The sequence below is a fragment of the Aotus nancymaae genome, unplaced genomic scaffold, assembly GCF_030222135.1.
Source record: "Aotus nancymaae isolate 86718 unplaced genomic scaffold, 86718_ANA_hifiasm-v0.15.2.pri h1tg000097l, whole genome shotgun sequence".
Taxonomy (NCBI): Eukaryota; Metazoa; Chordata; class Mammalia; order Primates; family Aotidae; genus Aotus; species Aotus nancymaae.
The window spans coordinates 3,301-75,389 of NW_026988512.1; the positions used below are offsets into that span (position 1 = coordinate 3,301).

Consider the following 72,089-nt stretch of genomic DNA (forward strand, 5'->3'; position numbering starts at 1 on the left):
TGATTTCTGCATATTGATTTTGTATCCTGAGACTTTGCTGAAGTTGCTTATCAGTTTCAGGAGATTTGGGGCTGAGGCGATGGGGGTCTTCTAGATATACAATCATGTCATCTACAAATAGACACAATTTAACTTCCTCTTTTCCTAACTGAATACCCTTTGTTTCTTTTTCTTGCCTGATTGCTCTGGCTAGAACTTCCAGTACTATATTGAATAGGAGTGGTGAGAGAGGGCATCCTTGTCTAGTGCCAGATTTCAAAGGGAATGCTTACAGTTTTTGCCCATTCCGTATAATATTGGCTATGGGTTTGTCATAAACAGCTTTTATTATTTTGAGATATGTTCCATCGATACCTAGTTTATTGAGAGTTTTTAGCATAAAGCGCTGCTGAATTTTGTTGTTGGCCTTCTCTGCATCTATTGAGATAATCATGTGGTTTTTGTCTTTGGTTCTGTTTATGTGGTGAATTACATTTATAGACTTGCATATGTTGAATTAGCCTTGCATCCCTGGGATGAAGCCTACCTGATTGTGATGGATAAGGTTTTTGATGTGCTGTTGCAATCAGTTTGCCAGTATTTTACTGAAGATTTTTGCATCTATGTTCATCATGGATATTGGTTTGAAGTTTTCTTTTCTTGTTGAGTCTCTGCCAGGTTTTGGTATCAGGATGATGTTGGTCTCATAGAATGATTTGGTTAAGTGTTCCCTCTTTTTGGGTTGTTTGGAAAAGTTTCAGAATGAATGGTACCAGCTTCTCTTTGTATGTCTGGTAGAATTCAGCTGTGAACCCACCTGCACCTGGGCTTTTTTTGGTTGCTAGGCTATTAATTGCTGCCTCAACTTCAGCCCTTGTTATTGGTCTGTTCAGGGTTTTGACTTCTTCCTGGTTTAGGCTTGGATGGGTGCAAGTGTTCAGGAATTTGTCCATTTCTTCTAGGTTTGTTTCTAGTAATTTCTGATGGTAGTTTGTATTTCTGTGGAATCGGTGGTGATATCCACTTTATCGTTTTTTATTGCCTCTATTTGATTCTTCTCTCTTTTCTTTTTTATTGATCTGGCTAGCAGACTGTCTATTTTGTTGATCTTTTCAAAAAACCAGCTCTTGGATTTATTGATTTTTTTTTTTGAAGGGTTTTCTTATGTCTCTATCTCCTTCAGTTCTGCTCTGATCTTAGTTATTTCTTGCTGTCTACTAGCTTTTGAGTTTTTGTTGATCTTGCTCCTCTAGCTCTTTCAATTTTGATGATAGGGTGTCAATTTTAGATTTTTCCTTGCTTCTCATATGGACATATTTAGTGCTATAAATTTCCCTCTAGACACTGCTTTAAATGTGTCCCAGAGATTCTGGTACATTGTGTCTTCGTTCTCATTGATTTCAAAGAACATCTTTACTTCTGCCTTCATTTCGTTGTTTATCCTGTCAACATTCAAGAACCAGCTGTTCAGTTTCCATGAATTTGTGCAGTTCTGAGTAATTTTCTTAATCCTGAGTTCTAATTTGATTGCACTGTGGTCTGAGAGACTGTTTGTTATGACTTCCATTCTTTTGCATTTGCTGAGGAGTGATTTACTTCCAATTATGTGGTCAATTTTATAGTAGGTGTGATGTGATGCTGAGAAGAATCTATATTCTATGGATTTGGAGTGGAGAGTTCTGTAAATGTCTATTAGGTTTGCTTGTTCCAGATCTGAGTTCAAGTCCTGGATATCCTTGTTAGTTTTCTGTCTCATTGATCCATCTAATATTGACAGTGGGGGGTGTTAAAGTCTCCCACTATTATTGTGTGGGAGTCTAAGTCTCTTTGTAGTTCATTAAGAACTTTCTTTATGTACCTGGGTGCCCCTGTATGGGGTGCATATATATTTAGGATCGTTAGCTCTTCTTGTTGCATTGATCCTTTTACCATTATGCAATTTCCTCCTTTGTTTCTTTTGATCTTTGTTGGTTTAAAGTCTATTTTATCAGAGACTAGGATTGCAACTACTGGTTTTTTTGTTTTTTTGTGTTTTTTTTTGGTCTCCATTTGCTTGGTAAATCTTCCTCCATCCCTTTATTTTGAGCCTTTGTGTGTCCTTGCACGTGAGATGGGTTTCCTGGATATAGCACACTGATGGTTCTTGTCTTTTTATCCAATTTGCCAGTCTGTGTCTTTTGACTGAGGCATTTAGCCAATTTACATTTAAGGTTAATATTGTTATGTGTGAATTTGATCCTGTCATTTTGATGCTAGCTGGTTGTTTTGCCCGTAGGTTGATGCAGTTTCTTCATTGTATCAATGCTCTTTGCCATTTGGTATGTTTTTGGAGTGGCTGGTACTGGTTGTTCCTTTCTATGTTTAGTGCTTCTTTCAGGAGCTCTTGTAAGGCAGTCCTGGTGGTGATGAGATCTCTGAGCAATTGCTTGTTCATAAAGGATTTTATTTCTCCTTTGCTTATGAAGCTTAGTTTGGCTGGATATTAAATTCTAGGTTGAAAATTCTTTTCTTTAAGGATGTTGAATATTGGCCCCCACTCTCTTCTGGCTTGTAGGGTTTCTGCCAAGAGATCTGCTGTGAGTCTGATGGGCTTCCCTTTGTGGGTAACCTGATCTCTTTGGCTGCCTTTAGCATTTTTTCCTTCATTTCAACCCTGGTGAACCTGACGATTACGTGCCTTGGGGTGCTCTTCTTGAGGAATATCTCTGTGGTGTTCTCCATATTTCCTGGACTTGAATATTGTCCTGCCTTGCTAAGTTGGGAAAGTTCTTCTGGATAATATCCTGAAGAGTTTTTCCAGCTTGGATTAATTCTCTTCGTCACATTCAGGTACACCTATCAAACATAGATTAGGTCTTTTCACATAGTCCTATATTTCTTGGAGGCTTTGTTCATTTCTTTTTATTCTTTTTTCTCTAATCTTGCCTTCTTATTTTATTTCATTGAGTTGATTTTCAATCTCTGATATCCTTTCTTCTGCTTGGTCAATTCAGGAATTGAAACTTGTGTGTGCTGCATGAAGTTCTCGTGTTGTGTTTTTCAGCTCCATTGATTCATTTATATTCTTATCTTAGCTGTTCATTCTCATTAGCATTTCATCGAACCTTTTTTAAATGTTCTTAGTTTCTTTGCATTGTGTTAGAACATGTTCTTTTAGCTCAGAGAAGTTTGTTATTACCCACTTTCTGAAGCCTGTTTCTGTCAATTCATCAGACTCATTCTCCATCCAGCTTTGTTCCCTTGCTGGTGATGAGTTGTGATCCCTTAGAGGAGGAGAGTTGTTCTGGTTTTGGGTGTTTTCATCCTTTTGCACTGGTTTCTTCCCATCTTTGTGGATTTATCTACCTGTGTTCTTTGTAGTTGGTGACTTTCAGATGGGGTCTCTGAGTGGACGTCCTTTTTGTTGATGATGAAGTTATTTCTTTCTGTTTTTCAGTTTTCCTTCTAACAGTCAGGCCCCTCTGCTGTAGGTCTGCTGGAGGTCCACTCCAGACCCTGCCTGCTTGGGGATCACCTGTGGTGACTGCAAAACAGTAAGGGTTGATGCCAGTTTCTTCTTCTGTTATCTTTGTCCCAGAAGGATACCCGCCAAATGTCAGCCTAAGCTCTCCTTTATGAGGTGTCTCTTTGGATATATGGGGGTCAGGGAGCTGCTTGAGGAAACAATCATTCCCTTATAGGAGTTCAAGTGCTGAGCTGTGATCTCCATTGTTCTGTTCAGAGCTGCTGGGCAGGTACATCTAAGTCTGCTGCAGAGGAACTCATAACTGTATTATTTTCTCAGGTGCTCTGTCCTAGGAAGGTGGGGCTTTGTTTATAAGTTCCTGATGTGCTGCTGCCTTTTTTCACAGATGCCTTGTCCAGCGAGGAGGTAGCCTAGTCACAGTCTGCCAGCAGAGGTGTTGCTGAGCTCCATGGGCTCTGCCCAGCCGCTGTGTGAACTACCTTGTGGTTTTGTTTACAGAGGTATAGTTAGAACTGCCTCAGTAATGGCAGACTGCCTCTGTAATGGCGGATTGCCTTGGTAGTGGTGGATTGCCTTGGTAATGGCGGACTGCCCCAGTAGTGGTGGACTGCCTTGGTCATGACGGACGCTGTTCCCCTCACAGAGCTGGACCATCCTGAGTCCAGCTGTGCTTGCTGTGAAACTCTCAATCCAGAGCATTTCAGATTGCTGGTCTTTGTGGGGGTGGGACCTGCGGAGCCAGATCACCCAGCTCCCTGTTTCAGCCCCCTTTTTTTTCTGTTGAATGGGCAGCTATGTCTCCCAGGCATTCCAGGCACCAGTTGAAATGGTCACTCTGATTTTTGTGAGTTTTTGTGCAGAGACCTGCTGCGCCAGCTGAAACAGCCATGCTGGAAACTCATGGTGCTTTTCTGCCTGGGAATCTCCTGGTCTGTGGTCTGTGGGCAGTCAAAACTTGTTTGGAAATGCGATGTTCACTCATCTTCTGCGTTCTAGCTGGGAACTGCACTCCAGAGCTGTTCCTATTCAGCTGTCTTGGATCCCACTCCAGCTGAATAATTTTTAAAAAGAGATTAACCACAACTACAGAAGAATAGAAACCTGGAATAGACCTTATGTGAAAATGACCAACTGCTAAGGAGAATGACTGTCATCTCAGTTATTAAGTATAGAAAAATGATGCTGGGCATGGTGGCTCATGGCTGCAATCCCAGCACTTTGGGAGGCCAAGGTGGGCAGATCACGAGGTCGAGAGATCAAGACCATCCTGGCCAACATGGTGAAACCCCATCTCTACTAAAAATACAAAAATTAGCCTGGTGTGGTGGCGGGTGCCTGTAGTCCCAGCTATTCAGGAAGCTGAGGCAGGAGGATCGCTTAAACCTTGTAGCCAGAGGTTGTAGTGAACCAAGATCATGCCACTGCACTCCAGCCTGGCAACAGAATGAGACTCTGTCTCAAAAAAAAAAAAAAAGGAAAAGAAAAAGAAAAAAGACTCAACATCAGAAAAATAGAAACAACCCAGCAGCTGTTTCATCTTTGTATGTTGCCTATCCCTCTCTGGGCTAAATATTAAATGTTTTTTATGTGAAAGAATTCTAAAACTATTTAAAATCTACTTCATGCCAGCCATCATTCTGGATTCTGGATTTATACATAAATAGAGTGAAGAAAGCTACAGGCAATATTGATTTCTTGACAATTTTTACTGAAAAAGAATAAAGAATTAAACTTAGATTTCAGATTTCTCCTCTGAGCTCTAGTTTCCAATTTCAGCTGGCTGCTTGGCTGTGCTGCAGACATTTCAGGTTTACTGTCTTGCGTGTCTGAACTCGATCTTTCTCCCATACCTTCTCCACCTTCACCTGCCCCCACCTCAGCCTTCTTGACCAACCTGTTCAAGACTCAACCTGGGAGCTCCATTGACCCTGACCCCACCCTCTATCCAAATCACCAGATCACATTGCGTTTACTTCCAAAATGCCTTTAAAGTAATCTGCTTGCCCTCTGAAACCACGATTGTTCTTTTTCTGTTGTTGCCTTTAATGGCCCAACAGCCAAAGTGCAAATGGTCATTATGGAAATTAAATACTATTGCATATGTTGTTATTTAACCCTACTATAAAGACATCTTTTTATTAAGTGCTACAGGGACTTTGAACATAGTGAGAAAGGTAGATCCAATCCTCGCTTTTGATAGAGATAGACTTTAAATGAGTAATCCTCAAAATAAATGTGTGTTTCCAAACTCAAATAAGTGCTACTGAGGAAGAGTCATGGGTACAATGGCAGGCATTAGGAAAGCCTCACTGAGCAAAGTGACTTCAGAAGAAAACAAAATCTAAAAACTTGAGCAGTTCTCCTTCCATGCTTCCACCTTTTAAAGACTGCCAATCGCACTTGGACAACATTTTACATCTCTAACTCGGTCTTCAGCGCCCTGCAGCATTCGGCTTCTGTCTGCCAACCTAGCCTCATCTTCCTCCTCTCCTCCTCGGTTTCCGCTCCCCGTGTAGGTTGTCTTGTCTTCTAACTCATTCTTACCGCAGGGTCTTTGCACAGGATTTTCCTTCTGTCTCCAAAACTCCTTGCCGTGCTCTTCCCCAGGCCTTCCATGATCCAACCAATTTAAACAAAGCCTTACCTTGTTTTCTCCTTTATGTCTTTGGATGATTTTTATTTTCTAGCATGTATAAAAATTTTCTTTGCATAATTACATGTTTACTTATTTGTTTAAAGTCTCTTTTCTTCTTTAGACCTCGTGTTCCACAAATACAAGGGCCATGTCCATTTCCTTCTCAATGTGTGTCTGACACAGAGTAGGCATTCAACAAATATTTGTGAATGAATCTATAAATCACTAAATAAATGCATGAAAAGACAAATGGAAGAAAGCTGCAGTCGAATCTTTAAGCTGTAAGAAATGAATAAATAATGAGTATAATCAAGAAATTATGCTATGGTAGAAAAAAACACATAATTTGAAATTAGAAAACAAAAGTTCCAGGGTTAGCTCTTCATTTAATTAGCTCTAAGATTCTGGAAAACTCATTTAACTTCTGTAATCTTTTGCCTTTTCATCTGTAAAATGAAGATAATACCAGTGACGTTGTGAAAGTCAAATGAGATAATATATGTGAAAGTGCTTTGCAAATTCGAACACAGCATGAATTTTTTTTGTGTGTTAAAACAAAAATGTCCAGGGATAATTCAGTTGACATTTAAAGTGTAAATTCCAGATCGTTGGCCTCTACACTCTAGCCACATTCAGGAAATTGCCACAGAGCTAAACTGCTGTACAAAGACAGCATCAAAGTAAATTCTGTCCACTTAATTTCTTTAACCTATTAATGTAATAATTAAATAACTGTTCATTGGCTGTACACTATGTACCAGCCACTAGGACATGCACTAAAACTATAAGAATGCGCCATCATTTTTAATTTAAAAAGATAAACCTAAGGGGCAGTGCATGGAAAAAAGAGAGCTACAAAGGCTCAGAAAACTCTTGCCAGAAGAGATTTTGGAGATTTTTTAAAAAATATGGAAACAAATTTAGGTTTTACACTTACCATGGGCAGATTGTTTAGTCTCACCAAGTCCAATTCCTTGCTTGTGTTGAAAATTAAGGTCACTAATACCCACCTCCAATATGGTTGTAAAGAGGAATTCAGTTATATGTAGAAAACCGGGTATACTAGTCACTTAATAAATTTTTGTTTTCCTCTTTACCTTTGCTTTCTCAGATCTATTCATTGGACACAAAACTAATCAAGCTCATTTATTACTGACAAATAGATACGAAATCTCTTTGTATAATGAACAAATACAGGAAAACTGATGCCCAGAAGAAAACACACTGGACCAGAAACTGCTTCTTTCAATCAGCCTTCATTATCTTCTGTCTTTACTGCAGAAAGCATGATTCTGTAAGGTGTCCATGTGCAGTTCGTGAATCTTGCAAATAACTTTTTATCCTGTTATCCACATCGTTCACTGAAAATATTTATACAAAGAAGGGAAAGAACAGGATGGCAAGAGTAAATACCTTTTCAAGCATACATAGAGTTACCTTTGGCAAAAAGCATCAGCAAATCATAACCTTAGGGCATGTGTCACATTTCTGGAAAACAGAAACGGACATTGTTTCCCTACAGATGGTCTTGTCCTCTAAACAATTTTGAAACTCCTTAATCTCTCAAATTCATCTGAATGCTTGCAGGCAGTACTCAAGGAGAGCTGTTCAATGTCATGTAAAAATATAATCCAGACTTTTTGAGGACAGAGCTTGCAGCTAATTTGAAAGCACTGCAGGATGGAGTTTGAGATCATGGACTTTAGAGTCAAGCAGCCCTAGCTTCAAGTTGCCTTATAGCTGAAGGGTTTGGGGAGTATAGTATTTTCCCATCGATGCTGTAAAAAAGTGACATGAATTTTGTGGGCTGAAACAACACAAATTTGTTATATTATCGTTTAGGATGTCAGATGGCTAAAATGAGTCGGCAGGAATCTGTTCTTTCTGGATTATCTAGGGGAGAATCTGTTTCCTTGCCTGTTCCAGTTTCTAACTGCTATCCACATTCCTTGGTGCACGGCTCCTTCTTCCATCTTCAAAACAACAACCCAGCATCTTCTCTCCTTTCTGACCCTCTGACTCCCTCTTATAAGAACTCTTGATTGCATGGGCTGACCCAGATAACCCAAGCTAAATCTCCACATCTCGAGATGTTTAATTTGTTCATACCTGCAAGATCTCTTTTGCTATTTAAAGTTCCTTTTTGTCTATATTCATAAATTTCAGGGATTAAAACATGAAAACCTTTGGAGCCATCATTCTGTTTATTACAGGGAATAGACTGTTTGTCATCTCAGTTCTCTTACCTTTGACTTAAGAACTGCAATAGTTTCTATTGCAATGGGTCCTTATGAGAATTAAATAAAATTGCATATGCTGGCATTTAACACTAATATAAAAAATCGTTTTGTTAAGTGATCTTGGAACTTTGAACATAGTGAGAAAGGTAGATCCAATCCTTGCTCTTGGTAGAGCTTTTAAATGAGTAATCCCTCAAACAAATGTATGTTTGCAAACTCTAATAAAAAGTTCTACTAAGAATGAGTAATGGGTAAGTTGGCAAGAATTAGGAAAGCCTCTCTGAGCAAGTAGCTTTTAGCTGAGATTAGATGAATAACCAGGAATTACCTAGCTGAGATAAAGCATAAAACAACATACCAGAAAAAGGAAAAAGATAAGCAAATCCTGACAGCAGGAATGAATGTGGTGTATCCAAGGAATTTGAAGGCATAAAGACACACAACAGGTCATGTTCAAAGAAGTCATGTAAAGTTTTGGGCTTATCCTAAGAGCAATGGTTTAATCAGAGTGCTTATTAGGAAATATGGCTCTGGGTGCTGTGTAGGGAATCTGGGGCCAGAGGGAAATCAGGAATGCCAGGAAAGTGAGTTATTTGGTCTTAGTCTAGCAAGAGATGATAGAGTATTTTAGGCTGGGATCCCAAGGAAGCAAACTCTGAGATGCAGATCAGCAGGCAGGTGACTGGTTGCGGAGTGCCATTTGGGATCAATGCCTGCAGATGGGAAAGACAAAGGGTTGGACAAAGGGAGATCTCAGCCTACCCTGAAAAGGCACTCTGAAGATTGGATGACCCCTTAGAGTTGACATGGACAAGGAGAGCAGGATTTCACACCACCATGTGGATCAGTCACTGGATATAGCTGTACCTGGAAGGGAAAAAGGGTACCCTCAGCTGACGTCAACTTCTTCAGTAGTGGCAGTCCCAAAGCAGGCTGACGGCTCAGCACCTGGGAAAATCTTAGAGAGTTCTGGGTCACGCATCACAGCATCCACCATATGAAGGGCTGCCATAAATGGCAATGAAAATAGAGAGAAAGTAGACAGATTTGGGAAATATTTTCTAGATAGAGCTGACAGACTTTGGCCATAGATTATGTATAGGGAGAGAAAAGAGGGCATTATTACGGATCATAGCCAGGTTTATTTTATAACAGAATGGATATGTGTACCACATTTTTATATATTTGTATTGATTAGTTAGATGAATAAATGAATCTGCACTTCAGAGAACAGGCCTAGGCTGTGATCAAAATTTAGGAGTAATCAATAAATAGGAGATCATAAAAAGCATAAGCCCACATAAGAGTCACCTCAAGAAAGAACATAGTATAAGAAGGTTCATAAATCCTTGAGTTATGACAATAATTAAGAGAGGTTTTGTGAATCTCTTGCCCTCTGCTTGGCACATAATAAAAGCTCAGTAAATCCTTGTTACCATAATAATAATATATTTTTTTTTATTTAGCAAGGGAAATGGGCTGCCACAAAGGTGTAGTCTATATGCCTGTAAATCCATAGCCACAGACAGCAGAACAAAGCGTTCTTCTGGAAGCCTTGGAAAAACTGGAGCACACATGAGCCGCACGGTTGGAGAGTTGAACACGGCACACCTAGACATGGCTTTCAAGTAGGATCCTTCAGAAAAGATCAGCCTTGGCTCCTGCTTGTCATTCATTCCTCACATCTACTTTTTCAGCAATCCTCTTGGCTTTACCTTCACAATGTGCCAGAACTGGATCAGTTCTCACTACCTCCACATTCTCCCTAGAAGCCTTCATCCTCTCTTTCCTGGATTATTTCAACATTTCCTGACGAGTCTTTTTGCCCCCACTCCCAACTTGTCTCCTTGAAACCTATTCTTTTCTAAGAAGTGACTGTGATCTTTTAAAATGATAAGGAAAACCATGTTATTTCTCTGCTCCAAATTCTCCAAAGCCTACCTGTCTCCTACAGAGTAAGAACTAAATCCACAACCAAAGCCTGTGAGGCTGCACACATCCTGCTCCTGCCCTCTTCCCACTGCCTACTCACCCTTACCTCATCTCCACCCACTCTGCCCTGCTCACTCTGCTCTGACCACATGGGTCCCTGGCTGTTCGCCATACACCCCTTGCACACGCTTCTCTTCAACCCTCTGCATTTGCTCCTCTGCCCACAGCCCCCTCCTATGGATAGCCACACAGCTGGCTGCCTCTCTCACCTCTTTTAAATCTTTGCACAATGTCTCATTACGAGAAGCTGTGCCTGAATATTTTCCAAGAAAATCTCAGCTCTCTCCTTCCACTCCTGTACAAATCTCCTTCATTTTTACTCATAGTATTCATTACTTTCTGACATCATATATGTTATAAATGTATATGTTTCTACTGTCTATTTCCCAGTAGAACATAAACTTCATTAAGGTTAAAAAAGGGGTTCTTGCATGGTTTGGTTTGGTTGTTTTTTTTTTGGCTTACTGTTTTATTTCCAATCCCTTGAAAAGTTCTGGCTAATAACACAGCTTTAATAAATACTAATTAAATAAATAAGTGGATAAATGAGTGAGTGAATGAATATATGAGAGTCTAAACTCAATTTTCTAGTGAGGTACCTTCCCTAATGTGTCTCCCTTTATGTACTTTCTGGACTTACTTGACTAGATAAAAAGAAGGAAAAAAAGACCTGTCTTGCTTTCTTAAAGGACTAGAAAGAGGACCAGATGTAAGATTCCCAAGTCTCCAGCACCTTTGAAGCTCACATTTAGCATATGACAACTCCATATGTCAGCGGGGACACTGGCTGGCTTGAATATTGTGGAAGGCAGGAAGAACACGTTTATATTCTTCCAAAGAAGTTATTACTCTATGTCTGGGAAATGCCAAAATAAATTTGCAAACAAAAGATCACTTCATTCCTCTTGGGCACTGCACAGGTAAAACACTTGATTAACTTTTCCTGCTGGCTTTCGGTAGCTACTGTTGAGGATGTGTACACAAGCCTAAGGAGACATCCTCTATTATTCATATTATCACTATCCTCAGGTGACAATTGTCTTCAATGACTGCAGATTAGCACTAGTGCACCATCTCTCAAAAGTCGTCTTTTCAGGCTCTGTCATGTCAGCGTTTTGTAGGTAAAATCCCATTCTAGAATTGAACCCACCCCAAATTATTATCCTGGATTGCTCGGCTTTCTCTCCGTAGCTCTGGAGTTGCCCCTGATAGGAATGTCCAAAGGGCACTGATGTGGACTGCCAAATGTTTGCAGTGCACTTTAATTACTTGTCTGGGAATAAAAGCTTTCCTGTGGTTGGCAGAACCCCTTGTTTTAATTGTGGTTTGTGAAGATTTGAGAGTCTAAGCAATCTTGTTTATGTCTTATCTTTGTATTTTCCTGTCTTCAGCTTTTTTCTTAAAGGAAGGCCCAGATCTATATTATCTTACTGCCACATGTGAAGTAAAATGAATACTCACAGCCCTGCCCCAATCACTGAACACAGCTTTTAGTAACGTTTGACACTAGAACAGGATGTTGGCAACTCAACTGTTAAGGCTTTCTGTGATTATTCTTCCTTGAGATCACTCTGATGTCACCAGTGTAATTTGAGCCTGGAGCTTTTGTTCACACTTTAAATAGCAGTCCCAGAATGATTTCACTACAGACTCTCTGGAAAGCCTGGGAGCTGAATTCCGGAAGATCCCCACATCGATGAAAGCAAAGCGAAGCCACCAAGCCATCATTATGTCCACGTCGCTGCGAGTCAGCCCGTCCATCCACGGCTACCACTTTGACACAGCCTCTCGTAAGAAAGCCGTGGGCAACATCTTTGAAAACATAGACCAAGAATCACTGCAAAGGCTCTTCAGAAACTCTGGAGACAAGAAAGCAGAGGAGAGAGCTAAGATCATATTTGCCATAGATCAAGATGTGGAGGAGAAAACACGCGCCCTGATGGCCTTGAAGAAGAGGACAAAAGACAAGCTTTTCCAGTTTCTGAAACTGCGGAAATATTCTATCAAAGTTCACTGAGGACAACAGAATGGATAAGGACGTTATCCAAGAATGGACGTTCAAAGACCAAGTGAGTTTGTGAGATTCTCACAGATGCAGCAGTTTTGCTGCTACCTTGCAAGCTTCTCTTCTGTTAGGACTCCAGAGGCTGGAAAGGGACCGGGACTGGAAAGGGACCAGGACTGAACAGACTGGTTACAAAGACTCCAAACAATTTCACGCCCGTGCTGTTACAGTGGAGGACAAAATGCTTTCAGCAAGGATTTGAAAACTCTCCTGTCCCTGCAGGAAAGGATCGATGCTGATATAAGGGCCTGGATAGATGTAATGAGAACTAAAGAAAACAGATGGCTGGAGATGACATATATCTAGGGTCACTGTGTCAGGCCCTAGAACTTAAATTTAAGCGGAACTTTTTTTTTAACCAAATAGGTAGGGGGAGGGAGGAGGGAGAGGGAGGACAGGGAGAGAGAATCCTATGCATAAATTGTTTACTGAATTTTTATATCTGAGTGTTGAAAATGTTGCCAAGCCTGAATGTAGTCTATTGGTATAGATTTTTAGAGATCAATAATTGATTATTTATTTGCACTTAATACAATGCCTGAAAAAGTGCATCATGTGGATGTTAAGTACCAGTCAAGAAAGTAAGATGCCTTCAGCAGCTCAGTAAAACCATTTGCCACCTTTTGGTTTGTAAAAGGTTTTTTATATATTACAAGCAGGTTGCACAAATGTTAAAATAATGGGGTCTTTTATAAATCCAAAAGACTGTGAAAACATTTTATAATTTTAAAAAATCTGACTAATGCTAAAACGTAATCTAATTAAATTTCATACGGTTACCGCAGTGAGCATTAGGAAGTGAATTTGATATACTAAATAGTTTATAAAGAGGCTGTGGTTTCTATAATTTATTTTACTGGCAAATGTCATGCAACAATAATAAATTATTATAAACTTTCGGCTTTTGATTTGTGATGCTTGGTCTCAAAGTAAAAAATAAGATGGTAAATGTTGATAATTACAAACTTCTCTAAACATGTGTCTCTAACACAAAAAGATAGCTTTAGAGTAGCTTTATATTAATTACCAAACTTTTTCAAAACAAATTCTTACATCAAATATCTGGGAAGTTTCTCTGTCCTAATATTAAAATATAAGATATAGATACAGAAATTCATAGATTGACTCATTGGCATTGCTATTTATGTATCCATTAAGGATGAATTTTAAAAGGCTTTCTCCTTATGCTTTTGAAAAATTTCTTCTTTGACTACAGTAGCTATGTACATGCTTACATCTATATCTCCCAAGCAATATGCTTTGCGTTTAGAGTCTGAATGATGACCAAGATTCTGTATATTACTACTGTTCGTTTAATATGAACAAATATAGAAACAATATTATCTGTTTGCTTATTTCCCATTAAAATTATAATACAATATTTCTAGGACAGCATACATAAATGCATGCTATGCATTCCTAACAAAAAGAAATAAAATTTTTCCAGAAGTTAAACATTTCAGAAACACCTACAGGGTTTTTCAACATGCTGATCACAGTAAAACAAAACAATTGAACTGCCTCAAATCTGCTGAGAGGGTCACAAGTCAGGTTACAAATACTATGTTTTTAAAAAGAAAATCAAAGGCAAAATCTATTTTCAAATATTAATGTACTCATTCACTGAAGATAATACAAATCACTTTATTAAAAAGGAGTTCTTTCCAAGAGAGCATTCAGGAAGATCACGAATTAATATGCAAAATTGTGTGTGTGTGTGTGTGTGCGCACACACGCGTGCGCATTTTTCTAGGAGGAATATTGATAATTTTCACGAGATTTGTAAAGACACCTATAACTCCAAAAAAAAGTTATAAACAAAAGAAGGGTTTGCAAAGTAGCAGGAGAATTGGAGGAAGCCGAACCCAGCCTGGGGACATCCTAGAAAATTCCACAGAAATTTTCCCTGTTTCATTTTCCCTGTGCTGGTATCACAAGAGTATGGACGAGAAGGCTATAAAGAGGCCCTCTGCTCCATGACCCTAGCTTCCCATCCTTCTGAACTGAGCTGCCTTAATGTTCACTGTGTGTGCTAGAAATAACTTTATCCCCCCGATAGGGCCTGTCAGTGAAAATTTTTATTTTCTATTAAAAAATTGAAGCATATCTTGGATGCTAAACACAGTTCAAGGGTTAAGTGTCTTATACATACCCAGTAAGTATTTACTCTGCCACGGTTGTTTTCAATAGAGTACAAAGTATATTTTCTCCTCTTTTCACATTAGCATGCATTAAATTGTTTTCCTGCAGTATATTATGTTATTTTCTGATTTCAAGGCTGTAACATGGGAAACAAATTAAAAAGCAATTTGGATGCAACCCACAATGGTGTGGCGAATAAATACACTTCCAGTAGATTATCACAAGCATGTTGTCTTTCCATTTGTGGAGAACAAAAGTTGGAATCAATGTAATTGCTTAAGGATAATTTTTAGCTTCATAATACATTTATTATTTAATGTGAGGTGAAAACAAACATCATTAGAACAGGGAGAATTAGTTCAGTTCAGAAATTTATCTATGGCACAAGGATAAGCAAATATATCTTGGGACATCTCACTGTAATTAAAGAAATAAAAGCATCAAAGAATAGCTCATTAATCATATTTGTATCATTAGATCACTGTAAACTTTCACTGAGTGTTTATTATTAGTCAGTTTTCTAAAGTGGGTTTTTTTGAGTATTATTAATAATCACTTAATTAGTGCCATGATGTAGGAGCTAACGATGTGTGTGTGTGTGTGTGTGTGTGTGTGCATGTGTGTGTGTGTAATACAGTAATAAAACCAAAGCATAGAGAGGTGCAGTAACTTGGTCAATGACACACAGCTAATAACTCCAGAAATCAAATCCAGGAACTCTGGCCTTCATTCCTAGCCACTAGGCTATACTGGTTCTCTAGAAGAAACCAAGTTTTTCTTTCTCTTTTAAGTGACAATTACTTCTATGTTAGTCAGTCTTGAAGACAGGAAGGCCTGGCCTCTGAAGCATCACTTTAATCTGATCTGGGTATGTTTGTCTATTTATCTATTACACTTACTGCATGGGGAAAGTGTCTTAGTTTAATAGTTTTAGTTGTATCAAGGATGTGCTTAGATATAGCCTTTCAAGTCTGCAGTTAAAATAACACTTGTATTAGCACCTTGGAACACAAGGCCACATGTAAGCTCTCTTCTAGTCAGTCAAGGGTCTTAGTTTGTTCATTGAAGGAGCTCAGAAACCATGGATTCAATATTTTATTCACTCAGTTCATCACCTGGCCCGCAGCAGAAGAGGATTTATCCGGCAGATAGGTTTTTTGTGAAATAGGTCCAGGATGTATGATTGACTATATTTTTCTCATCATCAGAGGCTAATCAGGGTATGCAATGACATTTCCATGGAAAGTCTCATCTGTTAATAAACTAATAATGAAGCCATGGTCTGGGGATTGTATGTTTTTTCAGAGTATTTCAGTGACCCTTCTATACTCCATATGAGGGTTTATCAGCACAGCCTGTATGGATTCCCAGCATAACAGATTATTTAGTGAACCCCTGCTCTCACACCTTGGGAATGTGTTGCGGGGAAGCATTAGTATCTTACCTATTCATGAAACAAAAATATAGTAAGCACTCATAGGTGGGAGCCACTACGGCCAGAATGGATTGTTGTTCTCCATATCAGAAGAACAGAAAAGGTTTTAAAAGGGATATCCTACCGTGAGAAGTGTGATGGGAATTTAGACAGAATGCTTTGGAAGCATAAGGCAGAAACTGTGTGTGTGTGTGTGTGTGTGTGCGCGCGCATTTGTGTGTCTGTATGTCTGAGTGTGTGTTTAGGGAGTAACAGGAGAATTGAAGGAGGCCTAACCCAGTTGGAGGAGACCATAGAAAATTCCACAGAGAATTTTCCATATTTGGAAGTCTGAGTTGGGGTAGTAGAGAGAAAAAAAATTGTTTTAGCCTATGCTATTGCATTTGCAAAGACAAGGAGTCAGGAAAGAGTGTTTGAGAATTTCCAGGCAGTTCAGTCTGACCAAGGGCCTAGGCATTCCCAGGTAATATTTAGAAAGGCAGATGGGGCTAGGTGCAGTGACTCATGACTGTAATTTCAGCATTTTGGGAGGCTGAGGTGGGCATTCTGGGAGGCCAAGGTGGGCCTATCATTTGAGGTCAGGTGGCCAACATGGTGTAACCCCGTCTCTACCAAAAATACAAAAATTAGCAGGGTATGGTGGTGTATGCCTGTAATTGCAGCTACTTGAGAGACTGTGGTACAAGAATCACTTGAACCTGGGAGACAGAGGTTGCAGTGAGCCAAGATGGTGCCACTGTCCTCAAGCCTGAACTATGGAGTGAGACTCTGTCACAAAAAAAAAAAAAAAAAGAGAGAGAGAGAGATAAAAGAAAAAAAGAAAGGCACCTGGATCTTAAATGACAAGTTTAAGTATTAATTTTATTTTGAAGGTAAAAGAGAAACATTAAGATCTTTAAATAGACAAGTAACATTTACTGTCTAGCTACTGTGTATTGGGTCCTAGGAAAAGATATGGTTAATAGCTTGAAAAGTAATTCACCATCAAGCAGTTGAACTTGGTCAGATTCTGCAGAAGTCTGTAGCCTCATAGTTGGTGTACTGAATGAAAAGCTATACAGGACCTTTGGAGTTCAATAACAATGGGCAGCAATGTGGCAGCTGAAGATTATACAAAAGTAAAAGATTATCAAGAAAAGCTTTGTGAGGCCAGATTGTGGAAACAGAAAACTAATATATTACCTAATTAAATATTTAAGAAATTGTGACTATGCCTGATACTTAGAATGACTCTTATTATTTAACAAGTATTATAAATAAATGGTATAAGCTCTTTTTTTACTTGAAAAACTGGCCTGCAAACAGTTTCCAGATATTTTAAGTGATTATCATGGGTAATGCAAATGTGTTCTATTTCAATGTCCATACACATTGACAGTGGATATGGTTCAGCTAAGTATTGGCAAAACTATGTTACAGAGCTTTTGGAAGTAAGCATTCTGTCCCGATAAGGTTTAGCAGTTTTTTTTAAATTAAAACTGGATGAGTAATCAGAAGATTTTTAGGGTAGCCGCTTTCTCCCCTCCCTTCTTCTTACACACACACACAAGCATGCACACACATATGCACTCAGACATATGCAGACAAGCGCACGCACATGCACACACACACGTGCACACACACATGCACACACGCAGATAAGTGCACACACACATGTGCAAACACATGCACACAGACACATGCAGACAAGTGCACACACATGCACACATGTGCACACACGTTCACACACACATGCACACACTCATGCACACACTACAGACATATAGTCCTATAGGAGCGTATCAGTTTTCTTCCCTGAGCTTTTGTTTCTTCATCTGTGGACAACAGCATCGTGTTAAGCAAACAATACCAGACTGAGCCTAGAATTCTGGGGTTTTTCCCGACTCTGCCTTAGACAAATTCCTTTATTATCTCTGAGTTTCATCTGTAAGAAAAAAAAGCAGCTAGACTAGATGGATGATGTCTGTGACCTTTATCAGCTTTTGCATTCTACATCAATGGGAAATAGCAACTGTGCCGCAGGATTTTTTTCTGGATCAATTGGTATTCCACATATGACAGGAATTTCTCTTAAGTCTGATAAAGGCCTAATTTAAAAGTTTTCATCTTTAGTCAGTGGTTGCTGAAGGCACAATGTGAGGAAAATTACTTTTTGTAGATGCATCTGTCCTTTTTAATAGCCTGTCCCCGTTCTGGTTGGCTGGTGACTGTGCCAGGGCTGGCTTTCATTATTTTGACTATCTCTTCCATAGCCAAGCAATGACAGAGTCACTGAGACAATCCCCACTGTTGGTGAGAATTGAATTCATCTGTAAAGTTTTAAAAATAGAGATTCTTGGTCCCAAACTCTCCAGGCATTGTCCTTAGTACTAGGTATTTTTACAAAGCTCCACAGTCAGCTGAAAAGAACACGAGATATGGAACCATTTCTTAGGCTACATTGGCTCTTCCGTTGGTAGCACTTTGTAATATAAAGACCAAGAAAGAGGATTTGATTTCATGGCATTAGTTAGAATTTGTCTTACCATATTAATTCTGTCATTAATTGGAAATGATACTGACACGCTCTGGCTCTGTGTCCCCACCCAAATCTCCTCTTGAATTGTAATCCCCACGTGTTGAGGGAGGGGCCTGGTGGGAGGAGACTGGATCATGGAGACGGTTTCCCCAGTGCTGTTCTTGTGAGAGTGAGAGAGTTTTCATGAGAGCTGGTGGTTGAAAAGTGGCAGTTTCCCCTGGGCTCTCTCTCTCCTGCCACTGTGTAAGACGTGCTTTGCTTCCCTTTCACCTTTGGCCATGATTGTAAGTTTTCTGAGGCCCCCCCAACCATATGGAACTATGAGTTGATTAAACCACTTTTGTTTATTAATTACCCAGTCTCAGGTATTTCTCTTTCTTGAATTTCAATCTGATATTTATCTACCCTGATACATGTATGTTTGACCAGAAAGAAAGCTTCTGTTTCTTATCACTACCTTTCCTTTTAGTGTTCTTGCAATTTGTCTATGTTTATTATTTACGCCCAGGTTTTATCATCTGAGAGAAACCCCGTGATCCTGAAGGGTACTGGCAGCCACAGTATCTGAAATGCTGTGTCTGAGGACTGTCTTCCCCTGACGTTGCAGAATTCCTAGGGCAGTGCAATTGTCTCCAAGCCTACTCTTATCACGGTGTCCTTGAGGACATTTAAAAATCCAGCCCTTTGGACTTAATGATTCAGAGTTTCTGGGGCTGGGCACCTGCTAGCTCCATGCTTCAATCACTCCCCAGGTGATTTTGCTGCTCAGTCATATTGAGAAGTGCTGACCTAGATTAAAGTCACCGACTGTGCACAGTGTGAGGACATGGCTCACTTCAATTCATCCATGTTTCCCCAAGTATATTGCAGGCCTCAATACCTTTTGGACTGAACAATTATAGCAAAATGTGCCTCGGACTTTATTGTGGAATACCTTATTCCTATTATCTCTAATTCAGATAATACCATTATTTTGACTTGGCTCTAAATTTTATTTGTTTTAAGAAATCTTACCAACTCACAATGATCAGATCATTTTCTAACTCCCATCAGGTTCCCATAAAGCTTACAGTTCCAGCAATTAAAATACATTTTTCAAAAGAATGTAAGCTGTCTCCCCCTAAATATATTTACCACTTGCCTGCTATTACAGAGATTCATTTCTTAGTCCAGACAAGTTTGTCTTTTAGACAGTAAGAATTAGGCTGGCCATGATGACTCATACCTGTAATCCCAGCACTTTGGGAGGCTGAGACAGGAGGATCACTTGAGCCCAGGAGTTCAAGACCAGCCAGAGCAACATGACAAAACTCTGTCTACAAAAAAATACAAGCATGGTGGCGTGTGCCTGTAGTCCCAGCTACTCGTGAGGCTGAGGCAAGACTTTGAGCCTGGGAGGTCGAAGCTGCAGTTAGCTGTGATTGCACCACTGCACTCCAGCCCGGGCAACAGAGCGAGATCCTGTCCAAAAAAAATGAGTAGCACATATCACTAGCAGGCACTTCTATAAACTAGAATACCAACATTTAACTTTCTTCCTGACAGCGAATATCTTCCACTGAGGTCATGTGGTTTTAATCATAAAGGGAGAGTAGCAGAAGAACAGAAAGACTGAAGCCGAGGATAGGAAGCATCTGAAATTGGTGAGGAGGAAAACAACTGAAGGTAGTTGACTGAAGAAGAACGTCTTGATTTTTCCCAGCCCTGGTCTTGGCTGTTAGTGGGATAGCTCCATGTGTGTTACAGTGTGGAAGGCGGTAGAAAGATAGGAGAGCAGTTTGTAGGGCTTATGAAGACCTGCATTCTAATCCTGTCTCAGCCGTTTATGAGGTATGTGTAAATTTTGAGTAAATTACTTAATGTCTCACAACCTCACTTTAGCATTAATAAAATAGGGATAACAATACCTTCTGTATTAGTTTATTAACGCTTCTGTAACAAGATGCCACCAATTGGATGGCTTAAACAACAGAAAATTACCTGTTCACAGTCTGCAGGGGAAAGTCTGAGATTGAGCTGTCAGCTGGGTTGGTTTCTTCTTGGCTTGTACATGGCCATCTTCTCCCTGCATCTTCACATGGTCCTCCCTCTGTGTGTGACTGTATCCTAATCTTCACTTCTTAGAGGAACGCTAGTTATATTGAAAGAGGTCCCACTTTAAAGACCTTAGTGTAACCTACCTCTTTCAAGGCCCCATCTCTAAATGCAGTTGCATTTTGAAGTGCTGGGGATCAAGATCGCAACATGGAAATTTTGGTTGGGGGGACAGAGTTCAGCTCATAACATCTTTTGTAATTATTTCTCTTGCTTATTGTAAGCGTAACATACAGCAACATGTGGAAACACCCACAAGTTAGAGTTAGGTCACTGGGGACCAGGACAGCACCGTGCTCATGGCCGAATGCTACAAAGCTTCTTGTACAGACTCTAGTGTGGGGTAGGCACCTCATAAGTGTTTTTGAATATGAAGCCACACATATCACTTAAAAATAGGTATTTGTTTATTAACCTCTGGAGTCAACATCTGCATCCGTTTTGTCTCTTCAGCATCTTGAAGGAGGGCTCAGTCGACAGCGTTCCATTACCAATTGCGTTGCTGAACCCAGGGGTGAACCACAGTTCATGCCGAAACAGCCACGTCAAAATGGCATTGTGCAACGGCGCATTTCTGCCACTAAAAACTTTGTTTGCTTTTCATTACACAGGAATGGCTTCAAATGTTAAGTGGAAGGGAACAAGTCCTCATATTGTTTTCTCTTACTCTCCTTCCAGCTTCAGAGTCATATGTCACAGCTTGGGCATTTCATTTGGTGAGCGAAGGAAGGTCAGGGAGCAATGCGGGGAAGGTTTAAAAACTCCAGTGATATACAAGGAAAAAGGCTCTGCTGGTCACAAAAGTAATTCTATCCATCTTACCTTATATAGTAAGAATTTCAGTATGAATAGAATGGGTTTAGAGGGCTTCATAATCTGTGCCTGAGAAGTGTGGGAATCTTGGCGGACTAGAGTCCTGCAAGATGTTGTTAGAGATCAAATGCTGTTGGTCACTATCAAATTTCAATTTGAAAAAAAATTACTAAGTGTGTATCATATCAACTCTGACACAGAAAATAATTAAATAAATTGACTAAAATAAACTAGTCAAGCGAGGGTGGGATACTATGCAGCCAAAATGACAATCTGAGCGTCTGGCTTTTAACTTGACATTGCTAATGATCACATGATCACACTGAGTAGGCATAAGCTAGTGTTGTCATTTCATTCTACATATATTTGGAAGATGAAGATACCTACATCTTCACCTTGTTTACAGGATCAAAGAGGCCAGAGGCCTGGGATTCTTCAATGATTATCTAGCCTGGTATGTGGACTCTGTATCCTTGAAGGACATCGACACTGGAATTCTATATATATAGAACAGATTTCACATGTATTTCAGTTACTATTTCTTTATACCTTTAAAAAATAATTAAACGGATATAAAAAACTGATTAAATTTTTCTCTTTCAATTTTAAGGACTCATTTTTGCTGTTAGATTTGTAAAAATTCTACACAAATAAGACAGAGCTGGTTGCTTAGGCAGGACAGGTGCATGCCAGAGGTATAACCACTCAAAACTCTGCTCTTCAGCTAAGAAACACCAGAAATTCAGTACTCTGGGCACCACGCTTGAGAGATGGGAAGATTTACTCATGCCAGCTAAACTCAAGGACCTGGCTTGGTGGCTCACACTTGTAACCTCAGCACTTTGGGAGGCCAAGGTGGGATGATTTCTTCAGTCCGAGAGTTTAAGACCAACCTGGGTAACATAGTAAGACTTTATCTCTACAAAAAATATGTAAAATTAGCCAGGTGTGGTGCCACCTGCTGTGGTCCCAGCTACTTGTGGGGCTGAGATGGGAGGATTGCTTGAGCCCAGGAATCGGAGGCTGCGGTGAGCCAGGACCATGTCACTGCACTCCAGCCTGGGTGACAGAGTGAGACCCTGTCTCAAAACATAATAAATAAATTAATTTATTTATTTATAAGAGAAATTCAAGTGCCAAGGAGGAGGAAAAATTATAAGTGAAAGCCAAGCAAAATCTAGAGTCTTAAGGACAATTTCTCCCTGACTTTGGCAAGGGTTGAAGGATTAACTTCACAGCAGAGAGCTCTTAGCCACTGACCACTACATCTACCTTTTGCTACATAACGAGCTGCCTCAATACTTAGTGACTTAAAGTGACAAGCATTCAATTTAACTCATGATTCTGTAGGTCAGCTCAGGTTCTTCTGGCCTGGGCCAACTCAGTGATTGTCTGCTGCGCTCTCTCAGGCATCTGTGGTCAGGTGGTGGCTGAGTGGCACAGGATGACTTCACTCACCTGTTCAATTGGCAGGACATTGGCCGGGGTATCTTGATTATCTTCCACCATTTTTTGCAATCTCCCATATTAGCACTTAGGGGCTTTCGTCATAACACTGCTGGACAGGCATTTGTCAAATTCTATCTTTCTCTCTGCTCTGTTAGTAGACACCATGCTCACCATCCTCTCTCTTTGTGACAATATCTTTTCCGGAACAGGGTGCACTATAAGTGACCACGTTTTACCTTATTCATGAGAGTCACACTCCAGGCCTTCTTTCCTGAGCTGAGATTCAGATTAGTTCATGAAACTCAGTCACTCATTTAGAAATATATTTTTACTGACTCCTGTGGCTAGCAAATTTGATTCATTGAACTCAGTCACTCATTTAGAAATACTGTTTTACTCAATCCCATCACTAGCTAATTTCTTCTATAAGGTGTGAATGTTATCAGTGTAATATTAAGAGAATACTCATTGTTGTTTTTCTATGATTTCTTGATGGTGCAAGGATAGCAAAGACGTCACTCTCATCCTCAGGTACCCGTGGCCAAAGCAGTTGAAGGGCATAAGCAGATTTCTGAAAAATTATAACTGCCCAAAACCCTTTTTTAGTGCCAGCTTCCTTATCAAATATATAGATGCATGTCACTGAATATCTGAGCTTGCTCCTCTTGTTAGCCTGACTTTGTGGAAAGGTTTTTAAATCAGCTGCTAAAAATGCCTGTTCTTTTTCCTGGGACAGTGGACATGGAGAGACATGAGCTGAGGGAGACAGACTGACTCAGGGAAAAGAATTAATGGAAGCACATGGCTCCCGCGGGCAGGAAACGCTTTGATAGACCTTTTCCTCTTTTTGTTACCAGGAGAACCTTGACAATAGACTCCACCTTGGAGCAGCTGCTCCGTCCCCCGTAGGATGATCACAGCACATTTTCCCTGTCAGACTTGGAGTCTGCACCAGGGAGTGCTCAGGAAGGGACCAGTACAATGTTGGGGATCTGCCCTTGAGCCTCCAAGCTGTGCGATGGGTGGAGACGTCTCCCCAAGACACTCACAAATCCTTTTGGCACACACTTCAGGAAGACCATCTGCTTCTGTTGTTCCTCTGACCTTTTGTTAGCACCCACCCTAAATCGGAAAGAAATTGCCAGAAGAAATCTGAAGCCTAAAGCAGTTTTAGACCCTGTGGTCAGAGTGCTGGTTTACCACCTAACATGTATCCCAAATTATGCTAGATGTTGGTGGTGGAAGGAAAATTAATATTTTTTCAATGTTGAAATAGCTTCAGGACTATAAAGGATCTTGAATAATTTCATTTAATCTTTTCAAAATGTCTACAAGGCAAGTATTATTATCTGCATCTGATAGATCAGGAAACTGAAACTCTCGAGGTTCACCAACTTTTCTGTGCCAGTCTAACTTTCTAAGGTAGGAGAGTGCAAAGTCAGACTGCCATCTCAATTTCACATATGGTTTTGTTTCAGCTCTGATGTATTCCTAAGTCTGATGCTTAGCTGCTTTTCTCCCCTACTCTGGTGTACAATGTCTAAGAGACTCCATGAAACGCTGGCAAGCCCCATTCTGATAAGTGACATAGGATAAGTCACTTAACATTCTGGGTTTCAGCTTCTTCTGGAAGATAAGAGACTAGGGCTAAATGAGATTACAGCCCTTCTAATTCCTAAATTTATAACTGTGTTACTAAATGTGGTGTGGGCTCCACATTCGTTAGGATGGCTACTAAACAAGTGGAGAACAAGTTCTGAAGAGAAGGTGGAGAAATTGGATCCATTGTGCACTGCTGGCAGGAATGTAAAACGGTACAGCCATTGTAGAAAACAGTTCAGCCATTCCTCAGAACATTAACCATAGAATTATCATAGACTCCTGCAATTCCACTTCGGGTTATATCCCCCTCCCCCAAAATGTAATTAGGAAATTGAATAGATGCACCTGTGTTCATAGCAGCATTATTCACAATAGTCTAAAGGTGAGAACAACACCCTTGTTTATTAACAGATGAACGGATAAACAAAAAATGGTGTACACATACAATGGAATATGATCCATACTTAAAGAGGAAGAAAGCCGGGCAGTGGCTCACTCCTATAATCCCGGCACTTTGGGAGGCCGAGGTGGGTGGATCACAAGGTCAAGAGATGGAGACCATCCTGGTCAACGGGGTGAAACCCCATCTCTACTAAAAATACAAAAATCAGCTGGGCATGGTGGCATATGCCTGTAGTCCCAGCTGGTAGGGAGGCTGAGGCAGGAGAATCGCTTGAACCCAGGAGGCGGAGGTTGCGGTGAGCTGAGATCGCACCATTGCACTCCAGCCTGGGTAACAAGAGCGAAACTCCGTCTCAAAAAAAAAAGAGGAAGAGAATTCTAACACAAGCTACAACATGGGTCAACCTGGAAGACATTATGCAAAATGAAATAAGTCGATCAGAAAAGAACAAATACTGTGGGATTCCACTAACATGTGATACCTGGAGTAGCCAATTCATAGAGGCTGGTCTCAGGAGAGGAGGAATGGTGAGGGGTTAGTGTTTACTGGGTACAAAGTTTCAGTTTGGGAAAAGAAATGAGCTCTGGAGTTAGGGAATAGTTTCTCAGCAGTTAAATGTACTTTATACCCCTAAACTATACACCTAAATATAATTGAACTGGTAAATAAAGCTACAATTTTAAAAAGGAAGTTAAAAAATGTGTTTTGAATTTCAGTAACAAAACATAATAATTCAGAAAAGAATTCCTTTATTTAGAAATGTTACCATCACACAATTTCTGAATTATTTAGTGACCTTTGAAATATTGCTTCTCTACAGGCTTACAGGGGGACTAACATTACATTCACGTGGAATATAAGCCACAGTGAAAAGCATGGGAAGTTATCCTGGCAAAAGATAGAGAAAGGAGCAATTTAAAGAGGGGAACTAGTTTAGAACAAGATTCTATTTTGGGAAAAGCGTAACATGTTCAATAAAATTAGAGCAATTTTCTGGAGCAATGTTGCTTGAACTGAGAGAGCAGGAGAAAGAATAGTATGAGCTGGAAATGGAGACGGGCAGGGCCGAAGCACTTGAGGCTGGCTTAGAGTTTACATCGTGTTATATATAATGCTAACAGAGCCATTGGAGACTTTCAAGCTAGAGAACAGCAATATTTTTATTTGTGTTTTTAAAAGATCAAACTGGCAGCATTTAGGGGAAGAACCAGAGGGTAGAGAGCATGTCATGCTTTATGCACCTACCGTAGCTGTGTAGCTGTGTAGCTAAGATGTGTAGCTATGAAGAAGAGATGGAAAGCAGTTGAGTGTTAATTAGGGAGGAAGTATCACCAGAATTTGGAGATGCGTTGGCTTCATCCTCTGCATTATGTTATTCAAATTAATCATTTCCTGCCAGGGTCATAGTCGCCTTCACTGGGCCGCTACCATCTCACTAGAGTGGTGCCATGGTTAAAGGAATTCACTGCCTTCTGTTCTTACCTTTCAGTGTGTCTTTTACATTACAACTAGATTGAGCTTTCTAAAGTGCCACTCTACGCACATCACTCCCCTGCTCAGCACTTTCATTGCCTACAGTGTTAAATCCAACTTCCTTAGCTGGGCATTCAAGGCCCATTGTGATCCGGTCTCTCTAAATCTACCTAGCACACTGTCTTAACATGAACTATCCAGGCACGGTGGCTCATGTCTGTAATTCCAGCGCTTTGGGAGGCAGAGGTGGGTGGATCACTTGAGCCCAAGAGTTCAAGAGCAGCCTGGGCCACATGGCAAAACCCCATCTCTACAAAAATGCAAAAATTAGCTGGGTGTGGTGGTGTGCACCTGTAGTCCCAGCTACTTGGGAGGCTAAGGTGGGAGGATCAAGATCACTTGAACCCAGGAGGTCGAGGCTGGAGTGAGTGTGATCACACCACCACTGCAACAGAGTAAGACCCTGTTGCAAAAGCATAAATTAAATCAATAAACATGGACTCAGTCAATCAAAAAAATTCTTCAGCACCTCTCGCAAGCCAGATTAACTAACTTGTAACAAAGCATTCCTGCTGCTTCATTTTCTTTTTCTGTCTTATTTATATTTGATTTTTAGAAATACATAGAATATACCATATGTATAAAGGAAAAATATAAAATATAGATGCAGCTTAAAGATTACTATAAAAAACACTATCTGGCTTAAGACTGGACCCTTTTAAATATATCTGAAGTTTTGTGTGCTCTGATTCCTCTTCCCATAGTCCCCTAAACATTATCTTGGATTTTATATTTATTCCCATTCTGTCCTCCTGGAATGTCCTTTCCCTTCTTGTTGCTTGAATGCTATTCTTCCTCTGTCCTGGGCCTGAACTTAGAAAGATTTTTCTGAAGCTTTTAGCTCTTACTAAGTACAGCTAGCATCGTCTCTGTTATCCATGGGTACAGTACATTCTGCTGTTAATGCTAGTAATCTTTTTACGTGTCAGTGGAAGCAGAAATCTCACTTTCTACTGAGAAGGTGCGTGGTATGCAGAGCTTGTTGCTGCTGATGGGATCAATACTCATGTGCTTTGTTCAGAGCAATCAGATGGCCTGAGGGACCAGGGTGCTGAGAGGTGGTGGCAGGGAGACATTCTCAGGAACCAGACAGGGAGGTAGAAAGTGCCTGACATGCCATGAATAGTTGTTGAACAAGTGAATTAGGGAATAATTGACAACTCTGTCTGGCCTACAATATTGAATTATTAGTAACTTGGGGATAGGCTAATGCGTGACTCAGTAATTTGTAGTCACAACTCACTTCAGTTCAGTCATTTGAGTACTAAGTTCAAGAGATGCAAAAACAAATAGGTCTGTTTTAAACTATGAATGGTGGAGTTAGGGGAAAGTGGGAGGAGGGAGGAAGGCAGACACATAAACCAATTGCCTTAACATGGACTGGCCAGGTCCATGTACAACAAAAGAAAAATACAGTCATCAATCAGAGGAGGAAGTGGTTAATGTTTCCAGGGGAAAGTAGTGACTGACTAGAGTTTACTCCCAGCCAGTTTGAAGAAACCTTCTTGGATTCCACTGCAGCATTTTCTCCCTCTGCTTCTCCAGCCTCCTCCTTGCACCCTGCCTGGGAGGCTGTGCTCCAACCACATTGGCCCAGGTTACCATCTTCCAACAGGGGCCAGCTTTTCATCCTCTGTGTTCTAGCCCAGTGCGTCTCAAATTTTAAAGCATCTATGTATCACCTGGGGGTCTTGCTAAAGTGCAAATTCTGATTTAGTCTGGGAAGTGAGCCCTGAGGCCTGAGCATCTGCATTTCCAACAAGCTCCTGGGTGATGCCAAAGCTGCTGCTCTGCAAACCAAAACTTAGAACAGCAAGGCTGCCGTCTCTGCCCTGAAATTCTGTTCCCTCCCCACACTCTACATTTCTGTGAGTTAAGTCAAATGTCTTCCCTGTGATGATATGACCTCAATTTCAGGATGCGGCATCAGCGCTGTTTTTCTCTTCACTCCCTGGCAAATCTTTCTCTTCAAGTCTTTTCCTCAATGAACTGAAGGCTCCTTGAGGCAGGACTTGGTCACATTCATACAAACCCCTAGATGGTATCTGTTGTGGAGTTGGACCTTAAATATTTTTTCTGTTGAATTTGAATCATACTTCAAACGTAATGGCAGGCCAGGCGAGGTGGCTCATGTTTGTAATCCCAGTGCTTCGGGAGGCCAAGACGGGCAGATCATGTGAGGTCAGAAGTTTGAGACCAGCCTGGCCAATATGGCAAAACCCCGTCTCTACTAAAAATACAAAAATTAGCCGGGCGTGGTGGCAGATGCCTGTAATTCCAGTTACTTGGGAAACTGAGGCAGGAGAATCACTTGAAACCAGGAGGCAGAGGTTGCAGTGAGCTGAGATCATGCCATTGCACTCTAGCCTGGGCAACAAGAGCAAAACTTCGTCTCAAAAAAAAATTATTGTGTATGGATTAAATGTGTACTTGTGTGTTTATATAAGTGTGTTTGTGTGTGCATATGTCTTATTCAATGTACTATACAATGTGCTATAGACACAATGTACTATACAATATACTATAGATGCAATGTATATATGCAACGTACCTATAGATACAATGTATATATTCAATATACTGTAGATACAATGTATAGATACAATGTACTACACAGTGACTATATCAGAATACATACACAAATCAGGTCATTTTAGCATTGTGCCACCATGAATTATAATAAAATATGAATTAATATAGATGATAATTATCAGAGTGGCGGAAATTACCTCCAATATAAATTGGATGAAGGCAAAACACTTTTTTTTCTGCTAGGTCACTGGGTCCCCTTAGTCTAGGCCCGTGTCATGTTGGTTGTAGTAATCAATAAATATTTGTGGAATTCTAAATAAATAAAGGGAGAAAGAACTGAACTTCAGTTCTATGAATAAACACAATTGTAACCCCTGGAAAAGAAAGTGGTTAAAGCTTTGTTAAAATCTAAAACAAAAACAGAAATAAACAATAATAAAGACAGGCCAAAAAATAAATCTGAAAATCTTCCCCTATAGTGAATGCACGTTACATTTTTTGTCACTAAGAATATCTTTATACATGGCAGCAAAACAAAATTGAAGACATTATTTTCATGTGAATTTTTTTCCCTAAAATACCAAATTGTTTTAGACCAACAAAGACTTTGTTTTTTTACTATTGAATATCAAGAGAGACCCAGTTAATTGCAAACATAAACACTTTTTCCTAGCCTCTCCTTCAATTTTGCTGATGAGGGAGATTTTGCAGCTTTACTTGGTACCAAAATAGCTCTGTTTTGCAGACCATTATCATCTTCAAAGGGCAGAGGAATAATGATGAACTAGAACACAGGAAGTTTACCATTTCTCAGTATTAAAATAGAATTTCTTATTATACAGATGCCTCTCCCACAAAGGAAAAGTAACTAGAATTTTTACTGCCTTCAATCTGTTGATATTACTATGCTGTATTAATATAGTAAGGCATTTATGCCATTAATACTTGGGAAATGCTGCTTCATTGTATATTTTTATTTGAATGATGTTTTAAAAATAATTCAAAAATGTTTATTGCCTAAGAAGCATTTTAGTCAGCACTGCTTAGCTGAAGCCAGTATTAAAAAAAAAAAAAAAAAAAAACCTTTTTAGAACTCCATGTTTTTATGTGAAGAATTAAATGGTAATTTAATACCAGGATTTGGAATCAAGAATAACATTTGTTGAGTGCCTACTGTAAGACTGATTCAGTATAAACACAATCTCATTTGATTCTCATAATAATCCTTGCAGTTATCTATCGTCATTCCCATTCTGCAGTGAGGAAATGGTATCAGATTGGCTAAGTAATTTGCCTGTGGTCTCTCACAGTAAGTACTGAAGGTGAAAATCTGACTTCTCTTCTCTTTGCCAAAGCCTACATACATCCCTCTCTACTGAGATGTCTTTATAAAGCTACCACCTATTTTATTAAAATGTCATGTCCGTGTAAGAAGTATAACACATAAGGCTGTCTATCTTACATAACAGAATCTCATTTTGTTCATTTCTTCAATAAACATTTCCTGGGTTTTTACTAGGTACTTGGCAATGTGCTGAGTGCTAAAACCAGAGATAAAATATAGTAGAATCAGGAGAGACAGCAATTCAAAGACAAGTGCAATTTCAAATTGCTAACATTTTGCTGCTTTTGAGTTACAAAAATGCCATCTTTATATGATTTATACTAAAACATGTTATCCAAAAAAGAGAATGGCACATTTTATTCCAATTATTCCAACTTAATATTTTAGAAAAGTAAACAGATTTCTGTGTGATTTCCCAGCATTTTTATTATACTGGCTATGTAGATAAAAGTTTCTTATATTTATAGGAAGCCTGTATTCTCCTGAGAACGCAGCAGTCAGAACCATCTTGGCCCCTGCATGAGCTTGGGCTCTGGGGACCCATCCTGGTGCATCATTCTCTGGCTCTGGGACAATGGGCACATCGTTTAACCTTCCTTGGCTTCATTCTCCTTACTGGAATGTTGGAGAGACCTTTGCCTATTTCAGGGGCTTGCTCTTCTATACAGGAGCCTGTAAGTAACATTCCAAGAATTTCCACTCCTTCCACACTCTGATTTAAATTTGAAGGCATCAAAACAGAAACAATCAACATTTCAGGTTCCAAATACTTCCGTTCTCATCTTTTATTTTGATTACAATTTCTTCTGAATGAGTTTCTGTTTTGTAATTTTAGCGTTGTTCTAAGGGAAGAAAAAGGCAGTGTATCACCATGCAGAATATTTTTCAAAGAGCCTCTCTTTGACACACTGATTTTTGTCAGTCTCAACTGACTCACTAATTCCAAATCCCAGCGCTTCCCTCAGAAACTTCCTTGGATCATGGCTCTACCACACAGGACTGACATCCCAGAGGTCAAACCCACCTGCTAAAAACTGAGATCATCGCTCAGCAATCTGGTACCACACGCAAGGAGTCTCAAGAGCTAACAGAAAATGATTCAAGACCAGAATTAACCAGAGCAAGTGTGTTAGCTTCCTCTGCGCATGGGATAATAAGGAGCTTGCATCACCAACCTTCCCTGAATAGCCTACTCAGTGACTCAACAGGTTCCAAAAATTGTGAAATAAGGGATGCCTCTTGCATGGTGTACTTTGGAAGTATCTACTTGAGGATGAAGCAAGTACCTAGGAGTACTTCCTACCCTCTTCTCTTAGGAGTACTTTTCTGTCCTCTTCCACTATGTCTGCATGGGTCCTCACTGAGCAAAAGGTATTAAAAGAAAGATGGGAAGAATAAGTCAGCCAGGTGAAAAATGGGAGGAAGAAACAGAGGATCTGGGTGTGCAAAAGACTGAGACCAAAGGCTGGAGGAGTGGAAGTCCTGCAGTTTTGGGTTTACTCTCAGAGGAAGGCAGTCAGTGAAGCATTTCAAAGGGAAAGATAGCAAACTGGGTCCGTATTTTTAAAAGATCATTTGAGTTGCTATGTGGGAAAGAGAAAGGATAAAGAGCAAAAGCAGAAATGGAGCGAATAAGAGAAATGGGGCTGGGTGCAGTGTCTCACACCTGTAATCCCAGCACTTCGGGAAGCCAAGACAGCAGGATCTCTTGAGTCCAAGAATTCGAGACCAGCCTGAGAAACATTTCAAGATCCTGTCTCTACAAAAAAATTACACAAATTATCCTGTGGTGGTGCACCTATAGTCCCGGCTATCCAGAAGGATGACGTGGAAGGATAGCTTAAGCCCGGGAGGTTGAGGCTGCAGTGAGCCAAAGCCATGCCACTGCACTCCAGCTTGGGTGAGAGTGAGACTCTGTCTCGAAAAACAGAGAGAAATATGTTGGCAACAAGCATTAAGGGAATGGTGGGAAAGGATGAAATTAATGGAAGGAGTAGAGGGAAGTGCAAATGGGCAAAGCACCTATCTGAGAGACAGGCTGTGCACAAAGCCCTTGGGATATAGCAAAACAGGTCAGTGAGGCATGAAACCAGAGAGGCAGCCTTTACACAAACGTGTGGTAGTTACAGGACGAGGGTGGGGAGGAAGTGGTTTGCAGACTGCTTGTGAGCTTCAGACACTTTTTTAAAACTGTCAAGAAGAGCCCCCTCATTTTCTTCCTTACCCGCACTGTCCCACGCCTGATTCACTGCATGTGAATCTAGCCCATGAAGCAATGCTGACCCAACCATCAAAACATGGCACCAGCTTGCTGTCCAGTCCTCTGTGGAGCTAACTGCAGTCAGTCACCATACAATACAATCAAGCACTAACACTCTGGCGGTCTCTAACGCTCAGAAGAGCACCCCCTTTACAGAGGGAAGTTGGCAGGGAGCAGCCGTACGTGAACAGTAGGGACTCCCCATTGTTCTGCACTGATGATTGAACAGACCTCCTTGGTGGCCCATGGAGACAGCTGTTCTTACTGAGGAACATTTTGCCCTTTGAATGTGATTAGTAAGACAGAGATGACTCTATTCTTTAAAGGTCTCCAATGACCAAATTTGGCCTCTGAGAACTGGACCGAAACATTTTGTGTGAGTCACGTCTGTTTGCCTCATTTTCTGTCACAGTTGTTATGGAAACTACACAGCACAGCCTGAGGGTTCAGAATTCCTGAAGTTAGCCTCAAACTTATGCATAGTTGCACAGTAAACAAGTTTGCTTAGTTTGTTAATCTTTAGCTACTTCCTGTCCTGTTCAGATTCGAAGCTGAAGAGCTCGATACTGCCTAGAGTCCACCCTGGTCTTTTCACATGGATCAAAATAAAAGACGTGGCCTTGTGTCCTGCCCTAAGGATGGTACAGATATTTAAAAGAATTCCAAATCACTTCCTGGGTTATCTGATTGTAGGATCAAAGTGGCTCCCTTGCTAACATAAAAATGATACACATGTGAAAGGAATTTAAGAGTTCTTCATGCTGTCTTTTTTGGATTTATCCCAATCTTTTGGCAAAATCTCCAGCCAAATCTTAATAGCCACTGGCTTTACTCTGGGAAATATGCACTTTAGAGGGATGTTTGACGGATTTTTGCTACTTGAACTTCTTTGAGATATCTACAGATCTTTCAAACTCAGACACAAGAAAATTCTGTATCCATGGTGCCTCCCGATTATTCAAAGACAGGTGATGAACTTTATGGCTTCTTCAGCAAGGAATCTAAATCAGACAGACCTGGAGTCAGAGTCTGGTTCTACCATTTAATAATGGCTTGAGTGAGTAGGTAAATTGCCTTTGTGAGCCTCTGTTATCCGTCTATAAGACAGCGCTATTAACAACTATCTCATGGGTTGTTATGAAGACTAAGCAAGTTTAACATGCAAATTGCCTAGAACAGGTTTTTATACACAGCAGGCACTTAGCAAATGTTAATTTCCTCTCCTTTTCCATTGTACTGACTGCTTTGTGGCCATGTTGTGGACCAACAGCACTTTCAGTTGCAGATCAACAGGAACAGACAAAGAATATGAAATTTGTATAAAATTCCAATTAAGAGAGTTCAAAAACCATCCAGGTGTTTCTTCTAAACTTAGATGTGTGATTTATCATGGGGAAGAGACGTAACTCCTGAGCTGTGACCATACACTGAGAAGGTTGGAGCATGTAATCCTGAAGCCAGGCATTTTCACTGATGTAAAGGAAGCAATGTGTATTATTACTGTTGACCAAAAAGTGACTGGGGCAGGTCTCAATCCATAGAGGGGTATTTTACCAAGGTTAAAGACATGTCTGGGAAAAACTATAAGTCTCAAGAGTATCTGTGATTTGTGTTTTTTCCCAAAAGGTTGTAAACCAAAAATAAAATCCTAAACCCCACAGCCATCAGAATTAACCCCTCCTCTCAGGAAAGGGTATTGCAAAGTTAAACTGAAAAGCTAGTTCAGGCCGTGATGTTCCATCACGGGAGTCAGACGTGCCTCATTATAGCTTCCTCCCTTTTGGAATTCAGGCACAGCTGACTAGCATTAACATCAACATAGAGACATCAAAACTGATCAAACAGACTCTTTAAGCCGGATAACAAACATTTACAATCTGTTCTTTATGGAGCCTCCTACCTGGAGGCCTCACGTGCATGATGAAACCTTGGTTTCTATGTCCCATTATCATAACCCAGACATCTCTTTCTATTGATTCCAGATCTTTAGATAATAATGCAACTAATTAGAAAATGTTTGAATCCACCTATGACCTGGAAGCCCCACTTCCAGTTGTCTTGACTTTCTGGATCAAACCAATGTACATCTTACAGGTATTGACTGATGCCTATGACTCCCTAAAATGTATAAAACCAAGCTGTAGCCGGCCACCTGGGATACGGGTTGTCAGGATCTCCTGGGAATGTGTCAGAGGCCATTGGTAACTCATATTTGGCTCAGAATAAATCTCTTCAAATATTTTACAGAATTTGACTCCTTTTGTTGACAGGGAGCTTTCAGAACTTCAGTATTTAAAGGAAAAAAGGAAGCAGGAGGGGAGGGAAGAGAGGGAGGATAGACAGTGAGGCAGATGGTGACATTCTTGTGAGGCTCTGATTAAATTCAGTAAATCTACATTTTACATAAGAACAAGAGGGAGTAGGGGAAAAAGTCAATGACGCATTGTCCTGTGCTCAGTCAACTACACTTGACATAAGCTAAAGTAACTGCATGAAAAGAGGGAGCAGAGGAAATGGGGCTATGGCACGGGGTTGTGAAATTACAACTGTTTGGGGACAAAAGGACAACAGTATCAGTTCTCAAGCTTGACTTTCTCTTGGCATAGTGTGTTTGGGGTCCCAAGATTCTGTTTTCTTTCACACTACTAACCCTGATGAATATACAATTTATCTTTTAGAAACTGCACAAAAGAAAGAAAAATGCGAGTTGGAGAAGAGACTTACGTGGAGCTTGTGCTCTCTCTCATTAGGAACTCAGGCTCCTGAAAAATCACATCCTAACGTTTCTATGGGTGAGCAGGGATTTCACATCAGCTCCCCAGCACCTTCTTGGGTCCATCAGTTCGTAACTGCTAGATGCTGGCCACCTGTGAAGCCACTTAGGTGAGGTCACTCGTCACTGCTGGTGACAGTGGTGTTCTGTGGGTGAATACTCATGTTCGTACCTATAGCAGGGGGTTTTTCTCCAGGTGAAACAACATCGCCATGTTTCCCTGTCTCTTCCAGTCCCACGTATTCATGAAAATTAATCCCTGAAGGCCTCATTCATTATTTAGCAAATGTGTTCAAATAGGTCAGAATATCAGCTTAAGTTTAAGACCCTCTGCTAAAGAAATACAAAATTTATATGTAAAAAGGAAATTCCAGTTGAAGAACAGTATGAAACCCCCCAAAATGGGCTGGAGAATTTGTGATTAAAGTTTTGAGAGATCATTTAAAAATTGAACCAGATTAGCAAATGCATTTAGTGTTAGGCCCAACAGGCTCTGTATAAAGCCACTGAAGACAAACATAGTTAAAACTCAAGTTGATTTCTGTATTATATTGTTCTTAATGACTTAGAATTAAATCCAAAATCTACCTAGTATTATTGTGTACCTTTGTGAAAATAATGTACACTTTCCAAGCATCAGTTATTCTTCGGTGAAACTGGGATAATTTTACTTTTGTTAAGGGTTGCCCTGAGGAATGAATCAGACGCTATGCATAAACTCAGTTGGCACAGGGCCTGATAGTAGTGGCTTAATACGTGTGCCCTTCTTCTTTCTCCTTAACAGAAGAATAAGGTGAAATTAAAGACAAGGTTAATAATTACATATATATTTTAATGATTCATCAATTAATAAATTATAATTAATAATTTTACTGTCAGTACTTAGAAGATAAAAGGAGAGTGATAATATCAGTGTGGTGATCTAAAAGTTTTTTTCTTTCATCCCTTCATAAATTATCTCTGAATCTGGATTACGAAATGCAATAAATAAAAATATTTACTTTTTAGTGAAGGTATCTTCCTTTTTAGTGAATATAGTGTTGTTAGAAAATAATTAGATTACACTAATTTCCTTTGTAAGTGATTCTCCTGCCTCAGCCTCCCGAGTAGCTGGGACTCCAGTCATGTGCCACTAAACTCAGCTACTTTTTTGTATTTTCAGTAGAGATGGGGGTTTCACCATGTTGGTCAGACTGGCCTCAAACTCCTGAACTCGTGATTTGCCCACCTCATCCTCCCGAAGTGCTGGGACTACAGGCGTGAGCCACTGCTCCTGGCCTGTCTCTGGCTTCTTTTACTTAGCATCATGTTTTCAGGGTTCATTCATGCTGAAGCATGGGTCAGGACTTCATTCCTTTTATTGCCAAATCATATTCCATTGTATGGATGGACCACATTCTATTTACCCATTCGAGTTGTTTCCAAATTTTGGCTATCATGAATAATGTTGCTATAGAATTATAGAATTTTAGATGATGCCATATGGCTTATGTGGCCCATTCCTCTCAATTTACAGATATGCTAATGAAGCATCACAAAAAAGCCGTGAATAGTCTGTGTCTCAGTGCTTCTCAGTAGCAAAACATTAACTAGAACCCAGTTCTTCTAATTATTTTCTAACTGCCATTCCCATCTCTACCAATAGTTTGCGAGGTTTTAGAGAGATGGTCTTTTACTAATGGTTATAATGGATTCAGTAACAGATACAAGCCAGTCTCTGTATCCCAGCCATATACAATTTAGTGCAATATACAATACAATTTGGTGATTGTGTCTGATTCTATTAATCTCTGCAAGACTTATCCCAGCGCAGAGCATACAGTGAGTCTATAATAGGAAACTGTGTAACTAGTACATTGGAAGAGCTGAACACATGGGGTATAAACATGCAAGCAACTTAGTATTTGATTTTTATTTTCCCTTTAAGCCTGTTCATTGTGGTAGTATTTTTTGAAATAGTCCTAGATAAAAATTTGGATAGGCCCCAAGAAATTAAAAGCCCAGAGTCTCTTTATTTGCAAAACAGCCTCAACTCAGTACTTAGATTATTAAACCTATGTAAGAGTGAAAGGGTTCGTCTTCACTGAAGTAGAGTCTTGTCTCCGACCAGCCAGCCACATGCAAGGGCTGGGCAGATAAGGTACAAGGGGAGCTGGTGAGGCCTAATAGGACAGATGCTCTGACAAGATGGGCCTGTGTTCTCTAGACCTGGATGGTGGTTACAGCCTGTTTCTTTCATGGCTGCTTTTATAGGTTTTTTTTTTTTTTTGAGACAGAGTTTCACTTTTGTTGCCCAGGCTGGAGTGCAATGGCACAATCTCGGTTCACTGCAACCTCTGCCTCCTGGGTTCAAGCAATTCTCCTGCCTCAGTCTCTCAAGTAGCTGGGATTACAGGCATGCACCACCAGGCCCAGCTAATTTTTTATTTTTAGTAGAGACAGGGTTTCTTCATGTTGGTCAGGCTGGTCTCAAACTCCTGACCTCAGGTGATGCACCTGCCTCGACCTCCCAAAGTGCTGGGATTGCAGGTGTGAGCCACCATGCCTGTCTATAGGTTCTTTAGAGAGTTTATCTCCCCCATCACTGAATAACTACAATTCTCTTGACACGAATGATTTACCCCTTTCTGGTTTGTCACTTTATCCCTCCTTAACCTTTAGGAATACAGCAACCCTTCAACCAGATCACCCCTCCTGGTTGGCGGCCCTATTAGAAAGTTCTAGATATTACCATGTATGGATGGTCTACATCTGGTTCTCATGCACCCTTTGAAATTCTCATGTACCCTTCGCCCTCCAAGGGCCAAACCCAGTGTAGCCTTGCTTCTACTCATCTTTCAGCAGCAGGGAAATTTCCTTATTCCATCCTTTCTCTTTGTTAAACCAGTCAATTCTGTCCCTCACCCCATCCTGCTAAATACTTCAGACCATACACATTCTGTCCTCCGATCAGTTTCCTTCAAGTTCCTCTCTTGACTTGAGAGAGTGAGAAAAATGTCCTCCCATCTGGGGTGCTGATGTTTTTACAGGAAGGGGCAGAACTCACATCACAGCTCTCCCCAAGTAAATATTCCTCAACATTCTTTCCTCAAGCTTTTGTACTTTAGATGTAGAGGAGGGGTTCAGCAGTCAGGGAACTGCTTTTTATTAAAAACAAACAAAACCTAAAACCTTTGAAATTTTGCATCTTCGTCTGTTACCTTACTTTAAAATATCATATCTGTTTTATCTTGGTGTCTCAAATGTAATTTCCAATTTAATGTCTGGTTATACTCTGAAATTATCTAGAAGGCAGGGTATTAAAATAAAAGTAACATTGACCTAGAGTGATAGTAGCTATCATGTGTGAAACTCTATACCAGACATCATGCTAAAGTATGTATGTATGTATGTATGTATGTATGTATGTATGTATGTATTTGAGATAGTGTCTCACTCTGTCACCTGGGCTGGAGTGCAGTGTCTCACTCTGTCATCTGGGCTGGAGTGCAGTGGCGTGATTTCAGTTCACTGCAACCTCCACCTCCCGGGTTCAAGCAATTTTCCTGCCTCAGCCTCCCCAGTAGCTGGGATTATAGGCACCTGCCATGCCTGGCTAATTTTTGTATTTTTTAGTAGAGACGGAGTTTCACCATGTTGGCCAGGCTGGTCTTGAGCTCCTGGTCTCGAGTAATCTACCCTCCTTGACCTCTCAAAGTGCTGAGATTACAGGCATGAGTCATCGCGTCTGGCCCAAATAATTTATTAACATTATCTCATTAGCCTCTTGCAACAACTCAGTGATAGAGCTATTTTGATCTTCATTCAATAAAGCAGGGAATTAAACCTTTAAAAGGTGCCATCTAGAATGGTGTGCTAAATGTGTGGTTCAGTTGGAAGCTTTCTACAGGAAGAAACAGAGCAACCCACACCCCGAAATGGCTTCAACAACAGAAACCGGTACTATTTTACATAGTAGTTAACTCAGAGATAGGGACCCGCCAGTGCTAGTTAATCTGATGGCTCAAGGATGTGCCAAGCACCTGGGTTCTTTCCATCTTTTGCTTATGCAGCCTTGGTATTTAAGCCTTTCCTGGTCTAGTTCCTTTCGCTATCACATGATGGTTGCCACATTTCTAGAAATCAGATCTAGATGAGATAATGCTTCGAAGAATTGTTTCTCCCTTTTAGTAAAAGCTCTTCCTAAATCCCACCATGAGTACGTGAACAAGGAAGAGCGAGGATACACTCTAAGTGTAGAGTTGACAACTTGTTTCAGGGGTTTAAGTAACTGGGCTTAAGTGGTAAAACAAGTCCACAGCAGGGGTGAGATTCAAACACTGGTTTGTTCTGCTCCAAAATCTATGCTCTTGTGCAATGCTGTAAACCATGCGGTGTGGCCTATATATCCAGAAGAAATAGATCATTTGGGTTACAACTCCTGTAGTAAAAAAGTTTTAGAGGAGTCGTAACTTCTCAGTTCCTTCCCTCCTTCACCTGTAAAATCAGAGTTTTGTGTCCTGGTGATTATCCATTTGCTTTTTTATTACAGCAAAGCTGACAGTACTTTTTGGCATCCTTTAAAAGAAGTAAGTATTTAAGAGTACACGACTTTTAGGTCATTAACAAGATTGGATCACTGTCTTGAAAGTAAAAACACTCACATTTAAATTATTATTAGTTTTTTGTGCTTTCAGTGATAAACGATCATATAATGTTATGGAATAGTTACTCAGGAGCTTCAAATACTTATCTCTAGAGGCAGCAGATGTTTATTTGTTGTGGATGAAATAAATCTCCAAAGTGGACAGATTCGATATGGGCATAGAGAGGGTGAGGAGGCAGTGGACCTAGGCAGGCTCACACTGGCTGACCATCACCCAGGACAGCTGCCACACCCTTTCTCCCGTTCTGCAATTTTGAAGAAACATCCAAAGCAGAAGAGCTTCATGCACAGCCAGTGAACTCCTGGGCTCAGATTGTCTGCAGACACTATAGTTTATTTATTTACGTATTTTCTCTTTTTGAGACAAGGTATCTCCCTGTCGTCCAGGATGGAATGCAGAGGAGTGATCCTATCTCACCGCAGCCTCAACTTCCCAGACTCAAGTGATCCTCCCACCTCAGCCTCCCAAGTCGTTGGGACCACAGGTGTGTACCACCAAGCCCAGCTAAACTCATTATGTTGCCCAGGCTGGTCTCGAACTTCTGGCCCGAAGTGATTCTTCCACCTCGGCCTCCCACAGTGCTGGAATCACGGATGTAAGCCACCACAGTGTTCCAAGTGCAGTTCAGATGGTTGCTCACGGTCCGTTAATCATTTCTGGCTTCGGCTAACATTTGATTATATAGAGATATTTGCTCTATTGTAGATATTTAAAAATAATTGCAAAATGAAATAAATACCAGACTGGGAATTAGGAGACCTGAGATTGGTATCTCCTATACAATGTGACATTGGTAGAGATCAGATCAAGACATCTATTTGGACATAAATTTGCTAATTTGTCAAAAAAGGAAATTTTTCTTTTTTTTCCCTAAAAATCACTATCAAAGTACAAAACAGCAACTCCTGAAGAATAAAAACTAAGATGTTGCAAGTATTAAGAAAAGGGTGACTCCGTGTTCCACTGCAAAGTGAAACCAAATGATTTGTTTGTGCTAAATGAATGGAAATAATGTACTCAGAATATACTTCTTTGTACACTGCATTGCTTATACTGGGTGAAATAAGCAGCCATCAATGCTAATGTGCTACTTTTATTGAGACCTTTTTTATTTTCTGCCCATTATGCTGAGATATTCCTATAATGTCCATTTCAAATAGTATTTTTTTTTTTTTTGAGATGGAGTCTCGCTCTGTCACCCAGGCTGGAGTGCAGTCGCTCGATCTCAGCTCACTGCAACCTCCACCTCCCAGGTTCAAGCGATTCTCCTGCCTCAGCCTCCCGAGTAGCTGGGATTACGGGCACCTGCCACCACACATGGCTAATGTTTGTATTTTTAGTAGGGGTGGGACTTCACCATGTTGGTCAGGCTGGTCTCGAATTCCTGATCTCAAGCAATTGGCCCACCTCAGCCTCCCAAAATGCTGGGATTACAGGCATGAGCCATTGCGCCTGGACTCAAATAGTATTTTCTAATAGAATTTTACACCTTTAAATTATTTGTTCAAACTCTATTTTAGGCTAAACTTTGAGTACATAGAGATGTTTGCTCTATTACAGATCTTGCTCTAAAGTAGATCTTTCTTCCAAGCTCCTTTTATACGATGCTGAAGATTCCCTAATTATACTTCCATAGCTCAGGAAAATAACTTTCAGACTTTTTTTGTCGGGGACAGAGTCTTGCTCTGTCACCCAGGCTGGAGTGCAGTGGCACGATCTTGGCTCACTGCACCCTTCGCCTCCAGGGTTCAAGTGATTCTCCTGCCTTAGTCTCCCAAGTAGCTGGGATTACTGGTGCCCACCACCATGTCTGGCTAATTTTTTTTGTATTTTTAGTAGAGACGTGGTTTCACAATATTGATCAGGCTTGTCTCGAACTCCTGACCTCAAGTGACCAGCCTGCCTCGGCCTCCCAAAGTGCTGGGATTACAGGCGTGAGCCACCACTCCCGGCCGTCTTAACCTTAACTGGAAGTTTTTGATACCTGCTTAACACTCAGTTCTCAACGGTATTTCTCAGAGAAGTCTCCCTCACTGTCCTGGTCTAAACGAAGGCTCTCTGTTGCACCGTCTTGTCTCTCACGATGTTTTTCACACCGTGCAATTATATATTCATTGTGTGCCTCCTTGCACACAATGTTTCACACTTCGCCGGTCTGTTTCCTTCACAATTACATTACCTGGCACAGTACACAGTAGGTGTTCTATAAGTATTGTGGAATTCATGAAGGATACTGCACCACATTTCAGTAGTTTGAAGATGCTAGTTTTATTACTTCTGAAGAAACTCACCACTTTATGCAAAAAGAAATTACTGGGGTGCTTTAATATCTACAACATCTCTGCTGAAAGAGTCTTGTTTGTTGAATGGATTTAGAAAGAGCTAAAACATTTGATAGTGAAGAAATGTTATAGAATACTATCTTTAATTCCTGGATAAAAAGTTTGGTGTGTTAAGAGAAGTCCAGGGAAATAATGGACAAAAATTACTAGATAACTCAACCAAAATGTACTTGATATTCATGTATCATGAAATACAGGTTTGTGGACTAGATTTCTTGCCCATTAGAAATATTAAAGATCTTCAGCTTCCCTTTTTGGATAAATTAGCAAATTTATGTCCAAATAGGTGGCTTGGTTTGATCTCTACCAATGCCACATTGTATAGGGGATACTAATCTCTGGTCTTCTAATTCCTAGTCTGGCATTTACTTCATTTTGCACTTATTTTTAAAAAGTTACGTGGGTCATAAACATATTATTTTGTGACATAATCTTAGCAAAAGGGCAAAAAAAGAGAGAAACTTTAATGATCTTATTGTTAAGCAGTTAGAATTTTTAAAGTAACTTATTTTAATAAAATTTCTCTAATTCATACTAACATTTATCTATTTCTTCAGAACAAAAGGTTGTTATGAACTTTTGTCATACATAAAATGGAATATTATCTAATAATAAAAGAAATGAACTATCAAGCCATAAAAAGATGTGCAGGAAACTTAAGTGTATATTGCAAAGTAGAGGAGTTCAATTGAAAAGGCTATATACTATATGATTCCAACTATATGACATTCTGGAAAAGGCTAAACTATAGAGACAGTGAATAGATTTTTAAAATCAATGGTTACCAGTCTTTGTAGGGGAAGGAGGGAGAAATAGGTAAAACACAGAGGATATTTAGAACAGAGGAGCTGTTCTATATAATGGTGGATATGTCATTACACGTTTGTCAAACCTGTAGAATTTACAACACCAAGAGTGTGACTCCTAAGGTAAACTATAGCCTTTGGGTGATAATGATGTGTCAACTTGGTTAATCGATCATAACAAGTGTACCACTCTGGTGTGGGATACTGATATTGGTGGAGGTTGTGCCTGTGGGGTCAGGAGGCATACAGGGACTCTGTACCTTCCACTCAATTTTGTTTTGATCCTAAAACTGCTCTAAAAATAAAGTCTATTATTAAATGTGGATAAATAAACAGGTAGGTAGATAGATGATAGATAAATATTGCTCATTCCTTTTATTTTCATTAGTGATCCTTCCCACTGTGCAAACAATTTGTGGAGTGCCCTGCTTTAGATAGCAATAAGCAGTGTGGCATGGCAAAGCATCGGGTCATACCAGGCTCAGCACACTGGTTCTGCAGGGTGCACACCGCCTGCCATGGTGAACGTGTCCCTCCAAAATTCCTATGTTGAAATCCTAACTCCCAAGGCGACGGCATTAGGAGAGGAGATTATGTCATGAGGACTCTGCTTTCATGAATGAAATTAGTGAAAGGACCTGAGGGAGCTCTCTTGCCCCTTCCTCCATATGAGGACACAGCAAGGAGGTGCAGGCCCTCAGCAGACACTGAGTTTGTTGATAGTTTGACCTTGGACTTCCCAACCTTCAGAAATATGAGAAACAAACTTCTTTTATGTATCAACTACTTCACTTACGGTATTTTGTGATGGCAATCCAAATGGATAAGGCTCTGCCCAGGCTTATGGGCACACCCACATAGGCTATGATCTGATTCTCCTTTGAGTTGTCACATGGCAGACCTCATGTGAGTCCATCCTCCCTTAGAAAATCGACCGTGTGACTTTGGTCAATATATTTAAGCTCTTTGTATATTTGGCATTTCATTTCCTATAAAATTGGAATGATAACATCTACTTCATTAAATATACAAAAATATCCCAGAGGGATAATTTCTGTTGGGGGCAGAGACCTATTAAGGTAAGCATTGCCTGATCTAAAGGTTATTAGAAATGTGATTTATCCATTAGGGCAAATCCTTCAAGCTTCCTCCTTAGGCTGGACTTTGGAATCTTTTTGGAAAATGAGGTTCTTCTTCAAATCTTCAATTTAAAAAAAAGGCTAAGTTTGATGAAACACAACATCATGAATAAAAACAAGAAGCAATATTCTAAGTGTGATTCCAGCTATGGAAGCCTGGACTGCAGGCCAGAATTCAAGAGCTCTAAGCCATACTCAATTTATCCGTACCTGTTACTTTTGATATTTTCTGTTGCTTTTCCTTGTAGAGTGTAGCAGTTAAAACTTTTCACTCTGAAAGTGCTCAGTGTCTTAGGAGATACTGAGCACATCACAGCCCATCTTGGAAAAACAGACATATAAGGATTTGAATAGATGGCAGTTGCCTAAAAAGAAGGGAAGGGAAGCAGGCTAATGACCAGGAGGTGATGTCTGTAGCTTGAGAGGAAAAAAAAAGTCATGGTAGCCATCCTGTTTCCAAGGTGAAAAAGGGCTACCAGTGCCTAAGTAAATCGCCTGACAGTGAGGCTCAAGAAAGGTGATTTCCTTCCCTAGGCAGACAATACTACCGGGTTTCTTAGGAATTGCTTTCCTTCTTCCTAATCGAATTATTCTTAAATACGAGGTGTGTCTCCTTGTTTTGGGTAATAATGAAAATACAGTTTTATATAAACTATCTTCCCTTGACTTATCAGAAAATAGAACAGAGTCATGGTACCTATAATCCAGTGGGAAATATTTTTTTAAAAAAACGAATCTGAATGGAAAGTATCCTCACTGACTATTTAGAGCCTAATTCTTTCAATACAAACAGCTCACACTGGAGAAAGAGGTAAATAAGCAGGGCCAGAAAGATAGCAATTGTCCCCGTTGGTACAAACACTCGGGATGCTCCCTATTTTCCAGCTAATGAAGTGCGGATGACGGTCGCTCTTCTCAACCCAGTCTGAATAAACTTGCTGTATTTATTATACACACACTTATTTATTAGGAGAGGTGATTATTTATTTAAAAAGAAACCCTGATGGGTTGAATTCTGCTAAGACTGATGGAGGGATTAAAAATATAGATTGATAGGCCGGGCGCGGTAGCTCACACCGGTAATCCCAGCACTTTGGGAGGCCGACGCCAACAGATCACGAGGTCAAGAGATCAAGACCGCGGTGAAACCCCGTCTCTACTAAAAAGTACAAAAATTAGCTGGGGGTGGTGGCGTGCGCCTGTAGACCCAGCTACTCGGGAGTCTGAGGCAGAAGAATTGCTTGAACCTGGGAGGCGGAGGTTGCAGTGAGCCAAGATCGCGCCACTGTACTCCAGCCTGGTGCCTGTCAACACAGCAAGACTCTGTCTCAAAAAAAAAAAAAAAAGTATATATATATATGTATACAGATAGATAGATAGACAGATAGATAGATAGATAGATAGATAGATAAAATTTCATCAGGGATCTCAAAGCAAGATTCATCAAAAATACTTTGCCCACAATCAAGAGTTAACTCTACAGGAGACACTGTGTTGAGAAAGTCCCCAAATTACTGCAGAAAAAAATGATTGAACGATATTGACAACAGAGCAGGGATGCCATTCAGTCCTTATTACTAGATGAAATCTGAACTTCCTTTATGAAAGAAAAAGGGACGTTAAAATTTAGAGAATTTGAGAGTCTGTTAAATCTGTATGGATTCTCAGAAAGCAGGCAAGAATTTTAGTATGAGGCTAACCATGACTCAGTATGACGTCTGTATTTGATCAATCCACAGACACTCATTGCCAATTAATATTTATTAAGAGCACATATCCAGTTAACAAATATTCCTTGAACTCTATTAGGCCTCACTGTGTTAAGAACCAGGGACAATTATCGGTTAAGAAAAACTCCATCCCTTCTTGTAGGATACTTTCCTGTTTTGAGGAAACAGACCAGAAACAATAAAGTAAATATAAATTATGATCTAGGAAGTTAATAAGGAACTAATGTCCAGAATAGATGTCTAGGGAAGGAAGGCCTTTCTGATGATTTGGCTTTCCTGAGATCAAAATGACCAAAAGAAGAAGAAATTTAAAGGAAATATTTAGGTAAATAAAATAATAATCTTAAATGGTAATTTATGCCATGCTAATAGCCTTGTCAAGAATGTCCTATAGAATACTAAATAATTTGTTAACTTCTGTATGTGTCTGAATTGCTTTTTACAGGGATTATGAAAACACAGATTCCTGGGTTCCATCTTCAGAGGTTCAAATTTAGTTCATGTTAGGTAGGGTCTATACATCTTTTGCTGTTGTTGCTGGCTATTAAAGCATACTTTTATAGGGTTGATGCTTTTTTTAACAAATGGCAGAGGTATAGGTTAACAAAATTGAGGTATTTTAGGTCAGGTGCAGTGGCTCAAGCCTGTAATCCCAGCATTTTGGGAGGCCAAGGTGAGTGAATCACCTGAGGTTGGGATTCAAGACCAGCCCGGCCAACATGGTGGAACCTGTCTCAACTAAAAAATAAAAAGATTAGCTGAGCACGGTGGCAGGTGCTTGTAATCCCAGCTACTCAGGAGGCTGAGGCAAGGTAATCACTTGAACCCAGGAGGCAGAGGTTGCAGTGACCCGAGATTGCACCATTGCACTCCAGCCTGGGCGACAAGAGTGAAACTCCATCTCAAAAAAAAAAAAGTGAGGTATTTTACACTTGTGTTACTACAGCTTCCAAATTATTTGCATGTACTTTATCTCATTTGATTTGTATAATTATCATGAGGAAGAAAGAGCAGGTGACTTTATATTATTCATTTAGTCATTCATTCATTCAACATATATGTTTTGAGATTTTTTTAGGTGATCATCTCTGCACCAGGTGTGCTGGGGATGCAATACTGAGCAGAATGGACATGGAGCTTAGCATTCCAAAGAACAGGCAGACATTAAGCCAATAATCACATGCTACGTACAGTAATTACAAAATGCTCACTTCAATCACATTATATAGACGAAAAGTGGTATAAAAATACTCAAAGAGAAAATATAAACTTGACAATCTTTGAAACTTCCAAGGTTATGCAGTTATTCAAAGAAGAAAGCCATGGCAATCTCCAAGTCCTAGTGCTATTTCCCCTCTACCACGACTGCCTCTTCAGATGTACAAGGTCGGGAAATGACAAAGTCAGGAAGAGGACAAGGCACTCAGATCAGGAAGTGCCACTGTCTAGGACTGAATCTGAGGAAGACCCACACCCCGTGGATGGGGACCACTACGTGCAAGAGGTCTACCGAGAGCAAGTCCTCACGTCGGGTAGCCGGAGACACTCTATCAGTGAGCTTACGGTCTCCTCCCTCATTAGGAAGCATTCATTCAAAATGCCACCAGAAAAGGAAGGAAATTAGCATTTTTGATGTTCAACCACATATTAGGCATCTTTTCTACTATATTGGTACTAATTGTTCCCTGCTTGCAGATGAGTGAACTCAGGCTCAAGGAGGTTAAATAACCTAGCCAAGATCACCCATCTTGGCAGAACTTAGATGAAAATCCTTCTCTGTCTGACAATAAAGTCAGTCTGACCAGCAGCTCAGAGCCAAGTAGATTCAGAGCTTTAAGGAAAAGAGGAGCTCCCAAGAGGCTATGACTTGGGGTTAACTCTTCTCTCTGGTACAAACATTAGATAGAGACCAGTTTGAACATTTATTTCAGGAATTTTCAGGTATACGGGACCAGAATTAGGCGACGTGCTTGAAATAGATGCTGAGATCCATACCTAACAAATGTGATTCAGCCAGTCTGGGATGTAGCCTGATGTGTGCGTATGTGTGTACTGTATGTGCATACACACACATCTACTTATATGCATATATGTATACACACACAATTTTAACTAATTTCCCAGGTCATCTTAAAGCCCAGTCAGGTTCTGTTCTATTCATTTGGCTGCTTTCAAGCCGGAGTATAGATAGAATTGGGAAGTAGGCCAATATGGTTAGGACGACAATAGCAATAGGAAATAAATACACATTTAAACATCTTCATGTGTAAATAAAATTTATTATTATTTCATACCATACAACTCATTTGCTCAAAAATTCCATGCTTATCAAACTTAGAGATAATGTTTCTATGAATCTTGATCCTGGGGAAGACTGCCCTAGCTAGCATATCTCAATTCTCTTATCCAGGCAGATCTGTCTCTGTAAATTGATTTTGTTATGAATTTTATTCCTGGGACCTTATCTCTTACACCCTGTTTACTCTCCGATTTATAAAGTGGAGGGTCAAATGCAGGACTGCAATCACCATCATATGAAACTGGGTGGATATATAAGCTTCTTTAAATTGAAACCTCAGTGAGTTCTTGTCCACACCAAGGCCATGAAATAAGAACAGGATGTGAAGTAAAAGCAAACTGTCAGAGAATATGTAAGCCTTCTTGAAAATAAAATACCTGATTGCAAAAACAGGAGACTCTTCTGGAAGAATCAGAGCCTAAAGTTGAGGAAATTAGCCAGAAAAAGAACAAAAAACATGGCAGAAAAAAAGAAAAAAGTTAGAAAAATCACTGCAGGTTGTCCATTATTTAACTATTAAGAGTTCCATAAAAAGGATGGAGAAATTGAATAGGAGGAATTTTGGTTTTTTTTGAGATGAAGTTTTGCTCTTGTTGCCCAGTCTGGAGTGCAATGCTGCGATCTCAGCTCACCACAACCTCCGCCTCCGGGGTTCAAGTGATTCTCCTGCCTCAGCCTCCTGAGTAGCTGGGATTACAGGCATGCACCACCATGCCCTGCTAATTTTGTATTTTTAGTAAAGATGGGATTTCTCCATGTTGGTCAGATTGGTCTTGAACTCCCGACCTCAGGTGATCTGTCCGCCTTGGTCTCCCAAAGTATTAGGATTAAAGGCATGAGCCACCATGACCAGCCAAACAGGAGGAAATTTATCACAGAAATAATTCAAGAAAGTTTTCTAAAATCGAAGAACATGAGTTTTTAAATGTAAATGATTCATGAAGTATCAAATACAATGAACTAAAAAACAAACAAAATCTGCCACATTATTATAAGGAGTCATGGAAGATAAAGATTTTACAGGATTTCAGAAGAATAAAAACAGTTTAAAAACAAAGACCACTAACAAGTAATCAATTCCTTTTCAAGTTGGAAAATATCACCTTCAACATTCTGAAGACGATGATGTTCAATCTAGAATTCCACATATACCCCAAGCTGTCTGTCAAGCGTGATGATAGAAAAAAAGGCAGTTATTGCTGCCAAAAATGAGTATTCCCCGAACACTTTCTGTGAAGGTTACTGGGAAATGTGCTTCCATAAAATGAGGAAATTAACAAGAAAGAAGAGGGCATGGGAGTCACAAAACAGAACATTCCAAGTAGCGATAAAAGAGCATTTACCAAGCCATGATTTTAACTTTTTAATGTAAATAGATGTTGGTTAGGAATATTTCAAATAGAAAGTGTCATGAAAATGTTTAAAAACTTTTAAAAATCGACGAAGGTGCTACTAATTTGGGGGAATAAGTATTTTCCAAGGGAAAAAAAAACTCAATACATTAGTCAAGAATGGAAATGTAACTGCAGGTGTCCCAGAGCTTGTTATCCATAAATAGTTTTAGATGATAATAGCATATTCACTCACTAGAGATTTACCTGTCAATATGGTATTGGGAGAATGGAACATAAGGCAGGGGAGTGGCACATAACTGCTAAACTCACATCTAAAAATAGCCTCCTCACACCTGTATTCCCAGTGACTCAGGAGGCAGAGGTGGGAGGATCGCTTGAGCCTAGGAGTTGGAGGCTGCAGTGAGCTATGATGGCACCGCTGCACACCAGTCTGGGTGACACAGTGAGACCCTATCTCTAAAAAACAAAAACTATTAATTAAAAATAAAAACAGCTTGTATTGATTGACACCCACTGTGTACTGAAGGCGTTCTAGATGTTTATATGATCTCATTCATTTGACTCTCACAACTACCCAATAAGTATAGCTCTTACGCATCAAACATACAAGGCACGTGAAATATATAAAGTAACTGGTTCAAAGCCACACAGCTGGGAAGGAGTGGTCTCAAGCGCTGAGCCCAGGCAGTCTGGCCCCACTGTTCTTGTTCGTATTTTCCACCCGGTATTGTTCTTCTAGTCCGCTAGCAGAGCCAGCAAGCAATAGCTTATGTCCATAAATAGAAATCAAGAAATGATTACATAAGCATCTCTTGTAGACTTATAGAGGCAAACACAAAAGGAAACAGCAGTTCAGCTAAAGTATTTGCCTCTAAGGAGTGTGACTGAAGGCTTGGGAGGGGAGGGGAGGGAAGCTTTGTGTGTTCAAGGCCTTTCCATATTTTTTTATTGATATGCTTATATTACTTTGATAACAGCTAAAATTAATATTTTTTAAAGTTTTTAAAAATTATCTGCACTTTAGTTTCCCCATAGAAAACTCTCTCTAAGGTGCTCTATAGCAATGCACACCATGTATGATTTTACCATAACCTCATATAATCAGGGCTAGGTGGGAACAGGTCTCAGATAGGGATACAGGCATGTAAATTCATCTTGCGTAATGTCTGGAAATGTCATGGACATGGCAGTTGGTGATGATGGTTGTTTTCTCTGCCCCCCATTATAGACCCTCTTTCTCCCACCTCGCCACTCTGCACGGATGCTGTATCTCCTCCTATCCCATGTTTCTTGGTGCCATTGTCAGAGTTAGTAATTTGGGCAGAATGAATCCTTAGCCTAACTTGAAGTGGCAGTTCTTTAGTTCTTGAGCTGAATACCCAAACTAAAATTAGACTCTAGTTTAAAGTTATGTGTTAGAGAGCTCATTTGGATGAAAAAATCCAGTGAAGGGATAATTCATGTTTAAAACACGAACAATGGAGTTGATAATCTGCTGATGATCTGGGAGAAATAGATAAGATTTGTAGTCCTTTGAATGTCCAGAAAAATTTTAAGAGCAAAAAGATATTTCTCTTCGATTCTCACGGCTGAATTATTTGATCTTCTTACATAAAGTGCTTCAAGCATATTTCTAAGCATAAAAAATAAGCCACAAAGAAGAACACATAGGTTTTGATGGAGCAGGCTTAGTAGAATAAATTGTAAGAGAGAAACCTTAAGGAATAGTAATGATTCATAGACAGACAATTCAGGACTATTTAAATGTCTAGGACTAGAATAGAGCTGAAACTGAATAAGAATATTGGTCTTAAGATACCAATTTTCCTTTAACTAGGGGGAAAATCGCAATATAACAGATAATAAAAACTGTCTAAGACAAATCCAAGAGAATTCAACTATTTGAAATGAAAGAAAATTGAGCAATGGCTTATAGAGATTAGATACTTAAAGGACCAGTCTACATTCTCACTTTATAGCAAAGTCAGACACAGAGATGTCCTCACTTGCCCAAGATCACACAGCAAATGAGCAGAAAGTCAGAATCAAAGCCCAGGTTTTCAGGTGCTGGTTAATCATTGAAAAAAATGTTCTGCCAGACGCATTTATGCAGAACTGAATATACAGGGAAGCGGGTAAATAGCTCAAAGCCCGGAGTTGCACCAGCCCCTGTAGGTGCTCAGAATTACTGTGATGTGGTGTTCTAGAAGCAGGTGTGCCAGGATGCAATCAGGAAGCAGCTTTAGGCAAGCACTTTTGGAAAACCGACTCAACAGGTGTCGGAAGAAAGGGACTTGAATATGCAAGTCTCCAATAATTTGTTGAGATTTATTTCCTCATCATAAGGAAACATGCAATGTTATACCTAATTTTATCCTTATAACTTGATTTGGTTTTGTTTCTGAGATGGAGTCTTGCTCTGTCACCAGGCTGGAGTGCAGTGGCACGATCTCAGCTCACTGCAACCTCCACTTTTGGGGTTCAAGAGATTCTCTTGCCTCAGCCTCTCAAGTAGCTGGGATTACAGGTACCTGGCCCACAACCACGCCCCGCTAATTTTTGTATTTTTAGTAGAGGTGGGGTTTCACCATGTTGGCCAGGATGGTCTCAATCTCCTGACCTGGTGGTCCGCCCACCTTGGCCTCCCAAAGTTGAGATTACAGGCGTGAGCCCATAAATTTCTTCACCTGGTCCATAATATTTTTGTAAAGAAATCATGTAAAATTATACACAATTGAGGTCCCACCCTACCTAGAACCACAGGACCTCTTGCCTATAGACTTCATTGAATATTATTGTGATTATTTAGTAGAACAAATTTTAAGAGAAGAAACTTAAGAATTAAAAATGACTCACAGATAGACAATCCAGAACTATTTAATTGTCTAATAATCACCTAATTCTCATTTACATCTATCTGAAAATTAAATGGTTATTTACATTACAAAATGCTTGATTGTAAAGGGCAAAATAATAAATATCTTAGACTTTGCAGGTCACATAATCTTTGTCACAACTACTCCACTGTGTCTTTGTAGCATGGAAATAGTCACAGACAATACAAAACTGAATGTATAAGGTTGTGTTCCAATAAAACTTTATTTATAAAAATACTCAGTGGGCCTTAGCCCACGGATGGTGGCCTGCCAACCCTTGATCTGAAGTTTCTTTAAATCGGATTTCTCAGCCTCAGCACTATTGGCGTTTCGGCCAGATAATTCTTTGTTGTGGGAGCTGTCTTGAGCGAGGGCTTAGCAGCATCCCCACCCACTGTCCAATAAACACCAGTTGCACTCCCACCCAAACCTCCTGCAGATGTGACAACCAAAAATGTCTCCAGACATTGCCAAGTGTCCCTTGGGAAATGACATCAGAAAAACCACTGATGTAAATTACTGAAGTTTCAAATGTGTGGGTTTGGGGGTAGGTGTTCACATCTGCATAAGCTGTGGGACCTTCTCTAACTATATGGCCTCCATCTCAGCACATCCTCCAATCCCTCCCCTTCCCGCTAAGATGCTGGACCTCCAGCAGTGAGGAAATCTCACTGGTGATTCAGAAACACAACTTCATCTTCATCTGTCGATCATAACTTCGGTTTTATTTTACAAGTACAAGATTCATAGCAACTGTTTCTTGTTTATGTTCTGTAAACTGAGGCTCCACTGTTTGTCACTAAGACATTTGACTGCTACATTTAATATTTTATATGATTAATCACTTCTAACAATCTAAGGAGTAGCTTGGTATAGTTCTCGTTGGTGAACATTTTATATGGTCTGGCTTTTAAAATTTAAGATGTTGTAGGAGTGAAATTTATATAGATGATTCTCTAATCATCGATCCTCTGCAAAAGCCAATCCAGCATTGTCTGTAATTCTGTACCTTTAAAGAAACAAGAAGAAGTGTATTTACACAGTATATTTACACGGTTGTCAGAATTATCTACTCTATTAGAAGATTATAAAACATGGACAGTAAGAAACAATTCTCAAAGCCATATAGCAAGCTTATCAACACTACGTCATCTCAAAGGCCCATGATACGTAGTTGAAAATACTGTCTTGGATAATTTCTATGTCCCTTTAACATGGGAGGGTCAGAGAGCAAAACCAATGCTGTAGTAGTCTCTGGCCGGCTTTATTTGGTTTCTACAAATGAGGAAAAGATGCATGTTCGCATTTCGTTTTTCACAGGTAGCCAGAGAGTGTTGGCAATAACTTCTGAAGGTGATTTTGCTGCAGTGTCCTGTAGGCTGGCATAGAGAGGCAGCTTCGCTTCTACTTTCTAAATTAGGTTTAGCTTTTAACAACTCTGCTATTTAGGAGACATTTCTACTGTAGAAAAACCACTACAAGCTTTGTTCCTCTTGCTCCTAAAAGTGTCCTTTCATCATAAATCTTTACACCCTTGATGGTAGAACTCAGGGATCTCAATTCTCTAAGTAAATAAATTAGACATAATTCAATATTTGATTATAAGATTTACAGTTCTCTTCCTTACACTTTCTCAGGCGAGTGCTCTATAATTGAGCTCGAGCAAACAGCTCCATTAATTCTGATCTTGGTGTAAAAAGGGTCCTAAAAGTGCAGAGATGCTAAAGCAGACACAAGAGAACAAGGAGCCAGGGCAAGAATAATCCTTCCCTTAAATCTTCATCCCCACGCTTCACAGCTGTGGTTCCCCTGCATATTTTTCTCTAGAGAAATCATGCCTTCTGCATTTTTAAGTCAGCATAGCATGTGTTTCTAAGCCGGGTCCACCTTCATCAGATAAATAAACTATTTTCTGATCTAACTGCAGTTAGAATAAAGAGAGAAAGAGAGACTACACTCAGCATAGCTCCAGGACAATCCCTGTTTTTCTCTGTGGCATTACTGAGATAATTCCAACACACATTAGCAGGGGCTCAACAGCTGATTCAATCAGGAGGTCAAAGCACTTGGTGCTGGTTATTACATGGCACACTGAGACATCTGGGAAACTCGTAAGGCATTTATTTGTTTTTCCAGAGAATTTTTATTTCTTGACATATGTGGTTACAGATACTGCTAGCACTCTGTGCCAGAATCCTGATGACTGATGACCCTTCCAGGGACATGACTTCACATAAGCAAAAGGCAAACTTACCAAAGTAGAAATTTCCTTGTTGAGTACCCAAAGACCTGGTAAAGGAGATTAGGTTATTTTTAGCAAGGAAAACGATGCCTGGTTATGCAACCTGTCTCTTTATATCCAATGATAAGAGAAAAGTGTATAATTCACCAGGTGCTAACACTAACAAAGACATTTCAGGTTAGGCAGGTTTTGCACCAAAAAAAAAAGTTAAAAAAATCCCCATGGACAAATTTGGCCTTTAAGGAAATGTAATAGGACTGTTCTTTCTGGGTAATAGGACTGGCGGTTAGACTCTGTCAGCCAGCAGCAGAGAAACACATGGTTGGCAATAACAGTTCTTGCTCAGTGCTTTTCATTTGAAAGGTACCTACAGAACTCCATTTCCAAGAGACCAGGTGCCTCTGAACTTACTCTACAGCTTTTTTTTCCTAATCCATGCATGACGAAAATCAAGAACAAAGTTAGACCATGTACACCCATATTCACCTGTATCAGAAAGCACATAACCAGCCAGGCTCAGTGGCCTGTAATCCCAGCACCTTTGGAGGCCGAGGCAGGCAGATCACTCGAGGCCAGGAGTTCAAGACCAACTTGGGCAATATGGTGAAACCCTGTTTCTACTAAGAATATAAAAATTAGCTGGGCATGTTGGCATGCACCTGTAATCCCAGCTGCTTGAAAGGCTGAGGCAAGAGAATTGCTTGAACCTGGGAGGCAGATGTTGCAGTCAGCCAAGATTGCACCACTGCACTCCAGCCTGGGCAACAGAGCAAGACTCCATCTCAAAAAAAAAAAAAAGAAAAAAGAAAAGAAAAAAGAAAGCACACACCTTTATGCACATACACATGCACACATATACACGTGCACATATATGTACACACACATATACATATACATATATGTACACACATGCACACATACACACGTTACACGCACATATATGTACACGTGCATGTGTGTTTGGAAGCTGAGGTTTTCACCCAGTGAAATTCACTTTCTTGATTTTTGTTTGTTTTTTAAGCAACCATATGAATGGCATTTTGGCCCCCGCCTCACTTCAACATAACATCTTTCTTTGGCAGCTTGGGAGAGGGGCTTCTAAAAAAATTAAAGAAAAAGAAAGAAAATGATACAAATTCAGAGGCAATAGTGCAAGTTTTAATCCCAGTTTCACCATCGACTCTCTGTTTAGTCTCCCCATATGGAAAAGGAGCTTAGTGATGGCTTTTTGCCTTTCTTACCAGACAAGAGGACAAAATGGGGAAAGAAAAGGAATTTAAAATTAGGAAAATATTCTCAAACTCAGAATGTAAGATCACTGTGATAAGTAGTGTATTTGTGCAAAATCAAGACAGTAAAGGTAGGTAGGGTGCAGCTTGCGCTTATAGAAAACTTATTCTCAATCACTCCTCATCAGTTCTGGTCTAGAGCCTCCTATCTGGTCTCCATGCCTTCATTCTTATCCCACTCACATCTGTCTCTCAGAGCTTCCGCAGTGGTCTCCCTAAAGTGTTCATCTTACCATTCTTTCCCCCCACATGAGACACATTTTCCCCATAAGAGACATGTCACCTTTAACATAAACTGGCATGCATTTTTAACATGGCTTACAAAGCTTCCTACGGTTTGACCCAGCCCTGATTCTCCAGCCTCACCCCTTTCCACTCCTTCCCTTGAACTTCGATCTTCAACGATTCCAAACAACTTTTAGTTCCCTGAACACGCTGTGCCTGCGTGGTTGCAAAACATTTTCTTTTGCTTGCAATGCCATTCCTGCCTAAACCTGCCTGAAAAACCAGTAGGCCTCCGGTGTGCCCCCACTCTCTCTGGTGTATGCCTATTCTTTTCCAGTTTAATGTGTTTACCTGTTTACTTTCCTATTCGGATGCCGATAATCTTACAACCATGAAACAGGTCAAATTCAATGTCAATATCAAGGGCCTGGTACAAAGTGTTTGACACATAGAAGGTGCTCAAGTACTTGCAGGGGCAATGAATGAATGAAAGGAGGAAGTGTATAGTTAAGCCTTAGATTATCTATCTGCTCCAAATTGTTTACATGATGGTTACAGACTTTACATTATTTTCCATATGTAACTTCCCCCCCCAAACTCTTTTTTTCTTTTTGAGATGGAGTTTCGCTCTTGTTACCCAGGCTGGAGTGCAATGGCGTGATCTCGGCTCACTGCAACCTCTGCCTCCTGGGTTCAGGCAATTCTCCTGCTTCAGCCTCCCGAGTAGCAGGGACTACAGGCATGTGCCACCATGCCCAGCTAATTTTTGTATTTTTAGTAGAGACGGGGTTTCACCATGTTGACCAGGATTGTCTCGACCTCTTGACCTCGTGATCCACCTGCCTCGGCCTCCCAAAGTGCTGGGATTACAGGCGTGAGCCACCGCGCCCGGCCAACTTTCCTGTTTCAATGACATAACCAACGCGCTACACCCATGCTGTCCCCAGATTATCCTTTCGCCTTTCCTTTCCCAAAACTACTAAAGCCGCTGCGTTTCTGTTATTTTCCTCTCGAAAATAACTTCCTGAGCCCTCATCCTTTCAAATGTTGTTACAGTCTCTACTGTGCTTGCCAGTCAAGCCATTTTACTATGAACGATTCTTTTGCCCTGATAGAGGAATACGAGATTCTCAGCGCCCAGGAAAAAACAAGAAGGAGGAGAGGAAGGTGGTGGGAGAAAGAAGCGAGTCTCCTGCAAACCGAGGCGCGGCGCGAGTCCAAGAGCTGGCGTGATGACCATGCCCGCGGGCTGAAGACGCGGTCAAAGCAGTTCAGCTCAGCATTATGGTGAGCGGTTTAGACAGTTCAGGCAGTTATTATGTAAGTGCTTTAAACAGTATCTTACTCTAGCGAAGTTGTGTTTACTCCTCTAAATACAGACATTTAAAAAATACTGCTAACAACAACAACAACATAGCCTAGCCATTAAGACCTCCTTACAAAAATAAAAAATTTAAAAAAAGAAGAAGAAACGATCACTTCCTTGGGTCATTTAACCCAAAACTCTAATCAAAAAGAAAGATCGAGCAATGTTTTCATGTATTTATAAAACTAACCCAGCAACCAAAAATGAATCACCTCGAGACCATTTGAGTAATATATTTGTTTAGAAAACACACAAAAATATTTTGACCTAAAAGTCCACCAGATACCTATATACTCCCTCCTGGTTGCTAAAACATTGCATCTTCAACGTATTTAATTTTCTCCTGACTCTTTCACTAAGTAAACTAAGCTATATCTATTTGATAGCCATATTCTAAAAATCCTAAATATTTATTAAAGATTTAATAAAACAGTCATAGTTCACAGATGCAGTAAACTAACCTGAAAAGAACCTTTAAAATCATCTAATTTGACCTTCTGATTATGCAAACTGAGAAACGGGAGAACGTGATTAGTCATCTCAAGTCAGGCAATGGGGTAAATAATATTAAATTCAGATCTCCTTGAAATTCCCTGAATTTCCCTTAAATCATAATGCACACAGCAAACCACATGAACTGCCAGGTCGGAAACACAGGGTAAATTTATACTTGTAAGTACAGATACATAAGTACTGCTAAACAAAATGGATTCAGTTTGTTGCTTCTAGCATAAAAAAGAAAAAACAAAACTTAAGGAAAATATTTTTATTAGATATAATCTAAACATACTTCTTCAAAACTCACTATACATCATAATATCACTGTTATTTTTTATTTTCTATTTTTGTGAAATTTAAAAAGGCGAAAAGTGAATCCCTCAAAAGGGTTAGGGAATTCAGCCTTTTGAAACGAAGGACAGACGTTTTTTTCCTCCTACGTCTGAGTTGAAAAAGGGCTCCCTCTTGTGTTCTTTCAGTGTAATGCAGTCGTCTGTCATACAAACTGCCCTCCTTCATAAAGAATTCCCTCTATTCCTCTCCAGAGAGAGAAAATACGAGTCTGAAACGTAAAATAGCCAGCTTGCTACTCATTCTTTGCATGCTGCATGTGCTAAGGATAAATCAAAGCACAAGTATGAATAGCGGGTGTTCATATTTTATTCCTTTGTTTGCTGTAATCAGCATGGTAATTCATTACCTCTCAGTCCAGAGTACACACAGCAACTGTCATTTAAGGAAAAAGGAAAATAAAAAGAGCCCTTTCCTTTACATACAGACCTATTGCTATGTGAATGTGTCATTTAATTGGTTTTTCAAGAGCCGAACCAGGTCAATCTCTCTCAACATCAATGAATTTGTTAACTAATGTATTAATATAAGCAATAATTTCTCTCTCTCTCTCTCTCTCTTTCTCTTTCTCTCTTTCTTGACAGAGTTTTGCTCTTGTTGCCCAGGCTGGAGTGCAGCGGCATGATCTTGGCTCACTGCAACCTCTTCCTCCCGAGTTCAAGCAATTCTCCTGCCTCAGCCTCCTGAATAGCTGGGATTACAGGTGCGCACCACCACACCCAGCTAATTTTTTGTATTTTTAGTAGAGACGGGGTTTCATCATGTTGGCCAGGCTGGTCTCAAACTCCTGACCTCACTCAGGTGATCCACCCACCTCGGCCTGCCGAAGTGCAGGGATTACAGGAGTCAGCCACTGCACCTGACCAATAATTTCTTTTGGAGCCTCTAATTTTCATAGAGCAACATGTCAGTTGTGTGGGAAGTACAAAAAGTAATATATTAGAAGATAAAATACGAAATCTCAGGTGACGTAAATATACATAATATAGTACAAGATAAAAGATGTGATTGCAAGTGACACATGTGACAGCTTTCATGAAGTGACACACAGTGCAGAAAGACATCAAAGGAGGAAAATGCCTCGTGAGGCAGAGATCAGAGAAGGCTTTCTGTAGAATGTGGTGTCTCACCTGCACCTGAAACGATGAATACACTTTCACTACTAGATATCAGGCTTGAAAAAAGATTCCACAGACACGAAAAAACTGATCAATTCTGGACTTGCTGGAATAAGGTTTTTACAGAGAAGCCACTGCTAGCTGGGCAGAGAAGGGACTAGTCTCTGCAAGGAGACTGTAAAAATGCAGCAACTCGAAGCCTTAAATCAGTTTCCTGAGGGTATGGGAGTCAAACCCATGACCTTGGTTTTATTTTTAGCACCATGCTCTTCTAATCAGCTGAAAAGAAGACCAAGAGAATGAGCTGACAGTGGAAAGAACAGTGAATCTCAAACACGTGGGCCACAACACTGCGCAGTGACACTTTGAATAGAAAACCGAATGGCTTATCTATTGATCTATCTGCTCTTAATTCTGCTTGGCTGTTACTTTTTTCAAGTATCATTTCCAAATTACATTCAAGTATCAGTTGTCTGCATTAATGAAACAGGACTATGGAACAGATAGTCCAATTGTCATTTTAACTTTTAGTCTTTGGAATGGGTTATAATGGTAATTTGAAGGAAATTCATTCTTCCAAATTCATTTTTTTTTCAGACCACCATTAAAATTTATGGGCTCTCTCTTATAAATCCATCAGACTACCTAATATAAAGTGTTTCATGAATAATCTGCAGAGGAAATGATCCACTATTGCTAATAGGCATCACTTGCTTACTGTCACATTCATTAATTCAATTATTTTGCATTACCAAAATGGAACTTTTTTTTTTTTTTGAGACAGAGTCTTGCTCTGTCACCCAGGCTAGAGTGCAGTCGTAAGATCTCTGCTCACCGCAACCTCCAGCTCCCGGGTTCAAGCGATTCTCCTGCCGCAGCCTCTCAAGTAGTTGGGATTACAGGTGCATGCCATCATGCCCGGCTAATTTTTGTATTTTTAGAAGAGATGAGGTTTCACCATGTTGGCCAGGCTAGTCTTGAACTCCTGACCTCATGATCTACCTGCCTCGGACTCCCAAAGTGCTGGAATTACGGTGTGAGCTACTGTGTCTGACTCAAAATGAAACATTTTTATATGAGCACCACAACAAGGAATGTCATCTGCCTCCTAATCTCTGGCCTGGCTCCACTCGAAGCCCACTGGCATGAGGCTTTAATTTAACATTGAGGCCACTAAATCCTTGAAATGATGTACTTTGACAATCTCTTCAACATACTTGTTTTCTCATTCATAGAAATGAACATATTCTAGTTTCCCGGTTATCAATATTGAAGATACTTTCTTTAATGGGACACACCCTTCTATCCTCCTTCATCTTTTTAATGACACTGTCATATCTTGTCCCCGCCATGGCATGGAATTTTCCAGAGTGGCCCTTGTAGGTAAAAGCTGAAAGAGTCTGGTAGGGTGTGGGTTAGTATCATTGACAAGCAAGGGATTTAAGATTTAGGAATTTGCTACGCTTTTTATTTGTTTGTCTTAAATAAATGGTCAAAGTTCTGCTACATAGTAGAGTCAGCTACTAATGATCACCTGCAAAGTTTTGTTACATCATACAGCAGTCACCTACCAATGATCACCTGCCAGCATTAAAAGCCAACTGCTTCCTTTCTGAAAAACGCTGACAAAAATTGCTACATGCCAAGGACTCCAGCTGTCTGGAACAGACGACACATTCTGCAATACTAGTGCCCTCTACCGGCTGACACTACCCGAGGCTTCACGGTAGAGAATTCGTGTGTCCCGATGGGAAAGCAGCAGTTAGGATTCTAAGGCAGCCAGTCTTTGAGAAGCAATTTAAGATCAATGTGAATGATGAGGACAGGGAGGACAAGGAGAGGTACCAGTTTCCTGCTATCCATCCCGTCGTTATCATTCCTGTTACTGCTGGCCCAAAAACTAGTTATCAGATCAAAGAAGTGGTATATTCTGGGATAATGTGGGATAATTGGTCAGAGAAAATAGTCATATATACACATACAAATGCACACACACACATACATGGGTGGATTTGTTAACAGATATTCTCATGGAAGAAATGAAACATTACAGATAGAAAAAAAGTTTTTATTGTATATTTGGAAAGATTTGGGATATAATTGCATTCTGTACTAATTCCTAGAATAAACAAAGGATACATTAAATGTAGATTTTTTAAAGGCATGATTTTCAAACAGAATTATATAATAGGGAGATACAATGCCAATCACTTCAAGTTTAACACAACAATCATAGAAGATGTTTACAAAAACCTTCAATGGATTCATCAATTTTCCCAAGGGCCTCTCTCATCTTTCTAAGCCCAGATCATTTCCTTTTGAACAATCCATCATGTCAACATCCTTATCCGTTTTCTTCAAATTTCAAGTAGAGTAATTTTCCCAGATCTACATTGGCCGATGTTTCTAGCAGTTGTCCAACACCACCCTTGTCAACTACACGTAAGTAATTCTGCCTCTTTGAACATTTTTAGGCTTGCTCTGCAATGTTATCAGAGAGGTGATTCAGTGAGTTCTAATTTTATAAGTGATGAATTTATTAATGAATATCTTAATATATAATAGCTTTTTCTTTCCAAAGACATGAAATCACAGAATTCACCCGCAGATAGTTAATTCACAGAAATAGTGAACTCTCACCCTTGTCTGCATAGCGAACTTGACCGTGACTCCAAATAGGGAGGTGGACTCCTAACCCTTTCCATGTAGCCCTGCTTTTCTCCATCTTGGTGAACTCTCAACCAATCAGACGCTGCTGAGACTCCGAGGATCATTTCCCTGTCATTATACTGAATTACAAATGGCAAGTCGGGGCCTCATCGCTCAGGAAGCACTGTGTGAGATTGGACGGAGTTCAGCACTGGTCTTATTAGCATTTGCCTTGGGTTGTTAATTTGTATAATGAGAGTCATGCATTTGTGCCAAAAGCATGAATAACAAAGTAGCTGCCTATGGCCATCATAATTATCACTTTTTAGCTGAAAAAAAAAAGCGTTTGAAAGAAGCAAAGGGGGCATTCTGTTTATGTAGTCTATGCCTTAAGCACGGAGAATCCGAAATCAAGAGTTAATGAATTTAATAAATATTAGTTGCTTCAGTTTGCCTTTGGGGTGGAGGAGCTTATGTTTTTATCATAAATAAGTTTGGCACAAACTGTGAACTCAACAAAATTTGGGTGTTTGTGTTTGTCTTTTGAGACAGGGTCTTGCATTTTGTCACCCGGGCTGGAGCGCAGTAGCGGGATCATGGCTCACTACAGCCTTGACCTCCTGGGCTCAAGAGATTCTCCCACCTCAGCCTCTCAAGTAGCCGGGACCAGAGGCTTGTGCACCACCACACCTGGCTAATTTTTTTTTGAAATTTTTGTAGAGAAAGAGCTGCTTGCTCTTGAACTCCTGGCCTTAAGCAATCCTAGCAACTTGGCTTCCCAAAGTGCTGAGATTACCGGCACGTGCCACCATGCCAAGTCTTAAACAAAGTTTTTCTCTTCAGAGCCTCCTTTTCTTTTTCCTCTTGTTAAAAAGAACCAAAAGCTTTATAATTACCAGGTGTTATGTGGCTCAGTCTCAGAGCTGCGAAACGGTCAATGGAATACAAAAACAGTTCAAATCTTTTGTTTACTTTTCTTGAAAAGCCTGAAGAAGATCTGAATATACCGTCCAAGAAGCTGCGTAAAAAATCTCCATTTCCTTCCTATTTTCTTCCATTATACTCTGTCACTACTGAGATGTGTCTCTCTTAAAAGCCCCCAAACAAAATGACTTCCTATTCCAATCCTGATAAGTTTGCTCTCCTCTCTCTATTATCTCTGTGTTATTTAATTCAATTTACATGTTTTGGCCGGGTGTGGTGGCTTCCACCTGTAATCCCAGCACTTTGGGAGGCAGAGGTGGGCAGATCACTTGAGGTCAGCCTGCGACCAGGCCTGGTGAAACCCTGTCTCTACTAAAAACACAAAAATTAGCCAGGCGTACTGGTGGGCACCTGTAATCCCAGCTACTCGGGAGGCTGAGGCAGGAGAATTGCTTGAACCCAGGAGCCAGAGGTTGCGGTGAGCCAAGATCACACAACTGCACTCCAGCCTGGGCAAAAGAGAGAGACTCCAAGACTCCAAGTCTCCATTTCAAAAACAAACAAAACAAATCAAAAAACAATTGACATGTTTTAATCCTCCTTCTTTTCCTCTGGCATCTGGAATTCTCTCTCAACTGTGTGCCCAGTGTTTGCATGATAAAAACTCAGGTGTGGCTAAGACCTAGAAGAGGGGAGAGGCCTTCTGAGGATGGCCAAGAAGTTGAAAAGGCAAAAAATGAAACTCTCCTTGGACGAAATTGGGTGTGGGTAGAAGGATGGGAACACTTACAAGTTAATAATCTTTGCCACATCTAAATATATATCAAATATGCAAAAGTAATCGTAATTAGTGGCTTAAAAAAATTCTGGTACCCTGTTGTTTTTACGCGTGCTATAGGTACAGGGTAAGCTATTCTGGAGGCTTCACATTAAAATAGAATCAGCAAATATGAAAACGAAAATTCTATCTGCTTGACTCAGCTCGGTGTCCATATGGATTAAAAAAATACAGCCCTTAACACTTTACGGCATGGTTTCTCCAACTGTGGCACTACGCGTGTGTGCATGGGAGCGTGCGAAAGGAAGATCGCTATCCCACCGCCCTTGGGCCGCTGTTGTGAAAATTAAGTCACTGATTATACAATGTCAAGGCTGGAAGTGTTACCCACACAATGGGTGGGTTCCATCACTCGGTGGGTGACTGTCCAATCACCACAACTAAGGAGCTCTTAACAAGAGGGTCTTACTACTTGCAGCAAGTAAAGAGGTCACCGGGAATAATTCCCCAAAGCGGCACCTTCTCCAACAATGGCGAAACAGGACTTATTTTGAGCCAGTTAGCTGAGCCACTGTGCTCTCCGCTGAGAGGGGGAGTAAGGCAGCACAGGCGCTGGTGCTGATCATGCTTCTGCACACGTCACACGTACAGAACATGGTGAGTCAGCTTTGCCATGGGCAGTGATTTTACTATGATAATGAAGGGAGTTAACCAAAGTGCGCTTCCAACTCAGGAATCTCTGTAACCAAGGCTGTTTCTTCCTGGCACTTTTTTTTTCTTTTTCAACTTCTATTTTAGAGTCAGGGGGTACATGTGCAGGATTGTTACCAAGGATTGCCGATACTGACGTTTGGGGTATGAATGATTCACTCATGTACCAAGAACAGTTTCCAACAGTTAGTTTTTCAATCCTCCCCGACTCTATCCTTCCCGTCTCTAGTAGTCTCCTGTGTCTGTTGGTGCCATCTTTATGCCCGTGGGTACCCAATGTTTAGCATCCACTTATAAGTAAGAATATGTGGTATTTGGTTTTCTGTCTTTTAACCTTTAAAACAATGGCTAGGGATGGGGTAATTAAAATAATCTCTACAGGTCCTTCCGTAACCCAGGGTCCCTGGGTTTTTGGGTACACACGATGGAAAAATACCCTCTTGTGTCTACTGCACATTGACTTCTTGTCATTTCAAAAAGTTCCAGAAGATTCAGAAAAGATAAGCCCCCAGGTTGGGGCTTAGCAAGGGCTGGTTGCTGGCTTTCCCAGGGAAGAATTCAAGGGTGAGCCAGACGTGTTAGAAGTAATCTTTTATTAAAGGGTACTGCTTCTCGGGGAGCTGGGCTAACTCACAGGCCATGCGCCCAGAGTCAGCCATGCATGGGCTCTTGGCAGCTGTATTTATATCCACCTGTAATTACATCCAAATTAAGGGGCAGGCTAATGCAAATTGCAGGAGTGGGTTATTCAGAACTTTCTAGGAAAGGCATGTAAGTTCCAGGTCGTTTCCATGAAAAGGGACGGTAACTTCCAGGTTGTTGCCATGGCATTTGCAAACTGTTGTGGTGCCGGTGGGAGCATCTTATGCTAATGAGTAATGACAGTGAGTAGATGTTGCCTTCTTCACTACCTGCTGGTTCCTGCTGTTTTTTTGCTTCATGCTGTCGGGATGAGGAAGTAAGTCCTGCTGGTCTTCTACCTCAGCTAGATAATGGTGGCCCGGACAGACCGTGGTTTGCCCACAAGTGATGAAAGTTGTCTGAATTTAGATTCTTGGCTCCTAACACAGAAAACTGATATGCAGGTCTGTCCTCACCATGTACACCAGAAGATGCTGATCTGGTGATCTGGGTGCTGAGAGGCAACGGCTGCCAGAGGTTCTGTTGCCACAGCTTGGACATGCAGGAGAACACCAAGGCCGCCATGGGACCCTCTAACAAAAACGAGGGACACAGCCCTCCCAGAGATGCTGGCCACACTCGCAGAGTGGCCCTTGCCTCCAAATGAGCTCTGTTTGGAAGGTTTGATTCCTCACAAAGTCCACCCAACCACTTTATTCTTCCTTTAAGAACAGAAAAGTAAAATTCAAAACTAAAAAGCAGTTTTTTGTAAAAATGTGCCACTATGCAATAAATAAAACTGCAGCTCACAGAAGCCTCCCAACTGCTCCTCCCATCCCCAGAGAAGCTTCGAGCATTTCTCGGTATACTTTAACTTCATGCCATTTTCCTAAACCAAATATTAAACGTCCACCTTGAAGTGAGAGTAATACCCTTAATGAGGAGAGAATGGGTCGCTCTTGTGAAAAACAAAAACTGAGGTAGAAATGAGAAGTGGACGCCTTTCTCCTGTTCTCAGCCCACCCTGTGCGCAGCGCAGACGACGTGGCTGTCCTTCAGAGGCGGCTGCTCCCTCTGACCCTGAGACCGTGCGTGTCCCGTTGTTAATGCTATTGCTGTCAATGTTGTGATGTTTGTGTTGTTTGATTTTGTGTTCTTGATATTTTGCTTTCCCTGGAACAGGTATGGGTGTTTTCGTTTGTTATTTTATACCTCGGAATCATTTTGGCTTGAGTCAATAATGACAGCAGTGTTCCCAAAATGAAAATAAACAGGTCTATTGTTTGAAACAGCCAAGTCATTTCTTTGATTCTATTGTTCTATCAAGGCTCTTTTTCTGTCCCTTTTTCCCCTTTCTTTTCCTTTGCAAAACAACCTCTATTACAACACGTGTGCATTGATTGTTGGTTGGCACAATCTTATATTCTATACTCTTCGATTTTCAAAAATACTTCTAGTAAATAAATAAAAAAGCTTAATAAAATATCTAGCTGCTTGCCAACCTATTAACCTTATAGTCCACGTCTAATTATTTTCACCTATACAATTTGGGAATAGCTTTGCAATCAATCACTTGGTGCAACTCTGAAGATAAAGGAAAGCATCTGCTTTTTGTTTAGGGAGAAGACACATGCATGTTTTAAGGGAACCCTGTGCAATGAAGTGGAGGAGACATTCTCCTCAGTCTCACTTTCACAGAGCATAAGGAGGAATGGATTCAGCTGACATTCTGGGGATAGACATAAAACATTTATATGAGTAAAGTACAACTTTTAAGGCAATTGAAATGAGAAGATTTATTTTCATAATTCGTATTCCTTGTTTTATAAGCACTGATTTTTAGTACCTAACTCTATTTGAGTTTGTGTCACCATGTGCGGGCTGCGTTCCTGGCGCCCAGCTACTGCATCACAGGCCTCTGCTTTCTGGTTAGAATTTGACCCAGGGTCCGTACAAAGAATCAGAGTCCCTTCTCCTGGTGTTTCGGCACTCTTTCACCCTACAGCCACAACCAAGATAACCGATAACGTCAGACAGAACCTCCACCCTTGACGAAAGCCGAGGAATTTAAACACGAGTGCAGTATTTTGAGCATCAGCAATGGCGGGACTTGGCACAATGCCCTCTGCCCTCTGCCCTCTGAGGTCTAGGGAAGCCTGTGATCCTTTGGCAAGAGATCATAGTCACTGGGTGAACTGGCCCCACAGGGAGGCAGAGTGAGTAGCTACCTATGGAATGCTGTTCAACACTGGCAAATACCATCTAAAGGGTCAACCAAAGTTTATTAAAATCACCAGCAATGCATACAAGACATTGCATGAAGAGATGTTAACAGTTAGGAAGTCGCGGCTATTTTGATATGGACAGATGACCACGGCATGGAATTGGTCTAGGGTGAGGCTTGGCCATGGTCACTTTTCAAAGCTCCTGAGCAATGTTGGCACCCATTCATGGTTGACCGCCACTGGGGCAGCACTTTCGGCCATCTGGTAGGAACCAAGCACAAAGCTCCACCTATATTCCGGCTGTTGGCTAAGGAAAATAAAACTTTTTCAACTCAGATTTTTTTTTTTTAAGCTCCTCTCTAGACAAAGAAGATAATAAGATAAAACAGTTAAAACTAGAATATGAGACATTTGGATTAGATATAAGAAGCAGCTTGGGGGAAGAAGAGGTTAGTTATTAAAATGTATGACCTCAGGGATATTGTGTCATATCATTTTCTGGAGGATTTCACAATGGGGGTGAATTTCCATCTGTCTTCAAGGTGTTTCTAATGGAATGCCAAGATGATGCTGGAGACTATAGCTCATTCTTTTAGACAGGGCTGAATGCTGCACTTATTCATCACTTATTCACTGAAAACAAATCCAATTTTTCCCAAGTGCCTTATAATGTTCTAAGAAAAGGGCACTGGGCTGGATGAAGGATTTGGGCGTCCACGTTGTGGCAGGTCCTGTTTGTAAAACTGTGACAGGCAGTACAGTGTTTGAGGTAAGTATGTGGCCTCGAAAGCCAGCTGCCTAGTTTCAGTTTTTTCACTTATTGGTAGATAAAAATATTCCTTAACAACCCCATCAGTTTACCTGTAATGGGGATAATGATGATGCTGCTGATGCTATCATCCTCATATAATCATTCTAATAGTAGTTAATAGCCTATAATCTAAGAGTTCAATGAGTTTATATATGTAAACTAGTTATACCTGCATGGAACATAGCAGACATTTGTGTTAAGATTTAATTTTTTTCGTTAACAGTCAATTTAGGTCACTTGCATCAGAAGATTCATTCAATCCCAATTAATATCTTTACTAGCAAAACTAAAATACACACTCTTTTTTTCCTGTTCTTTAAGCTACAATAAAGTACAACACTTCTGAGGAAAGGCAAAATCTTAGTGCTGGAAGGAAATGATGAAATCTTCTAGAGGAACGGTTTTCAACCACAGTTGCATATTAGAGAGCTTTCAAATAATATTTATACCCAGACCTAAATACAAACAAGAGAAGCAGGGGTGGGACATAGACATTGGTTTTTTCTCTCTCTTCTTTTTTTCTGATTGTGTTATTTAGCAAACTTTGTCATTCCAAAGTCTAACAAAGGTTTCAAGCCATTGGTCTAAAACCATCTTCCTCAAAATGCAGAAATTTCCTTAACCAGTCTCTTCTTAATATTTCCATTGACACAGAATGGTATTTCCATTACCTCACATTAAATTGAATAGCTCTTTAAAATTGAGTAGTCCTCACTTTGGGAGGCCGAGGCGGGTGGATCACGAGGTCATGAGATGGAGACCATCCTGGTCAACATGGTGAAACCCCGTCTCTACTAAAAGTACAAAAATTAGCTGGGCATAGTGGCGCGTGCCTGTAATCCCAGCTACTCAGAAGGCTGAGGCAGGAGAATTGCCTGAACCCAGGAGGCGGAGGTTGCGGTGAGCCGAGATCGCGCCATTGCACTCCAGCCTGGGTAACAAGAGCGAAACTCCGTCTCAAAAAAAAAAAAAAAAAAAAAAATTAAGTAGTCCTTTAAATTTAATTCATGCTAAGCAAACAATTCAGCCTAATCACATTCAATGTTTATTTTCAAATTTGAATTAAGCACCTCTTCCTGTTGTTGGCAAAAGTGATAAATAAATGATAAATGCCAAATATCATGAAATATTTCTGCAAATTCTGCAACTTTTTACAATTGTCACGGTTAAATGAAGTAAAATATTTTCAAAAGCAAATTAAATTCATTAGTAATAAATAATACAGTTATGATTACTTTAAATGAAATTACATAAAGATAGCATTTCAGTTTTGAAAGCTGTTTGGGAATCTACCTCCACATGATCAATTTCACTTCTTTCTTTTTGAATTTATTTTATTCATATATTACTAGTTGTGCAATAAACTATATAACCAAGAACTAGTGTCAGGCACGGGGCTATAAAACTTACTTAATAAGTGCAAAACCAAACGCTGATTCAAAACTCAAAACTTTCAATTTTTCAATGTGTCGTACCTTTCTCTTTCCCCTAAACTGTTCATTGTATTGGATATTTGCAGTTAAGCTGATTTTTAAATAGACTTAATATTGTATGTAACAATTCAGAGCTGCAATTCAGGTAAATTAAGGACTTGGTGGGGAAAGATTTACTGCAGACCTTTTTAAAACAATGAGTTATTCTAGCTTATTTAAGATGTGATTTAACTCACCAGATTGTGGTGTGTATACAATTTCTGGAGACACTGATCAAGTAAACCAGGAACCGAGGCTACGTGTGCTGTCATCATTCTTTAAGTATCAGTGGGTGTTGCACGTAGGCTGGTTTAGAGGACAGAAATGAGGTAAGAACAGGACGCCTAAAGGTTGGACACCACTGAATTCAATGAGGACAGATCGTCTGAGTCAGTCTGGTTCGGAGGAAGGGCAGAAGTTGATTGTTCTTCAGAAGGACATCGGAAGGGCGGTCAGCAGGAAACTGCAGATCATGGTAACACTGCCACGGATGCCTGTTAAAGACGGTTACTGCAGTCGCCTCAGAAAAGTACTATTACATTTTAATTTTTCCACGGCGAATTATCAGGGGGCCAAGAGTCATGAACACCAGGTAATAACAGCCCTCATTAATGTATGTTTAAGTGCTGCTATTTCTATAGAGCCTTCATAGTGCAGATTTTTAGACCTGATCTTATTTCTTCTTTTCTTCTGGATACTATCATTAATACATATCTTAGAAAACTTTTTGTATCCCAGCTTTTCTTTGTTCATTTTATTTTCAACAGAACTGGCAGAGACCAATGGAGCCAGAATTAACACAATGAAACACAAGTAATACAAGTGACAAAGTCATCATAATGATGCTGAATGGGAAGAAACCATCAATTATAGTTTTAAAACATTTCCAAGGACCTTTTTCCCTTTAAATGCTAAAGTAAATCTTTACAGAGTGGTTTTTTTAATTGTAAACTCAGTTTCTCAGCTTTCTGTTCCATGTACAAAATCCGATTTTTGCGGATCTTTTTCCTCAATGATACACAGGCAAGCATTAGTAATACTTATTTAGATTTATACAATGCCATTCTTTGGCATAGCACATTCTCATATTGTCCCATTCGCGGCTCTGCAATGAAGGAAAAGCCTTGTAAAGCAAGAGATTTTGGTCCTATTCGTGTGTGTGTGTGTGTGTGTGTGTGTGTGTTTTGAGACGGAGTTTCGCTCTTGTTACCCAGGCTAGAGTGCAATGGCACGATCTCGGCTCACCGCAACCTCCGCCTCCTGGGTTCAAGCAATTCTCCTGCCTCAGCCTCCTGAGTAGCTGGGATTACAGGCTGTGCCACCATGCCCAGCTAATTTTTGTATTTTTAGTAGAAATGGGGTTTCACCATGTTGACCAGGATGGTCTCCATCTCTTGAAGTTATGATCCACCAGCCTCGGCCTCCCAAAGTGCTGGGATTATGGGCGTGAGCCACCGTGTGTGTGTGTTTTAATTGCTCTGATATTGGGAAAGACTCCTAAGCTTTGTCCTTGTTTTTTTTTTTTCTTTAATCTGTAGTAAAAGGGATTTGAATAGGTTATAGACAGTTTCTTCTAAAACTGAAATGTAGCTTTCTTTTAGAGTGCATTCAGATGGGGGCAAAGGCCCTTAGTAACTTGCTCAAGCTCATACATTTAGTCAGCATAGAGAAGGACTTCAGTCCCTGAATCATATTCCAACGTGTTCCCACTAGGCTAGATTGCTTATTACTGAGAATGTGAAATTCAGACCTTGGTTTACCTTATCACGATTTTATTTTATTCTTGGACTAAAGAAATTGTCTTTAGTCTCGTTGTATGATATCGAAACATTTTTAAACTAATTTCAAATGTTTTATGTGAATAAGGAACACCAAACTTTGTTATGTGAGTGTGAAGATCAGGGGAGAAGGACTTCCCCTCTGACCACTGCCGCCCACACCTCCGCGGGTCTACTCTATCTTGGGTTAACACTGCTTTACAAGAACGTGGATTTCATTCCTGCTAAAGGAGTGAGACCTGATGATTTTTGATTCTCCAAGGGCAAAGAGAAAAGATGACATATTTAATTATCTTAATGGAATTTAATTGTAATGGGAAAGTTTCTCCAAGTTTTGTTTGTTTATTTGTATTCAAGACTAACCCACACTCTAAGGATTTCTGAAACAGGAGTACTTGAAGCTTCAAAGAGGATCCTTTGAAAAGAGCTAATAACCGGAGTGTTGTCTTCTCGTCCACAAGAAGGAGTCAGGTGGGGAGGTGCAGATCTGGTTCTTCTCTTTGTCCCACTACTCAATTTTTCCCATAGATCAGGGAGGTAGACTATTGCTTTCCATTGGATA

General features: G+C 40.2%; 1 protein-coding gene and 1 long non-coding RNA gene across 2 annotated transcripts; both read left to right on the forward strand.

Annotated features, from left to right (window-relative positions):
* The first annotated feature begins 11,851 nt into the window (after positions 1-11,851).
* TCIM (transcriptional and immune response regulator) lies at positions 11,852-13,276 on the forward strand. The gene has a single exon (XM_012476086.3). The coding sequence runs from the start codon at positions 12,009-12,011 to the stop codon at positions 12,327-12,329; it is 321 nt and encodes a 106-aa protein (XP_012331509.1). The 5' UTR covers positions 11,852-12,008; the 3' UTR covers positions 12,330-13,276.
* A 6,737-nt stretch (positions 13,277-20,013) lies between these two features.
* On the forward strand, positions 20,014-31,469 carry LOC135271895 (uncharacterized). Its single transcript, XR_010340020.1, has 6 exons — positions 20,014-20,115; positions 21,245-21,369; positions 23,686-24,016; positions 28,240-28,250; positions 30,131-30,207; positions 30,711-31,469. It is a non-coding gene; the product is annotated as an uncharacterized LOC135271895 (long non-coding RNA).
* The last annotated feature ends 40,620 nt before the right edge of the window (positions 31,470-72,089 follow it).

Bases quoted from the DNA above. Each gene is read 5' to 3' on its own strand.
- TCIM (XM_012476086.3), top strand. From the start codon at position 12,009: ATGAAAGCAAAGCGAAGCCACCAAGCCATCATTATGTCCACGTCGCTG.